Genomic DNA, 72,089 nt, shown 5'->3' with positions numbered 1-72,089 from the left:
AATCCCTTTGTTTATGAACCCTAGTCATACCTCCCTGCATGTGACTTGCACAGCCTTCCATAAACACTTCCTGTAAAGAGAGCCCTATTTAGACTTTCTTTATTGCAAGTTCTGTTTAATTACGATTTTCTTATCCCCTGCTATGTTATTAGCTTGCTAGACCCTGCAAGAGCCTCCTGTTTGTGATTAAAGTTCAATTTAGAGATTGAGATACAATTATTTAAGGTAAATTACATCTGTTTGAAAGTGAAACCAGTTTTTTTTTTCATGCAGGCTCTATCAACCATAGCCAGGGGAGGTGTGGCTAGGGCTGCATAAACAGAAACAAAGTGATTTAACTCCTAAATTACAGTGAATTGAGCAGTGAAATTGCAGGGGAATGATCTATACACTAAAACTGCTTTATTTAGCTAAAGTAATTTAGGTTACTATAGTGTTCCTTTAAAAAGTCTCACATGTTTAATTAACACCTATTGTTTTCACAAGAAGAATTACACATCTTATCTTGTGGTGATCTTTTACTGTAGAAACACCAGAAGAGCAAATGATATGACAGCCCTTGTCTATGTTTTAGTTCTAATAAAATAGGTTATGTGTCACCATTGTCTTTCCTCCACAAGGCCATCATAAAATTTCAATCCAAAAAAACCTAATTTGCTCAATTGTTTAAATTAAAAAGTCACACGTGGCCTTTTTCCTCCATTGTGATGTGGAATGAGAGATTATTAACCGGGCAAAAAAGTCTTAATTCTTAGGGTGCTACATAAAAGGTAATTAATTGCTAACAAGCCATCATGTAGTGCATATTTTTAATCATACGTGCTGCTAGAATTGCAGAGTGAGACGGTCAGACCCTAGAGCTTAGCAAAACAGTAAAGAAAACAAGGAGTGAAAAGCTGTAGTGTACATTGAAAACAAAAAAAAGAATTCATTCTAGAGAAGAGACAACATACAGTATTTGTTTGGTAGATTGTGTCAACGAGGCAAAGGCGCTCTGCGGTCTGCACATTTAGTCAACTTTGCCTTCCATGATCGAACATGGGCATCAATTTAATAAGCTTTTTGAATAATTCAGTACTGTTGTAAGCATTTTGAAATTATTTATCTACAGAAATAAATAGACTTTAATAGTGACATCTGTAGATAATTCACTTTTCTAACATTGTTGAATCAAGGTCAAAATCTACATCTAACTTTCACACTAATGGCATGAATCCTGGTTCAAATAAATATTGTATATATTGTTATGGCAAGGACACATCCTATACATGGTTTAATCCATTCATTCTCAGATAAAAAAGGTAACGATAGATTCTGGATATGGACATTTTGACTCCAAGTGAGAGACTGATTACCTAAGACAAAAGTGTCAATTAGAGGTATTTGTCGTCACTTCCTGAAGAGGACAACCCACCAGGGTTCTGTAGCTGTTTCACCAACGCATGAATACAGAAATGTGGACTCCAGTGTTCATAAAAAATGTCGCCACCACTGACTTACCTGCAGTATGTTACCCTCAGGCATGAATCTTTACAGTTACAAAAAGCTGTGCTTGCCAACAGACCCTTCCCGATATTATGTGTTTGCCTCTAATTAACCAGATCTGAGATATTGTACTAGTCTATGTGGCTAAAACTTTATATGACCTTGGGTCTTCTGCTATACAGAATTTGGTCGCTGAGTAACATTTTGATGATTTGACTCTCATTTAGAATCCCTCACACATGCACAAGCACTTGCCTTACACACTAGGACTATATGCCTGTTCCCTCATTTGTTCTGGGCCTCAACTCCCATCAATCATGCACTGAGCTGTATCTGTGACAAAACACCGTTGGCATATTGTTTGTCATAAAGTAAAACACCAATATCAGGGGTTCCCAAAGGGGTAGAGCCCCAGACAGCTTCCGTGATGCTTTGTCATTGTAAAAGGCATTCAAAGCATCAAGGGAATTGTAGTACTACAACACCTGGGGATCTAACTTTTGGGTACCTCTGATCTATACTGTTTTACAAATTCTATACAGGTTGTTTATGTTGGCCCTTAGCCAGTGGCTAACTATGACATAAAGGACATTTCTGGAGGCAGAAGGGGAATTGTTCAAGGCAATTAAGACAAAGCAGTGAAGATGTGAGATTTTATGGATTACCATAAAAAAGGTAAAGCTAGGGCAGGCAAAGTCAGTTTCTGAAGACCAGCTAGATAGTAGGTAGGACAAAAGCCTTAGGGTGTGTTTACCCAAACATAAGCTAACAGAAAAAACACAATTTAGAGAGCTTAGCCAATAAACCAATAATATATGCCACATCTCAGCCTATCCCTGCCACCGAGATTGGATGGAATTGATAATGGACAAGTCTAAATTCTGTATTAACAAGTTAGCATGTGTTGTAATAAAACACCGGTCCTGCTGTATTATTTAATATGTGGTCTCTCCCGCCCGACCCATGTGGTGCAGAAATAACCAATCTGTGAGCATATCTAAAGCAGAATTGGATAAATTCATCACATGCAATAATTTAGTCCCAGTTTTTGCCATTCAGATTTAATTTGCTTAACTTTTGTGAATGACCCTGTAAGTTTAATCAGCAGACATTTAGTTGGTTCATAGTTCTACAGCTTTTTATAAATTTGCTCACTTTCTCGCTTAGGCCGTAGCCTCAATTTTTCCTCATTTAGAAGAAAAATACAATGTACTTCATTATGCTGTCAATCATACTGAACTGATAACCAAAGCAAACTTTCAGTGAGTTTCCTCCAACTCAACTATGTAATCACAGCGTGGATAGTTTAGCTTGTATTTTTTTAATTCAATGTGTTCTAAATACACCCTAGTTTTTTGAAAGAGAATTTCAATACAAAGCCACAGAAGCCACCTTCCAACCAGGATGTACATGGAAACCAGAGTAATCAGAATGTAACTTTTCTGGTTAAATACTTTGTTATTATTATTATTGTTTGGTTGAATTTGTTCCATTTACGTGGTTGTCCATATCTATCACAATAACATGAAAGAAAGTTCATTTGATTGCAGCATGAAGACATGTAAGACATAATTAACCCTGGAGAGAAATGGATACAGATTTACATCACTCTTAGCTTGGATTAGGGTTACAGATTTCAGATTACTGCACTCAGGGTGAACCCCCCAACATATTTGTCTTATTTAAAACTGTACAAATACATTGGTGGTATGGACACTTCCTCGTTCCCACACATGTTCAATCCTTATACAGTGACGAGTTGCCACTCAAATCATGAGAGAGAAACTTGGTGGAAGTGTGGACATGCCTCCTTTGCAGTGATTTCAATATCTCCTTATGGGAACACAGTAGTGTCAGGAAAACACTATAGATGTAAAAACTTCCTTCAGGTGGTCTGGCTTTCATTGCCTCCAGTGGAAAGGTAGTTTACTGACCTTTTCCCCAAGCCGAGCCAATAAGAAATTTACATTACTGCACCATGCATCAAGCACCCAGAGACAACTTTTGTGAGTTCATGATGGCCTTGACGGCCCACTGCGTGGCTTTGTTTCAAGATTTAACTTTAATTTGGTCTGACATAGTATCTAGGCCTTGTAGGCGCGTGTTGCCGCAAGGGGAGTTAAGCATAGTAGGCGCAAACTAAATGTTTCGATAGGTAAATTTGTGCGGCGCCTTGGGGGCTTTGTGGTCCGGCACACGGAATTAGAGGGGGACAATTCTAACCTCATGTGCAAGGATGGGGTCCATCTCTCGCTGATAGGGTTGGATATCTCTAATGCTGTTCAACAGGCTGGTATCGAGTATGCGCTGTCAGCAGGGGGGGGGGGGGCAACCAGTTAGGTCATCACCGCGGTGGCGGTAGTCCTGGCCAAAATGGAAGAAGGTGCCCAAGTGGTTTGGGGAGTCGCAGCCTGCTGAGAGCTGATGGCGGGGGCAGGCTGCTCCAAACTCTTGGTTCATATTGGATAGAGCTGTCTGTTGGTGAAACACCCCAACAGCTGACAGAGTTAGTATGCTGGCAATAAGTTATCAATAAAACTGTGGCCGTTGCCCTTACCCATATTAAGTGTTCTTGTGTATTTATTGGGCAACGGGTGGGTTTTCAGGTCAGCAGTCATGTAGCTGTTCTGGTGAGTATAGTCAGTCCCTGCAGCCTTTTTGCTGTAAACACTTCCTTTTCAGAGAAAAGATTGCCTTTACATTGATGCCTAGGGACATCTACGGTAGCCACTACTCTGATGGCCACTGGAGGTGCTTCCTGGGGCAGTGCTGCAGGTTCAGTGTCTCCACACTCTGCATGGAGACACTGAACTTTCACCTTAGATATTCATTGATTCAATGCATCTTTATGAGAAGATGTTGATTGGCCAGCGGGACGTTTGGCCCCAACCCCACCGTTGGCAGCCTGAGCTAACCCAATGCTTTCCTATGGGAAAGCATTGTGATTGGCTGAGATCATTAATTCTGATTATGTCAGCCGAGAAGGCGGATTGTGGTAAGAGCCAAATGCCAGTGATGAAAATAAGGTAAGTTTTCACCCTATTTACAGGGGTGGGACAGGGCAGCTAAATAATGGTTTTAACACTTTAGGGTCAGGGATCACAGGCGGATCCGGGGGGGGGGGGAGGGGGGCAATGGGGCAATTCCCCCCCCCCCTCAGAGGCTCTCCCCTGTCGACTAATGCAGGGCTGGCACTGTCCAAGCGCCAGCCCTGCAATGTGCCTTCACGGACCGGAGGGGAGATCAGAGATCTCCTTCCCCGGTCCACAGGCACCGTGCTGGCAGCCGGCAGGGGAGGGCTGGCAGCTGGCAGGGGAGGGAGTGAGAGAGGACCCAGGAGCTTAGCCTGCAGCTCCTCCAGGTCCTTCTCTTGCGAGCCCGGAGTGCTGCCGCGGTTACTGCGGCAACGCTCCAGATCTTGCAAGAGTGAACTCTAGCCCTGGAGCTACGGGCTAGAGTTCACTCTCACCACTGCGACCACCAGGGATTCCCCATGGACCACCAGGGATCGAGAAAAGTCCCCCCCTCCTCCCTCAGTAAAGGTAAGAAGGGAGGGGATACATAATGTATATTTATTTTTATTAAAAAAAAAAAAATTTATAAAAAAAAAAGCCTCCCTACCCTCCTCACCACACATTTAAACACTACCCCCCCACATACACATACACACAAACAAACACACATTGCCCCCCACACACACCCACACACTGCCCCATACACAAATTGCCCCCATACACACACCATACACATTCACACACTGCCCCCACACACACATTGCCCCCAAACACACATACACTGCCTCCCATACACACAATACACATTCACACACTGCCCCCATATACACATTGCTCCACACACACACAAACTGTATGTATGTGTCTGTATGACGGTATGTCAATGTATGCGTGTATGTCTTTGTATGCCTGTATGTCTCTGTATGTATTTAAGTCTTTATATGCCTGCATGTCTCTGCATTGTCCAGAGACATTGTACAGGCATGTATGTCTCTGCCTGTATGTGTGTCTGTATGTTTCTGTATGATTATTTCTTTTTTTTTTAAGGAGGTTGGGGGGCCCCAAAATGCATCTTCGCCTGTGTATCTAAAAAATCCCAACACCGGTCCTTACCCAGATCCGGGCTATCAGGCGATGTAACTTTTGTGGGGGTTTTGTGTGTTTAAATAATTGGATTAGATTAGTACAGTTCCTGATTCAATTATCTCCCAGGCACAGAGGAGGGATTACCTAATTTGTGTATGGGAGTGTCCTGGACCTGACAGCCAATGTCATTGTGTGGTTGTTTTTACTGTAGTCTACTCTCAGGTCCAGGGTGGAGTGCCCCTTGCATGGGGACTTGCACAAAAGGCAAGCTGTGGCTACCAATAAATGAGTTTCTGCCTACCCTCAACATAGAGTCTCATGTGTGGGGGGGACAGCTGTATCTGCTATGGGGATTGCTATATCACAATACTCTCCTGGGTTATAATCACTTTCTCTTGTAAGAGCAGCCTACTACACTCTCTCCCCATTACGTTCCCCGCGGCACATAAAGGGTTAACTGCACTAGGCTGCGCTCCGCCTTCTCTATCATCCGTTGGGGATGACCTAGAGTGTGCGTGCGAAAAGCACATACCTCAATGCTTTCCTATAGGGTTTTCTCTGATGCTGGACATCCTCATTCAGAGCTTGAAGACTTGCAGTGCCGTTTCATGGAGTCAAACCCCATGAAACTTCAGAAAGCTCTTCGAGAGGCTTTCTGGTAGACAGCCACTAGAGGCAGTACTGCAATCAAGCAAATGTTCTGGCAAGTATTCCATTTTGCCTTAGAACAGGGTAGGCAATGTTTGGTACTACAGATGTGGACATCATCTTCCATAATGCTCTTACAACTATAACCCCATCAAAGCTTTAGGGGAGATGTAATCAACGACATTTGTAGTGCTGAATGTTGTTTTCCTCTGCGAATATGATTTTGTCCGAATTTGCAGTCTGTTTCGTATTAATTTACTATAACATAAACTAAAGTCCTACATACAAATTATATATGAACCGAAAGGGCAAATGCCGAATGCATTAACTTTTCGTTTCAGCAGGAGACTTAACCAGTGCGTGTAAGAGTCTTGTGGCGGAACTTACCACCTATTCGTTTGTTTTCCCCTTTATTTTGTATGTTTTATCCTTTTTCCTTGCGGGAGTACTTCATACGAACAGAATGCTTTAGTCTCCTGAACAAGGACCATGCCTGTACCCCATTAGAACGTTAACACCAGCAACTTAAGTGTGAAACCGCAAGGGAAGTAATTAATGAATGCTTCCCCTGGGTGGCCGCTGTTTGGTATAACCGAACACGTGTCAGACAAAAGAATGGCCATCTTGTCTCCCGACCGTGGGCAGCAGTACTTGGTTGTCGAGTGCCTGGACTGTTTTCGGCAAGGTCCTCGCATGAACGCCGGTAAAACTTAGACCGCTGCCCGTTCTATTTCCCGACCACCTATACGAATGACGTTCAGGAGATATTAACTACCGAACAGGGGGAGCATTCATATCCCCCCCCCCCCCCCCCCCAATTCGGTAGTTCATATCTCCTTACATGCTGTTCACACAGGCAACTCACAGAGGCTGACCATTGCCCCTATTTTCCTGGAACTGTGGGGGGGCATTATGTCCCCCCCATTTTAGTTATTTGGGTTCCCCATCGGGGGGGAAAGGGAGGACCCACTTATTGCACTAGCGACTGGGCAGCAGTAGTTTTAAATGACGAGCAGCCAGTGGCTGCTTGCTGTTTAGGCGGCATCCCGTGAGTAGGGGCATGCAGGAGGATTTAACCTACCTTTCATTAATGGGGTTCATAGTGACCCCCATAGGCGGGTAGGAATTGTTAATATATTTATTACAAGGAAGGAGCTGGTAGCGCTACCGGCTCCCTCCTTGCTTTTTTTTTTACTGAATTTCTTCCGAAAAACTAATGTTTTACGGATGAAATTTGGAATTAACTAATTAAATTTTTATTTAGTACGAAATAATTAACCAGATACTAATTAGCTATGCCATGTGGAGATTTCGGCCTACTAAATTTTGACCATGCTGGATTCCCATCACACTATAAGGTATGGCTTTGTGCTTTTTTTTTTTTTTTACTTCCTTGATGGGTCATGTCATTTTTTTCTACAAGCTCATGTACATTATCTTCTTGAAAGATCGATCTTCAAAGGAAGAAGAGTCAGCTACTAAAATTCAGAAATATCATCCGAGTGAGTATCCTCTAACCTCTTTCCAGAATAGTTATGAGCGTTAATTATAGATAATAGTTATGATAGATACATCGATAGTTACAATGGCAGCGATACTTTAAAACCTACCACTCTAGTCTAGACAATAGGTTTAGACAACAAAATAGACAAAGAATAAACGTTTTAAGTTATGCCCAAATATGCTTGCTGCTGGTCTTTCTTGTAAAATGGTTAGCTTTCTGGGATTTATGTCTCTTAGGGATGGACAGGATATTAAAATTTTGGGACCAAACAAATCATGCACGCACCGTAGTAGTCTGCATTTGTGGTGTGGCTCAGTGCAGTCCATGCATGCTTTTCCTCTTTAGTTCCCAGAATTCATAATAGCATGGTGAAATACTACACCTGGAGACCAGGAAGGCCATTGTACAGCAAATGCCAGCAGAGGTGCTGGGTACTGAACAAAAATAACATATACTTGCCTGCCCTGCTCAAAGGACAGACCAATACTGGGTTCTTGAAGGGTTTGCAAGGTTCATACAGTACAGGAAGGAGAAGTAAGGGGGGGGACCTACTAATGATGAGTCCTTAAAGATTAGGTGCTGCTGATTAACAGATGCAAAACCTTACTAGTCATACTGCTGATATATGTATAGAAAATATATTTTTCTTCTTCTCATTAATATACATTTTATATACTCATATACAATGGGTATCAAAAGAAAGTCCTTAAAAACCCCAATACGTAATGTGTAGCCACACTAAAAGAGAAATACAATTATACACATCAACAAATAGTCAGAACTGTTCTATTGTATGTTAACTCAGCATTAGTCTTTAAGGGGTTAAGAGCACACATCTGTAAGGACCTGTATTCACTTCCTGTTTTTACCATGTGATAAGCATATATATCCATCAGCTCAACACTAACAAAAGGAGGATAATCCATAACAGGAAAACAGCCCTAAAGGTCCCTGACCTTTCTAAAAGAATCCACATTCAAGATAACAGTGCACTTTTATTTGTGTGCATGAATATATAAATGAGAATGTTACTTCTTTTGGCCCAGAGCTAAGTTTGCAATGGCAGTCGGTAGTTGGTATAAAGACAAGCTAGCTGTTCTGTCATCTCCTATATTAAATTGGAATAAACCTACTACCTTTAAACTAAAGGACACACAATTGAATGCTACACTACATTTGGCACAAAGCATAGGTTGTAAACAGACGTACCAGATGAGGTATGAATAGAAACCACACACAAACTGTATGGAACTATTTGAAACTGGATCTTCAGTTCAGAAACAAGTCTTGTTTAAAGTCCTCTATAATGCATCATGTAACAAAATGTGATCCATATGCAATTATGGGATATAATGTGCAATAGAATTTTAACCCCTTAAGGACCGGCCTGTTTTGGCCATGTTGTACATTAAGGACCAGAGCGGTTTTAACACTTGTGGTGTTTGTGTTTAGCTGTAATTTTCTGCTCTCTCATTTACGTTTCCCATAAAAATTATATATTGTTTTCTTTCAGGACAAGAAGGGCTTTCTTTACATACGATTATTTTTATCATGTCATATATTTACTTTAAAAAAAAATAATTGGAAAAAAAAAATACATATTTTTGGACTTTTACTTGAAAAATCTTTTCCTTATCTACAAAAGCCAATGAAAAAAAAAAAACTGCTAAAGAGATTCAAAATGTTGTCCTAAGTTTAAAAATACCCAGTGTTTACATGCTTTTTTTTGCAAGTTATAGGGCTATAAGTACAAGTAGGAAATTGCGGTTTCAAAAAAAAAAATAAAAAAATATATATATTTTTAAATTTATCAATAGTGACATTGTAACACTTATCTGTCATAAATCCTCAAATCACACCTCACATGTACATATTTTTTTTTTTAAACTAGACAACCCAGTGTATTCAATATGGGATATGTCCAGTCTTTTTAGTAGCCACTTAGTCACAAACACTAGCCAAAGTTAGAGTTTTTGCATTTTTAACACACAAACAAATATATATGCTAACTTTGGCCAGTGTTTGTGACCAAGTGGCTACTAAAAAAGGCTGAACATACCCCATTTGCAATACCTTAGGTTATCTTATTTTGCAAATGGAAACCACCATGGGGGTAATTCTCATTCCTGGGCTACCATACGCTCTCAAAGGCAACATAACCAATCTGACAAATTTCAAGGAAAAAAAAAAAGTAACATCAAGCCTTATATTTGACCCTGTAACTTCCAAAAACACTATAAAACCTCTACATGTTGGGTACTGTTATACTCGGGAGAACTCGCTGAACACAAATATTAGTGTTTCAGAACAGTAAAACGTATCACAGCAATAATATCAGTGAAAGTGCCGTTTGTGTGTGAAAAATGCAAAAACTTCACTTTCTCTGACAATATCATCGCTGTGATATGTTTTACTGTTTTGAAAGACTAATATTTGTGTTCAGCGAAGTCTCCCGAGTAAAACAGTACCCCCCATGTATAAGTTTTAGGGTGTCATAGAAAGTTACAGGGTTAAACACAGTGCTAGCAAATTAAATTCTCTGGACTTTCAGCCTGGGTTGTCAGGCATGTCCCTCAAATTGCAATCAATAAAATTACTTAATTATGTAAAAATATTACATAAATGCGCACGTAGAAATTAAATATATATAAATATTTATATATTTGAGGTCTACGTGTATATTTATGTAATTATGTATATGACATAAGTATATTTCGTATTATTTTATTTATACATATATATCATTTCATTCTAAGTGTATTATGATAAACATATATAATATCAAAATACGGTTAGAATAAAATTACATATACATATATTTTTTTAAATTATTAAAAATTATTTACATTTTTTAATTTATTTGTATTTACATATATATATATAAATAATAGATGAAAAAGGATGAGTGCCACTATATATATATATATATATATATACACATACACACACACACGTGTAATTTAATTATAAGTGTATTTTTATATAAATATAAAAATACAGTTAGTATGACACTTTTTTTTTTAACTTTATTTTGGATTTTACACTTGCAGGGAGACTGTCAGCACAGACAGTCCACCTGCAGGCGGATACACAGGCACCTATTGTGGCCATGTGATCCAGCAATCACGTGGCCCCAGGGTCCTAATATGCCGCGGGGAGACTGCCTGGGCAGTCTCCCGGCAGTCCCCCTTGACCAGAAGAAACGCTGATTGCCGCCGGGGAATGACGGCGATCAGGTAAGTACCCCCAATACCGTTATGACGGTTCAGGACCGTCATCGGTCCTCAAGGGGATGTTTCCGATGACTGTCCTGAACCGTCATCGGTAGACTCCCATTAGCAGCAGCTAGCTCAAGGAAGTCACCTCCCTGCAACCAAAATGGTATGGAGGCAGGAGAGCTATTAACAATAAGTAAATTGCAATATGTGTGTGCCAGTGTATCAGTATGTTTGTGTAGGTATGTGTATCTTTGTGTCAGAGAATATCTGTGAGTGTTGGTGTATGTGTTCGTGTTTATGTGTGTGTATACATGCCTGTGTAAGTAGGTTTGTATTAGCGTGTGCCAGTGTATGTCTGTGAAGGTATACGTTTATATCTGTGTGTATGTCTATGTAGTTGTGTCTGTATAGGAATATGTTTGGATCTGTGTGTCAGTGTATCTGTGTGTGGCCAGATATGTATATATGTGCATACATTCCAGCATTCAAACATCAAACCTACATACAAACAGTATACACTACACACAAACAGATCCCTTAATTTCACATACACATACTCCATAAATAAACATGCTTACATCGCTGTAGAATATGTTGGCGTTGGGTGGGGCCCAAATTAATGTCTTGCACTGGGACCCTATAAGCATTAGTTGCGCGCACGTATAATAATAAATATATTATATATATATATATATATATATATATATATATATATACACACACACACACACACACACACAAATGTATTGGGACACCTGCCCATTACACCAACGGGTACTTTTATGACATTGCATATAGTTGGTCTGTAAGTTGCTGTAACTTACGTGGCTTTCCGCTTCATGGCAGAGTTGCTGCTGTTCCTAAACGCATCTACTTTCCAATACCACTTACAGTTGACAGTGAAATATCTAGCAGGGATGAAATTTCACAAACGTATTGAAACTGTGGCATCCTCAGTACCATGCTTGAATTCACCGCGCTCTTCAGAACAACCCATTTTTGTCACAAATGATTGTAAACACAGACTGCATGCCAAGGTGCTTGGATTTTATAAGCTTATGGAAATGGGTCTGATTGAAACACTCAAATTCAATAATGAGGTATCCCTATACCGGGGGGAGAAAGTGTGCGAGTGTGTTTTTATTCTCTCAAGTTAACAAAGTACCCAATCTTTGAAGTGAGCTTCCAATTTTAACATGTTACACAATCACCATGATCTCACTAAAGGCTGTGTTGGTTATGGTTCAATTAAGTGGTTAATTGTTTGTTCGTTCTTTTATTTTAGTAAAACCCAACCAAATACAGCCTACCCTGTAATATCAGGTTGTTTGCTAAAAGAACATACAAATTGGATTGCTGAATAATGTTATGAAAAAAGAAAGCAGGTTGGTGGAGTTTACAAAAAGTCTGCAAATAAAAGAAGAAAAATGGCAATGGCAATACAGATTATCTAGCGGATGAATCCAGTTCAACCACCTGAACTTGACTTTTGATTACTTACTACAAAAATTAAATTTAGAAGCCTTATTCTATAACTCCATATAAATGAAATAACACCTCCATAAACAAACCTGATTGTTGTTGGCATTGTTAAAGTACTTAAAAAAATATGCTTAGATTGATTTCCAATCAAAAGTCAGTTGCAAGTGTCATTAAAATTTCTTGTATGTGTCCTTTTTGACACTTTATACATAACTCCAGAAAAGAGAGAGAAAGAATGAAGAACAAATAACTTTTCCTAAACACTTCCATTTTAAATGCTAAATATATCTAGGTAATGCCATTTGTACTGTCTCAAAAAGCTCTCACTTCTGGCAAAAAAAAAGCCCTTATGATGTTGCACTGACTTATGGCAGTTAATTTTGATTGTTTTTTGACTTTGTTACCATTTATGCCAGTTGAAGCAGCAAACTCTGAAACAGCAATGCATTAATAAGACGGCAGAGAAAAAAAAAAATGCAGGTACCTTTCATTTCAATGACAATTTATTACATTCCAGCTCTTTTTTTTTTCTTTCATTTTTTATATTTTTTTGGCTGTTGGCTTAAATAAGACTTAAAAAAGAAATTACAAATAAAAAAAACAAAAAAAAAAAACTGTTAAAGCTGTGATGGAGGAGCAAAGTGGAGGGAGAAGATCCAGTTCCTTCTGTAGTGTGTAAGGGTCTGTTATATGCTATTTACAGATCAGGGAGGAGAAGGGGTGGAGGTAGGAATGTAACAGACAGGAGGACCCCATTAAACTTTCATCGTTTCCCCTTTTATATCTGTGCAATAAAAAGCAAATCTGGCTCAGACCTGGAGGGCACTTTGATTTAGGAGGAGGTAGAACTGTAACGATTGAAGGAAAAAGATCCTCTGCAAACATTTCTTGCACAGGTGTTCTGTGCTAGCATGCCAGAAGAGACTCACCGTCTCTATTTTCATACCTACCATGCAAAGGAGGGTTTAAGATTGGGGCCCCATCATTCTCCCCAGAATGAAGAAAGGAATAGACAGACTCTGGGATTGGCCATTACTCACGCACAAAGACAGAATTAGAGCAAGATAAACCATGTTCTAAATCAATCTTTGTGCAAACGCACACCTCGAGAATGTGGTGCACCGAACAGACACTGCCCAGTTACCACCCAGATAAAGAATGCTCATTGGGATAGCACCCATTAAGACTTTCATATGCTGCATGCCCATCCAGAAAATATACAGCAGCAATACCCTGTGCCCTACAGAGGTCCAGGATCAAGGGGCGGCTGTCAACAATAAACTTATAACTCCCCCTATCAAAACCCCTCCATCCAGCAAAACATGTATAAGAATAAAAAAAGCAGCAATATGGGTTTAAAAAGAAAACAAATGTACACTTTCAAAAGGCAATAAAAACAGCATTGTTTAACACTGCTATTAACCCTTCCACTGACAGAGGCCATCAGGCACAACACCCCATTAGTGGCTGGGTTAAGGAAGGAGGGCATATCAGGAGTGTAAACTCCATTCACAGCCAAACACATGATAAGATTTTGCGCCAGGCAGGAAAGGAGCCACAGTAAACTAAACAAACCTTGTGATACATATATATAGATATATATCTATATACATATATCACAGAGGACATTGGGAAATGTGCAGAAGGAGATTCCAGGGGGATAAGGCTGCTTTCGGTACAGACGCAGTGTAGGGAGTATCAGGTGCAGAACATAAGTGGGGCTGGCAAGTTAGGCACAAGAGAACAGGGTCTGGTTATTAACTAGAAGGGTAATAGGTCAAACATGGTTCATGTTATCCCATACAGAACAGTGTCTACTCCACCCAACCCCCTCCAATTGACAGGCCAAGACCACATTAAGCCAGCCTGAGGTTACAGCCAAAATGTCAGTATTTCCCAAATCAGCAAAGGAAGCAGACAAATCCATTGCTCACAATGTAAACTAGAGGTCTTTAAATAAGATAATACTGTTAATTTTAAAGATTGTGAACAAATCAGTGATTGTGTCTTGTATGGGATAACATGTCAAGTGTCTCTGGGCCAGAAGGAGTCAATATATTGCAACACCCATACTGCACCTGGGGTTACCGTATATGTCTGTGACTAGTCAGGACTTCGCCTGCAATGAGGGCGCACACCAATATTAGATACTAACCCGTCTGGTGGTTTTTGAGGAACCTGGAAATATCACTTTCAGGTTGTACTAGAGACAGTCTCTAATTCTTATGTGCACCATAAAATGAGTAGGAAACTTTTGCAGTAATACATAGAAGGATATTACATACACATGCAGTGTACAGGAGAAATACAGGTAAGGTATTTGTGTCACCCCAGCATGTAAAATCTCTTACTCCATGGTCATGCGTCTGCATTTCTATAAAGATGAGGAGGTCAAAACAGATATCCACCCCTAAATACTGAACATCCTCCTTAACAGGGAACCAGCTTCTAGACTCCAATTTACATGGGACAATCTATGCACTTAATGCATAACAGCGCAACTTAACAGAAGATGGGGGTATATAGGTAGGTACTCAGGTAGCCATAGTGAAATTATAATAAATAAAATAAAAAAATGCAACTGCAGGTTAGATGCAAAATGAACATGCAAAATAGTCTTTAATCTGCTTCTGCAATAAGGGAAATAGTGGTAATGGCACTAAAGAAAACATGGGTTATGCCCATTATAGCCAAAATTAAATAAATGCAAGAGTACCCTCTCTAATATTCACTTTAAATAGGTTAAATATTAGGCACATGTCCCTTGTAACATGGAGGAAGTAGGTTCCTTGCTCCTATCATACCCCCCTCCCAAATTCATAGTTCGATGGCGCAGTCTTATACACAACAGGGAGTCTGAGTTAACCAATTCCCATTCTACAACCAACCCCTAACACCCCACCCTCTCCCCAACACCAGCAATAATGGCCCTTCAATATTTACACGTGCTGTACCCCAACAGACGTCCCCCTCCCTCCCACCCTAAACCCCGTCTTCTACTCCACCAAGAGCTTGATTTCACTGGCAAGAAGCTGGTTCATGTTAAAGATGGATGCCTTAGTGAGGAGCTCCCTCTCCGTGGCAGTGTCAGGGTCACTGTCCACAGAGCTGGAGCTTGCACTCATGCTGTCACCAGCATCGTGGTTATGGTGGTGATGGAGAAGTGAGCCCTGACCGTCAATACCAGTGCCGGAAGGTACACCAGGGAGCTCAGGTTCACTGGTCTCGCTTGCACTGGAGACAACAGACAGGAGGGACATTCGCCTCGTCAGACGGCTTGGAAGGAGCGACAGAGCATAGTCCGCAATCAGGGAAGCCACATCTAGATTACAGGCTTTGTCAAAAGCAATGAAGCCCACATTTGCATTGGCCTCACAAACACAGAAAGAGCCATCTTCCTTGGTAAGCAGGTCAATACCACACACGTCCATTCCCAGGATATTTGAGACCTGTATAGCCAGCTGCTTTCCCTGCTCACTGAGGGTGCACATCATGCCAACGCCTCCTGTTAAAAAAAAAAAAAAAAAAAAAAACCTGGTTGAAAACAGGAACAGAAATCCAAACACACTTGAACAAAATAATAAGAGGGGACAATCTTTAAGGATACCCTTTTTAATGTATGGAGTCCACGATTAATTTCATAAAACAATACATTTGCAAGTATGCAGATTCTGCTAGGGTGAACACGTGGCTGAGATTATTCATTGAATAATATTTTTAGAAGTAGTTTCTAGAAAACATACAACTAGCTGTTCATAGGCATATTATCGTAGTAATTTCTAAAAAAAAGTCATAACCAAAATATGCGAGGAAAAGGAGTCATCTTTGACCCTGTAACATGGTTAGGGCTTACTATGCAATCATACAAAAGGAGGGCTTTAACGCCATTAAGGCAGGATAACACACCCTAACAATCGGGCTCTACCAGGAGCACCGATACTTCCCTTTCTCGACAGATCCGTTCAGGAGGACCAGAGACAATCGAGACAGTCCCCCTGCAGCAAATTATGCCCAACTGCATCATGTAATTGCCATGACATGGCGATCACATGACTTTCATCATTGCCTGCCGGGAATGGCCTGGGATTTCAGGCAGATCCATAAACAAATAAAAAAAGAAACCCATAGCACACCATACATGTGATGACAAATGGATTTTATTTATACATCCTCTAGCTCAAGAATAGTACACAAAGTACATATACAAGTATAAATATATCTCCATATCTTGAGCTAAATGTAATTTTTATTACATATACGGTGTGTTAGGAGTTTCTTTTTTTCTTGTTTATGGTTTATGCTTCATTGGTAGTAGGATTTTTCCATTTGGCATCGTTTTTAGATTACCCGCACAGTTGAGATGTATTTGTTTACTACTGTCAGGCAGATCTCCCAACTTATAATTAGTAAAACAGATATGCAAAACAGAAAGAGTCCAATGATGGAGTATATTTAACTGCCTGGACTGGCAAAGATGTGGAGGGAAACGTACATTATTTAGAGCTACTTTGGAACTTTATTAAATGTAAGTTCCTCTCCAGATCTATTCCAGTCCAGGCAGTTGCATATACTCCACCATCAGACTCTCTTCTGTTTTTCATATCCGCACAACGACCATCCCACTGCAATCCAATATCACTACTCCAGCTAGGCTTTCTGTTGCTAATAGGATCGCTTCAGCGCTTATGTTTCTTTTGTGCCATCTATAAAAAACAAAATGTAATTCTATGTGGATATTTATGTAATATTCTTACATAATTGTGTGATTTTTATTATATATTGAGAGACCTGACTAACAACCCAGACAGCAAGTCCAGAGAATTTAATTTGCAATCCCTATATTTAACCATGTAAATTTACAAAACACCATAAAACCCTGATACAGGGGGGGGTACTGTTGTACTCCTGAGACTTTACTTAACACAGATGTGTGTTTTATTGCAGTAAAAGCCAACATTATTATGACATTCACAGTAAATACTGTTGGTGCTATATAAATAATAATAATAAGGGTGCATGCACTTAATATGAAAGAGGTAAATTGTGGTTGAACAGACATTTAGCTCAAATTCAAACTTTTGTCTTGGTCAGTATTTGTGCAATTGCTTCCATCTTTAAGTGGTTAACATATGCAAGAAACATGTCAGTATGCTACTCGGGACACATTGAACAAATAATAAAAGTGAGCTAAGAACAACAGTAAAAAAGGGTGTGTGTACGCTTGTTCTACTGGAAATCAGGAAGACTCTAAATATTCCCAATAAAAGTATCTGAGTATATAAATATTTACCTAGTGAGCAGTTACTTTGCATCCTTCCATCAGTTGAGCAGCGCAGCATTGTGCCAATAACACGTCCACCAATAACGATGACCCTCACATCCCGACCGTGAGACTCTTGCACGTACTTCTGAAACAAGTAGGGAGCCTCGTGACGAATCAGGTGACTCAGGTCTGCCAGATGATGTTTATCCCGAGCCAGAAACACTGCCTTGCCTGTAAGACATAGTAAGATGTTAATAGTTCAAATAAGAGTACGAAGTGAAAGACTAAACTTGGAAAACAACACGCATTTTGCCCAAAATATGCTGAAATCTACTGAGAAAATTACTTTATTTCACCATTTAACGCACAATCAAAATAGATTTTATTGGCTTACTCCACATTAGATACCACCAGAACTTCACCCAGCTATTCTATTTTATAGGATTACTGCAGTTAATCTACCCACCTCTTTTCCTTACTAGATATTATTAAATTCCACCCAATCTTCTATGCCAAAACCTTGTATTCCAAGGGAACACTGCTATATTCAGAATTGCACTCTTTCCCCGTTTCTTAAAGGGGCAATATAGTCACCTGAACACCTTTAGCTTAATGAAGCAGTTTTGGTGTATAGAACATGCCCCTGCAGCCTCACTGCTCAATCCTCTGCCATTTAGGCAGTTAAATCCCTTTGTTTATGAACCCTAGTCACACCTCCCTGCATGTGACTTGCACAGCCTTCCATAAACACTTCCTGTAAAGAGAGCCCTATTTAGGCTTTCTTTATTGCAAGTTCTGTTTAATTAAGTTTTTTTTATCCCCTGCTATAATAGCTTGCTAGACCCTGCAAGAGCCTCCTGTATGTGATTAAAGTTCAATTTAGAGATTGAGATACAATTATTTAAGGTAAATTACATCTGTTTGAAACCAGTTTTTTTTCATTCAGGCTCTGTCACTCATAGCCAGGGGAGGTGTGGCTAGGGCTGCATAAACAGAAACAAAGTGATTTAACTCCTAAATGACAGTGAATTGAGCAGTGAAATTGCAGGGGAATGATCTATACACAAAAACGGCTTTATTTAGCTAAAGTAATTTAGGTGACTATAGTGTTCCTTTAATCTAATTTATTGCTGACATGTTGTACACACCTCTGTGACCTCTGGTATTCTTCACCACCATAGGAAACTCAAGGACTTCTGCCTCATCGATCATTTTTCCAAAGTTTTCATGGCCACCTAGGAGAGTAAAATATATATTCTCATTAAAGTGTTTGTGTTTTAAGTGAAATATGATGCATAAGCACTTCAGTTGTGATATTTCAAGCCTCATCATCTTAAACAAGCAAATGATTAGCTTAGTGTTGTATCAGATGAAGTTCATCTCCACCACTTCCTCTCCTACGATCTACAAACATACTGGTGTAAAAAAAAAAAAAAAAAAAAAAACACCCCCCCAAAAAAACAAAAAAAACACACAGATCCTTACCATAAGAGAAGGTGTCTGGGAGAGGTACTCCATGACCAGCTAACTCCTGGAATGTCCAAAATTTATTAACGCAGTTTAGGATAGCTTGTGGCCTATTCATTAGACGACATCCCATCTTCTCAAGGTGTCTCAGGACTGTGATGTCACTGTCACTCTGTACCCATGGCGTAGGCACACGAACGACCACCACCTGAGGATATGCAGAGATGAACTCACCATTTATGCGCAGCCCTGGATGGGAGACAAAATGAGAACGTTATAATGTGCCCAGCTTTGGCCATATAAGAATCTCTGGAAAGCAAAAAAAACAACTTATTTTAGTTAAATAAAACCAAGCATGTGTCATGTTTATATGAATAAGTCACAAACTGCAAATGCAAAAGTTTAAGGAATTTGCAGAACATAATCTAACATACAATGATAGATGTTGATTTGTAAAATACACGTAGCTCAATCTGACATACGTTAGCTCATCTATACGATATAAATGTTTGGACAACAAAAGAACAGGAAAGATCTCCACAAAAACTGATCACCCCAGCTAATAAACTTCTGTGTATATCCAGGGAGCTTTAAAAAGAAAACAAGAGCTTTATTTCTGCTTCCACCAGGACTGGACCTATTGTGTGTTGCTCAGTGACCCTGGACCTTTAGTAATTAGGTTTAGGGTAATAAAACGCACACAAAGCCCCCTTATTGCCTTAGTATGTTCTGGGCCATGAAGAGTAGAATGACTTAATATGTTAGTTTTGTATGAAGTCATAACAAGCATACATTGTGTAGAACCCACCACTAAGAGGATTAAATGGTAAAAGTACTAAGGTATACATTTTATTTTCTAGTGCTGTGTGTGCACATTTGTTTTCCCTACATCAGGTTACGAGTATTTTATTTTTTTCATTTGAATACACAAGTGGTATTCAAACACTAGTCCTGACAAATATTCCAGTTTCTGAAGGATGTAAATTTATGCAACGTTGTCACAGACATTCAGATTCCATTACTGTTCATTTTTGAGATTACAGTATTGTATTTAGCAACAATGCTGGAAAGTATCCACCTCTTACCCTCTGTGAGTTTTACATTTGATCCTCTGTCAATGCAATTTTTCATTTTATGGCACAATTTTTATAATTGTTTTTAAAGACTTTGTAGAAATGAGTGGATTGTTGGGCCATTTTGATAAACTACCAATCAACAGTGTGAGTCACCTGTGCAACTGCACTTGCAATTTGATTTGACTTATTTTTCATGTATCCCCCATTTTGTCCAATCTTTGTGTAAAATATTGGAACCTATAGAAGGTGAATGAAGAGAGATTGAAAGAAAACGTGGCACTGGAATGTGACTGGTAGAAGAGAAAGTGTGGCCGGTAGAACTATGTAGTGCTAGGAAGATGATTAGGGAAAGGATGGAAGAGACATCTGTGAAAGAGTCCTAACGAGACTGCTTCACCCGCTCCTCCCCATGCTTTTCATTTATAATTTTACAGCTGCCGCATTGCAGCAGCTGGACAGCTGAGGGAAGCAGAGAGCGCCTGTCTCTACAGAGACAAGGAGGAGTCTGTGCTGAGAATACCGATTGGAAATTGGAAGCACAGAACAGACAAAAACTAGGCACACAGTAATGCAGGAGCACGACAACCCAGACACAGGGCACCCATGTTCCTACACAATACTTTCTCCTGGCACTGACGGCAGTATTAAGCATTTTTCATCTGTGCAGTTTCAGTTCACGCCCCAGTTCTACTCAATCTGTAAACACTCCATGCTCAATTCACACAAGGTGAGAGAAAAGTGCTATTTTAGCAACCTGATGTTAACAAAATACATTATATGGCTCACAAACATGGGTTTTACATTGAAAAAATAAAAACATAAAATAAACCACAGAATGTTGGCAAAAGGTTATCTAGCTCACATATGGAATACTTGAAATTACATTCAACAAAAAGTGCAGTGCTCGTGTGTTACACACACAAAATTGAAAATGGTATTTACCCCTCCAATTAGAACCACTTGGTAGATAAAAAGGAATCCTCTAAAAACCTCAATATAAAGTCATACAGCAAAATATCTACAAGGGATAATACAAAGGGACAATGATGGTGTAAATACTGTATACACATAAGAGAATACTAATGATTCAAGGTTGAACTCACAAGTGTAGTTGGTATATAAAGCTCATCAAAATGTAGGTGGTAGAGACCTTTCAAGATAATCCTCCAGATATTCAGAGATGCATGTAAAGATAAAAAAATGGGAGCCATGGTGCAGCACTTTAAATATAAAATGCACTGCTTTATTGCATACACTTACAAGATATGTGTAGAAAAAAAAGCCCATCAATGACATCTGGGGGCTGGATACAATCGGCCTTTAATCTTTCACCAAAGAGATGGAGATGGAAGGATACAAAATTAAAATAAATAAGAATGTAAATTTGTATTACCCCTTGTAGATATTTTGCTGTATGAACACATACATAATTATTCTGATTTTTACCATGAAAGTATTCTGGGAGCATAGCTTAAAAGTGTTCACACTATTTTTCTCACTAACTACCCTGGCTAGTTGTGAGAAATGTTTTGCAATACAAATTGAAAGGGGAAATACATTCACATTAGCCCCTTAGGGTTAGGGTTCAAACTTAATTCACCACTAGCCTTTGGCAAGTGAAAATACATCTCTGGTAAAACAGCCATGGAAACATGCTTTCAGTGGAGTGTACATTAAAGACATAGTTAGTCGTGTCAGGCTCGAGCAGAGGTATCCAGTAAATCAGCACACAGACTTAGATTAATCTGTCTGTTAAGAGGAATGATAGAGACAGATTATATATATTACACACACACACACACACACACACACACACACACCTACCTATCACACGGATAAACACAGTCTTTAAAACATTGTTTTACATAAACTCTACTGCAAAATATTCAAAGAGAAAAGTTAATATTGCTTCCATGAAAACAAGCCCTGTTAAGTCTAAACATTTCCTCCTGCCCACACAAAGCCCAAATCTGTTGGTTTTACTGGAGGCTGCAGCTCAAGGAATCCATTGCATTTTTCCTGTGACAGGTCAGCTGGCAGGAAGTTTACACAGAGGGGAGCTAGGCACACCAAGCTTGTGATTCTCTCCCCCCCTCACACTTTTTCCACTCAGACATTCTACTGGCTCGAATTCAGAATGCAATGTGTACACACACACACTGACGGGACAACAAGGAAACAGGAAAAACTCAGCAACACCCACATGGTTAGAATGCACTTACCAAAATATTATGTGAGCCAGTGTCTGGAGGAGCTATTATCTTACTTTTGCTTCAACTTGCAGCCTGCACAAAACTAATTAACCTCGACAGCCTGGCAAGTATTTGCCCCCAATTTTTTTTATTCCCTAATATTTAATAGAAAATAGTATTCTAGAACAGAGATAAAAATGTTACTGCATGTGGAACATTTAATATGAACCTAAACTCCCGGTCAACGGTCTCATTCTTCAAAATCTTTAAAATGGACCCCAAGTTGCCATATTGAATTAACAAAAAGATTGCAGTGTTTGAGTCTTTTTTACGTAGATATACAAACCATTGTCTTCAATGTCATTAAAAACTAAAGTTACTAAACTAAAACAGTGTCCATGTAACGTTCAACTGTATTTCCAAGCTCAGGTATATATTTTTTAAATAAAAATGATCGATAGATACTTGTCAGGGCGATCAGAGGACTGTCACTCAAATGCTGCAGAATGGGGGAGACCAAGAAGCAATGTAATTTTAGGTAACTTGTATTTTAATATTGCAATTTTAAATGTGCTTCATTGTGAATGTGTTTTTTTTTGAATTACCGATACAAGCTCCTGAGAAATAGCCTGAGCATAAGAGTATGCTATATGCCTTGGACAGCTTTCCAGTAACTGATCAGTTAATATTAAAGGGGCACTTTAAGCAACAAAACACTATAGCTCAGAGCAGCTTCATACTGCCAATCTCTACTACTGCCATCCACTTTATTTGTGAAAGTTTGGAATTGCACTGAAACCAGGTTACTGTCTAGTACTCTGAGAAGGCACCATTCATCAGATGTCTTGGTAAAGCTGAATTTACACTTTTTCCATATCTATATGGATTATGTTTAACCTGAAAAGCAACAGACATATTGCCTGGCTAACATGGTCTCATACTCTCAGTCAATCACTAGGAATTGTTGGCATTCTGGGAATAGCTCCAGTTTAAAAGTACGGTACTTCCAAATTTAAAGGGGCAGGATGGATGGTACTAACAGACTTCGCATAACAGTTGCACTAAGCTGAAGTGGTTATTTCTCTTTGAAAATAAATTTTTTTTTTTTTTTTTTTTTTACATTAAATATCACGGTAAAATAATTTAAAGCAGAATATTACTTATGTAACATAAAATGGAGAAATAAAGTAAACAGAGTGCAGGTCAGGAGTCCGGATACAAGTCAAGGGCTCATGAGCTGTACCACTGTAACCACCTAATAGGGAGCTCCAATGAGGGGGTAACCCTCCAAAATATGTAGGTAATAGGAGTAGGTCACTATGTAACATGTAAAATGATATGTACATTTAAAGGTCACGTTTAAATCACATTCCTTACAAAGTACCATTGCACTTTAAATGTGTAATGTTTCATAATTTCTATTTTACCAATTGTCATTTTATGAAAGGCTAGAAGTCAACAATCTCTTTTGAGGGTCACTATTTTGGACTAAAATGTGCAATTCCCTGGCGAATACTAAAAAGGAATACACCGGGCACCATAACAACTTAATTGAAATGAAGTTGTGATGGTGCCAGAAGGTCCCTGGCACCCTCTTATCTGAAGAGGATAAACATAAATGATTTTACTCCAAAGACTTCTGTCCAATGCTTTTCAGAGCTGCCCGTCCATATCTGATTGAGTTCGAGGCTTGAAACCGGAAGCTACGAACTGGAAGCTGCTGCCAGGCCAAATGTCAGCTGACACTATGAGCCTACCAGCAGCGCCCAGTTTATGGCATCATGTTTCAAGACCCGAACTCAATCTGATGTGTAGGGGCACATCTAAACTACGTTGGGAAGCAGACTTTGGAGTTAAATCATTAATGTTTAACCTCTGGAGATAAGCTAGTGCCAGGGACCTTCTCGCACCATTATTATTTTATTATTTATATAGCGCCATCAGATTCCATAGTGCTGTACAATGGGATCACCCATCATTCCAATTAAGTTGTTATGGTGACTGGTGTGTTCCTTTGACTATTCACCAGGGAACTGCAAATTTAAGTCCAAAATGGTGACTCTAGAAACATTGGTTATTGATGACTTTAATAATCTTTCATAAGAAAATGACAATTGGTATATTAAAAATGATGAAACATTACTTCAATCTGATGTATTTGTTGAATTGCCCGGATTACTGTCTCAATCTCTCCACCGGCCCCCAGAAATTTTTCATTATATGAACTGAAAGAAAATACATATCTTGTTTTCTAAATAATTAATAAAATGAATAAAAATGACAGTCAACGGTTTAAACTCCAAAGTCTTATGTCCAACACCATGTAGATCTACCTCATCCACATCCATTTAAGTGCAAGGCTTGAAACAGGAAGCCATGGACTGGGCACCGCTGATAAGCTCATAGTGTCAGCTGACACTCAACCTACCAGCAATACTCAGTTCGTAGCTTCCCATTTCAAGCCTCAAACTCAAGAAGAAGTGGAGGTGATAGATCTATATGGAATTGTACAGAAGACTTTGGGGTTAACAGTTGACTGTTTAACTTCTGAAGATAAGCCAGAACCAGTGACCTCCTTGCACCATCTCAACTTCATTTTGATTTTACTGTTAAGGTGCCCAATGTGTTCCTTTAATTTACACTTTAGTAAATAACCATCTAGTGTATCAATTAACTAAACAGAGAAATATAGTGCACTGAAAGCAGAAAATCAAAAATATCTAATTTACAAAATACGATTTATTTATTTTTAAAACAGCTTGGCTGTTTTGGTCTAGATTCTTTCAATTCACCAAGTAATACATTCTTGGGGAAGAGGGGATGGTATGAGAGACTATGAGAACGCAAAAGGAGAGAAGAAATAATCTAAGCAAAAATCATTGTCTACTGCAAAAGTTCTTCATACAACGTAAATGAATGAAAAAACAAAGAATCTTTAGAATGATAATGGTGACGTGAAAAACATGCATTGTCAAATACAGTGGTGTGTAGCCAAACACCAGCCGGTAAGGTAAGTGACATCATGCCATGTTATCAAATTGGATGGAATTTAAAAGGATAATCTCGGCAACATCACAACTACAGCATGCCATGATGTTAAGAGTTTCCCGTCACTGTCCCATGGTAAGAAGTCAAATAGTTCTCAAGACAGTTTGACACTTACCTGGGATCAGTGTGCCAACAGTACGTCCCTCCTTTAATATCGCTAAAGCAGATGTTTCTCTTCTGCATTAGATACAACAATTCCATCCATATTTGGATGTAATTAAATGGATGTCACCAATGCAAAAGAGACTTGCCCTTTAGTTGTATCTGAATAGTGGGCTTGATTGCAGGCACCCAGGTAAGTGTAACTGTTCAAAAATAGTTTGACTTCTTCCATGGCTGGCATCTGGGGACTCCTGGCACCATTACGACTATAGTGAACTGTAGTAATGATGGAGCTTGGATAGCCCCTTAATCTGAAATGAATATTTAGACCAAAAATGTAATTAAGAAAACCATTATTCCTGGACAACAACATGCAAGTGCCTTATCGGAACAGGACAAAACGAGATACCAGGAAACTGTTCTTGGATACTTTAAATCCACTGCATTTATTTAATTTCTAGCAAATGTCTCTGGTAGGCTGACTTTATGCCCCTGGCACTGATTCTATCTGGTGAAGCACTGTTTACCCATCCACAAGTCCAAGTAACTGTACAGAGCAGGCATATACTGCCTTCTCACAACATTTCAAGTAGCATCTTGGTGGTGTGAGTACGAATGCATGCAATACTCCAAACCCAGACAGCTTTGCTACAAGCCATCCAACAAAGTGCTGTGTGTGCACATGGACTGGCAGAGAATGCTTGAACTGTACATGTACTATGGAAGTTTAATAGGGAGGTTGTGTCAATACAAATGTCATCACTGGAATGTAGTTTGGAATAGTCTAGGTGCCAGGCATTTAAGCTTAAAGAAACACTCCTAACCATAAAAGAAATAGCTCACTATAGTAGTTCTGGTGCCAAGAATGTCCTGGCATCCTCCTAGCGTAAGTAGTCAAACTGTTTAAGAACTTTGAAAACTTAACTAAAGGCCATCAGGTGCTGGTTGTCTCCTATGAATCACAAAGCTTCCGCAAGAAACTTCCATTGGTACCACTGAGCTAAGCCCAATTGTACAGAGTCAGTTCATTGACAGAGCCTCAGCTGAGTTTTCTCCGTCAATGAAAGTCCCCTGCACTGGAAAGCTTAGCTCATGCAGAAAGCTGCAAGGCTGTTACGAAGGTGTCAATTGGTGTACCACAGGTAAGTTGGTTTTACTAACACTTGGAGGGATACAGGGCACTCCTGGCACTATGAACATTACAGTGCACTGTAGTGCTTGGAGCATTCCTTTAAGGACAAAATGTAGGGATTTTTAAATTTGTCCTTGGTTAACTGCCCTGAAACATCACAGAAACCAAATTAAAGGGTTTCACCATGTATATTTTCAGGTGAACTTCTGCTGTGCAATATTCATATAAGCACAGGTGGGTTAGAATCAAAATGGATTAGTCTACTGCAGAGGTGCACAAATTGTAGGGGTTTTAAAACTACAGCTTCCATGATGCTTTGTCATTCTAAAGGCATGCAAAGCATCACGCGAGTTTTAGTTCTGGGGATCTACCTTTTGGGTACCCCTGGTCTAGTGTCTGGGTGTGATTTAGAAAATGTTGACATCATTCTCCATTCAACAAATTTAACTGTGCAACAAGCATACATTAGATAACACCTAGCCCTAAAAAAAGCTCTGAAACATTGTTTCTACGACACATCCACAATGCGGTACAAGATATGCAATTGAGTACAAACAGCTGCCAATTTGCATATTTTGCATGGCATTTTGGAAATGTAGTGGAATTAAATTCTTACCTGATAGCTCATTTTCTTGTAAATCCTCTGCCAGCATGCAACAATAGGGCTTGATTCTTACAATTAGGAAGAGACCAACATTCTTTGTAATGGGACTTTCCCTTCCAATAAACAAGCAGGGTCATTATGAAAAAAAAAAGCCTCAGACACATAAATGACACAAAACAGATATCAAAGTTTATTACGAGAGGAATGTCTAATGAGCGGTCATGGAAAATAAAATTCTTGGGTAAGAATTAAAGCTTTCCAAGAAGTATAAACTACTAAACTGCAACAATTTACACACAAAATATGCCAAATATGGATAAATGCTGTATGTTTACAGAATCTTGTGTAGACTGGTCCAAAAAGTTATTCCACATATCTGGTCAGGTGTAGTATTTGTCCATTCCATCGAAGAAGCAACCCAGCTTGAGAGTAGGCACGATTAATGGTGGTTCTTGATCTATCTGGATATAGCTCTTTTAGAGGAGACCTTTTGTTTATTGTCCACAGCAAAGTAAGTAAATATTTTAGGATAAACACGAGTCTTGCTTGTGTAAATTGTTACACATCACCTGAAATCCAAATAGTGAAGCCTCTTCGTACACCTTCATTTTGCAGGAAAAAAATGCAAAAACATGATGAACTTTAGGCCCAAATTCTGGTGCAAAGGCTGAATACAACCTCACCACTTAAGGATATTTTTAAAATGCCTAGACATGTCTGGATTTTACATACTTTCCTGATATAAATTGTACCGCAATATTACGTGTAAATTAGGTTGATCAGGTAACAGAGGCTGTAACGGTTCAGTCAGGAGCTTTGTGTTGTAGGAAGACTTAAATCCCATAGAGACTTTTGGGATAGATCTAGGCCAAACTCAGGTATTGGCCTTAGCATATCGTGGGTTGTTCTGCCAATGACATTCTTCAGGGCATAAAAATGTGAAATCTGTACCATGTTGCATGTTTTAGCCCACTTAGAGAAATTCAAAAGAGGACTGTGGATGATCTTGTTATTAACATCATTTGGAGATTCTCTTCCATATGATTTATCTGAAGGACAAACACAAAAGTTTCAGACTTTACTTCAATATACAGACTACCAAGTGGTGGAGAATAGCATTCTACATTTCCGCAGGCCACATAATCCATGCCATTCATTGAGATGTATACTTCAGCCCCCAATATTTTCTCTAGTACTTTGGAAACCAAAGCATTTGAGAAAATACATTAATCAGTATAAATTGACAATCTGTGCCAGAATGTCTATTAGACTTTTAGTCTGTTACAATGTTGAAGACCCTTTGTTCCATGATAAACAAATACCTGGTCATTTAAAGACCATTTCATTGGTTGTCTCAAAAGCAAACCTTAAATCAAGATCCTATTTAAAGTATTGTTGACATTTAAGTGTTGGCTTCTATTCTACATTCCGTGATAGGCCCATGCTTTCAGATGACTTCTTCATATGCCTTCGTGTCTTCATAAGTTACTTCCGCATTCTTTATTCTTAAGAGATTTTCTCCAGAAAAGCACTACCTATTACTTAAAAGCATGTCAGATCAATAAGTTTGGTGCTTTGAGTGAAAGAGTGGTTGTGTGTATCCAAACCACACTAACTGGCCCCCATTTTAATGGTTGACCAGTCAATTCTTCCAAGAGAACTCCAAACTGCTTTTGTTTCTCCACTATCGTAATGGGTTGAGAGTAATTCTAGGCAGTCTGATGCCCTGCTTCATATTAACATACTTGCTTGAAGTGGTCTTAATTGAACAACGGACACCAATACATTAAAGAAGATGACAGACAGCCCAACAGTGACTAGCTGCTTATGGCTTTTTTTCTTCTACATAGTTGATGGACTAAGAGTACCTTCACATGCTGGTTAAAGATGATGTACCTCTATATACGTTACAAGTACTTTCAGGATTCTTTCCATGTTTGCTTTAACAATTATTCTGAATCCAATTTGTCTGCTCAACATTCTTTAAACCGTGTTTCTGTCAGACAAGCTTTGTGTCACTCTAAAGAAATATTTCAGTGGAGTGGACTGGAACTTGGAAACTTAAACATCTTGTGTCTATTTCGTCCTTAAGTCATTCCACGGAGCTTTGACCTGAACTCTTAGGTGACAGGCTGGCTACGTCTTCCTCTAATTCTCTTGTAATTTCATATCACAAGCCACTCATTTTGGTCTTTTAGACTTGCGAGGGTATCTCATTGGAGTTTCCTCCTTTCTGGTACAGCCTGTCGATTTATCTGTCATAGCCATCCTGAAAAAGTACCAGGGGAGGAGGGGGTTAATATATTTAACAAATAAAATATATATTTATTCAGTCAAATCAAAGCACACACTTACATGGGCAATGTGGGCTGTTTGCACCTGACCAGGACCTGGAAAATAAAAAAAAATCAGTAGCAGTTGAGTGGCACATGTGTGTGCGCCATCTCACTCCTTATTGGCTTTAGATTAGTAATGATATAAGAGTGTTCCGCTTTTTGCCAACCAAAGACATGCCAAATGCAAAGTGACCATTGAAGGCTTGCTACACCTCATTGGGTTTGGACTTAAGCATATCACTTGTTTAGGACAACCCACAGACAGATATATGCTTCATGCAAGAGATGCAAGATTCTTTTAACACATACCCTCCCTACACCTTCACACCCCCTAGAATAACGCCGATAAGTCCTTGCATGGTAGAAAAACTCTTTAAAATAGAGTTAACCTACAACCGTTCTAGCCGAGTGCCCCAACAAGGGGTATAATGCCTTTTGTGGGTTCACTCCTTACAAATGCTTCTTGGAGCAAAACAAACCAGTAAATATACATATCAAATGCAAATGTAAAGAAGAGGTCAGCAACCAAAAGGTTATAGTTTAAAGCTGCATCTTCTAAAAACAGCCATCTAAACTGATGTAGGGCAGGATTCTATGATTCCTTCATAGAAATATAGCCTGTACTATCCATAAAACGGATGTGTATGCTTCCAGAGTACTAAGGAAATAATATTTTAGAGCTGCTGGGGTAATCAATAATATTTGAAAAATTGGGGAATTTATTAAATCATTAAAAACCATAAACGCATTATGGCAATATGTACCTCTGAAATCTCATTGTTCTCTGATTCACTTGAGCCAAACTTGGTCTTCTCACCATTTACAATATGGTCACAGTAGATCTTCCCGACATCCTCTGCATTGCTGGGGATTGAGATTTTTAGTCACCTGCCAGCTTCCTATTGAAAGCTGTGCAGTTCGTTGCGGTGTACACATTGTGGAACACATGATGGAAAAAAAAACAACAAGGGTTCATTCACGTTGATCTCATTTGTAATGCTCCATAAGGTTTTGAGGACGTCTACTCATGCCTTGTTGTATATATGTGCATGTATGCACAGCACTGGAGAAAATAATTAAAATCACAGTGCAAGAGCCCAGTCACATTGTCTAGAAACTTTGCAAAAACGAAACCAGAACAACATGACCAGGCAGAGGAGGTAGGCTTGACCTACAAGATGGTTGAGAGAGAAGTAATTCTGTGGGGAAAATAAAACTATCACCGGAAAGAGAGCAGAAAAGAGGAGGGGAAAAATGTATGTTTTTAATCTTTATTTTGGTACTGCCAAATTCAGAACCATAGAAGAGAAGAGCTGAGCTGATGAGTCACAAAAGAGTAAAAACCATTCGTACTCGTCTAGGCAGTGGTCCATTTAGTACCAACGTGCACAGCACAAAAAAATAAAGTCGCGGCATATTCCCAAGTATTCATATTATCTTACCAAGACAGATACGTTTAGGTTACTACAATCACATCCTAAAGTATAGATGTGCCTATTCAACTTCGATGGCACTTATTTAATTAACCCGAGGGTTGAAATTACGACTTGCTTCTACCAAAGTATGGTTTCAACACGTACTAGAGTAATAGCAGTAGCCAACCGAGGCATCTGTTAACCATTCACCTTCACACACAGAAAAGAAGTGTGTAGGGATAATTATGCATTGCTTCACACCACCCCGAGGTGTATTCTTTGACGTAGACTTCTGAAAATATTTATTATGCTCTGAACATCTGCAATTTAACGGACTCTAGATTTTTTCCAAGTGGGTGCTTTGCGTGGTGATTGGCCGTACCATCTCCTGTTGAGACAGCCAGTAATGTTCTCATTTGTCGGAGGGGGAGTACAACAGTCTGTGCAGAGCTGAGTCAAAGCTAACAGATTTCATGGCACGAAACACTAGGCCAAACACTAGGTGACCTCATAGAAACGTACTTGGTGATTTACAACAAAACAACCACAAAGAAATAAATAAAAAATTAAACCAATGACCCAGACCAGCAGAAGAGACACGGGAATACTCATGCTAAAGATCAAATTCAGAAAAAAGTTCCAAAATCCAAACAGAGATACGCATGGGGAGTAATTTATTTTTAAATAGAAACCAATATTATGATATACAGTAACAAGCAGAATCATTCTGGTATCAACGTTTCCATCTTAATTACTGCAAAAATGTAGACAACCAAAAGCAGTTAGAGAGACACAAAGCAATGTAAACACGAAAGCTCTGTGTAGTGGTAATGTTACATAGAGTCTCTTGGTGCCAACAAAACATTTAGATGCAGTTTGAAAAACCTTGGTGCTCTCCCTTCTTCACCCTACAGATAATGCAAGACACTTCTGCATTTTCAATTTCAATTTTGTCCAACATGGACAGTGGAAATCGGTCGATAGAGCTGGGGTATGTTAGCCCAACACTGAGCATACCATTGTAATCTAAGTTTTATTCCATATGATCAATGCAGCTGAAAAGAGGATGATGTTTTGGTGCTGGATGTCTTCTATGAAATGGCTTCTTTGAAATGATTTGACAAAAAAAGGAATGGCATAAAGACTATAGGCAACATAACCACTGCAATTACCTATAGTGGCTATGTTACTCAGAATGCCCGTTCAATACCTAAGGAGAATCAGTACTTTACCAGGAAAGTTGTGGAGACACTCTAGATACCACATCCACTACTTCATGCTGTAGTGGTTGTGCTGCAGGCAGTCCTCTGGCACCATCAGCAAGTAATCTTTGAAACTGCTTAAGAACTTGCCTTGTTGTGCCAGTTGTCCACAGTCCTTCTGGCCTGAGTTGATGTGATACAGCGAAAGTCATTATGTCAACACCATCATACCTGCTCATGCCAGGTTAAACAGTGTTCGTTGGCTGAGTGCATCGGTTGACAGATCTCAGCCAATAAATACAGTCTAAACATGGCATGAGTTAGTATAATAATGCAGATGTATAAGCATTTGTGTTGTCAGGCCAACTCCGATCAGAAAGACGAGGGCACTTGACAGAGCAAAGTACCAAACCGTAACAAGAGAACAGTGCCCAGGAACTCCTGATACCATAACCACGTTTTTTCTTCATTTTCTGGTGTCTAGAGTATTTCTTTAAAATACATTCAAAGCAATAAACCGATTACATTTTAGAAGCCAGATTGTCTCAATTAAGAGTACTAAATTAGCCTCAGCTGACATTAAATAGTTTAACTGTTTTAGCCATTAACCCTATGAATCTCCTTAAACACTTACCCAAACTGCCTTGTTCTACTGTCAGCACCACCTCATCCATGAGCAAGGCCCGGAACTCCAGATCGTCATCACAGCACTTTGCTTTAAGAGCCCGCAGGATCTCCTGCTGAGGATAATCATCCTTTATTCTTCGGTCTGTCAGGAACCACACACGGCCGCTGGAGCTGCACATCTTCAAGGGTATTGAGAACTAGTCACTAAACGCCCTTTCTAATAGGATGTCTGCAAAAGACATTTAGATTTTCAAAAACGTCTACACAGAATAAAAGACATTATATAGAGCAAACTTTCTAAATAAACAGCGTGACCTGTTTAGGAATTAGAATTAAAAAACATATATAAAAAAACACTACAGCTTTGTTAATGCAAAATAATGGGTAACAGAAGTACTCCAGTTTGTGTTTAATAAAGGAGGGGGAGGTAGCTGGCCACAGGATCCACGGGTCTCCATATATGGACTTTGCGTCAAACGTGTCTGGTTACTATTGCATGTTTGTTAGTCCACCCATTGTAAAGCGCTACGGAATTTGTTTGCGCTATATAAATATAATATTATTGAGACATCAAAGGACTACCGCACAGGTAAAGTACCATGGAGTTGTGTCAAGTATAGATTTATTGTCTATATAGATTAAGTACTCTTTATAAAAAGTATATTTTATATTTTTTGTTAATAAGTGTACCTCTAGTAACAAGAAATTGATTTTTTTTTTTTTTTTTCCCTTTCATATGCCAGCCCTGAGGAGACGTGATATTTCTGGCCTCAGTGGATATCCTAGATTAAGTCTGCTTGCCTACTTTTATATAGAGCAAGCGTTCCATAAGTTCTTGTGGGCTATATTTTAACCATGTGAGCCGCAATCCTGGAAACCACATACAGCACACAAGCATGCATCTAGCTAAACAGCCAATTAGGGGGAATATTATCCAATTTTTGTGTCACATATTTCTGTATCTGCAGACGACAACACACACTCCTCAATGCAGGGTGGCAATGCTGACATACTGCATTACTTCTTCCACAACATTGCTGACACTGCCCTGCTCTAGCAAGCCCCCGACTGCAGGAAGAGGCTGCCAGCAGACAATAGATTCAGTGTAATGTTACAAGGCAGCCACAGGCAGCCCTCCCCCATCTGCTTTGCAGCCTGGATAGCTGCACAAAAGGAGCTGTAGGTACATACTCCTCCCCTCACTCAAAAGTTCACTCCCCCATGATGAAACCAAAAGTCCACCCCCCACTCTCGCAATCACAAGCACAAATGCATTAAGCCAGGAGATGGATTTCTGTAAAACTGGCCACCCTCTGCTCAATAAACATAAAGGATATTACAAACAAAGTATAAAAAGGCAGCAGATTCATTCCACAAGCCTAAACCTCACACAAGGCTACCTAGTACAAAGCCTAGAAATCCAGAGACAAAGCACAACCTCAAACAAAGACATGATAAATACATCATGGCGAATCGCAAAGAACACAGATTTCTAGCAGCACATAGATGCATACTCTGACACAGAGGAGCCAGCAGGGATGGGTAAAGGAAATCTCCAGTAGGCGATTCCATGAACGAGTTACAAAATGATCAGCAACACTGCATCGACCTCTTACTGTATGTGCAGCTTGCAACCTCCTCTTCCTCTCAAATGTAAAATACAGCACATCATTTCCTTAACCCTTCCTCACAGCAGACGAAGCCTCACATTAGATGCCGCGTGTTCTGTGCTTTTATGCCTCATCTGTGCCCAATAACCACGTCCCCATAAAAAAAAAAAAAAAGCATCCTGATCCGTCACGGATTTTATTTCTCCATTTCATCTTACCCAAGGTATACGGACTACTTTTAAACTCACAAGTTTACAGGTCAGGGTCTGCAATAAGAAGGAACCTTTTGAGAACGGAAAAATAAATTCAGTGTTGCAGAAAACAAGGGTGATTTATAAATAAACTTCACTACACAGCTATCAAGCAGATAGCTCATGCTCAAAACCAACAGCTGTTTAAAATACAGAAGTATGCACTTTTTATATCTGAATACCTCACAAGGAAAGGAATTTTAGTTAAGCAAACTTTGTCCTACATTTTTCTTATAAATTAGATATCTTCTCTTTGTTTTATCACATAAGGTATTTTGCCATCTAGGAAATCTCCCCCCTCCCCCCGCAAAAAAAATAATAATAGTAGTCAAGTCCCTGTATGATCTTATTTAAAGCCCTACTTCTTCTGTGCTTACTTGATATTAAATTTTAAATTCTTAGACATTCATGTATCATGTACAGATTAGATCAGATCAAGAACCATGTAGGTCTGCATGCCACCTTAGAGGTGCCTGCAATGCCACTTAGCTTGTTTGTAATGTATATGCAGACTGTTCAGAGGCATGCAGTCTGTGTCTACGATCAGAAAGTCTTAATGCTAACTAAATGGAGCTCAAAATGGAAAGGCCATCAGGTAGTTCAGAACACATTAAAAGTAATTCCAGAACAAAAAGTACTAAATGAAGAGTGGCTGCCATAGAAATCAATTAAAGGTTTCTGTACATCTTTCCACATTAAGCAGTTTATGCTAGAACTGCACTTTACATATATGGCTCATGTGACAAAATTATGCCAAGAATGTTTCAGAAGGAATAAGCATTTGATGCTATGGTAGGAGCTCCATGCCACAGAGGGTTAAATCCATTTTTCCACAAATCTAAATGGTGAAGGGGGTGGTCCAGGCTGGACAAAGAAAACACTTGTTTACAGATTTCAATGTAAGCTCTGCAGAATCAGTGTTCACTTTCCAGTGGCACAACAGTCATGCTTTAAAGGGACAACCTGGGCACCATACCTTCTATATATGCTATTGTGCCTGGAGTGCCCTAGTACCACCCTCACCGTTCAGTGTTAAATCACTTAAATCATTTAACACTGAATGAGGATCCCCAGCCACCCCTAGCCCAGCTTCTGCATTACCCTGAGCAGCAATGGTTACAGGGATAGGCAGAGAACAGAGATATTATGGTCGCTCACTGCTGATAAGACCTGGTACGACTAAAGTGGAGTGTAACTGCTTTGACTATGCCTCCAGTTGAGTGTAGGGGACTTTTATTTAGCGTTAAACCGTGTAAAAAGAATTAACAGTTGAATGATGCAGGGGGACTGCTGCACCATAACTACTTTAATGAGAAGAATTGGTTGGAGTGCTCCATTAAGAGAATGGATGTGTTGCACTGCTGCTTTAGGCAAGTGACCTAGATTGTTCCTACCATAACTACAGCAAACCTATTAAACAAAAATGCTATATTTAGCAAGTACAGGCAGGCAGCATACCGTGCATAAACAAATCCCACATTGTGTGACACGCTTTCATCAGACCAGCAAAAACAAAAATACATCAACAAACCACTAATTTTGTTCACAAAACACTAAAGATGCAACATGCACATTGAACTAAATATAGAGACATACACATCCCTCCAGAATACACCTAATCCAGATTATAAAGAAAAGTGCATGTGCAGCCTACACTAGGAGATATAGTTGGAGTGCCCTGCCACCTCTCATGATGTGCTAATGTCATAGTTGCTAAATTGTACCCATTAGCCTAAATGGACATGCTATTTCAAGAAAAATAAAATATCACTGTGGTGTTAGCAAGGAAATATGGTTGCAAAAAGTGCACACATTCACTGTGACATCCATCTCAGTGATTTGACTAAATACAAGCAGGTAGAATTTATAATAGCTTTATTTTTCTGCTTTCAGTTTTGCTAGGTTAATTTATAAATAAAGCTTACCTTATCTACCTAAACCTTTTTAAGAATGGCATTCACTGAAATCATTTCCTGGTTTTGACTAGCAAAGCTTCTGAAGTTAAATCCTTGGGTGCTTTTATTGATGCATTTCTTTATCCGAGGACTCCATTTTACATCAGTGCATAAAACGATTGTTGGATTTTAAATCAATACTATTTGGGATAAATATAGACAACACATGATAGACGAGTCCATTCTCAAAAACACTGTACTATGTACTACAATCACACAAGGCAGGTTTTTTGTTTTTTTTTAAATGAAAAAAAAATAAATAAAAAAAATGTCTACAGCACTCCAATTGCGCTGTGCAAGACACGCAAACAAAAACCACGGTACCTTTTTTTTTTTTTTTAAATCTGTGAATGTCACACCGGTATGTTTGTATATATTTCTCAAGGCAACTTTCAGGGTTCTTAACAGCACAAAATATATAATTGTTTTAAAGAATTCCGATATGAACTTTGCAGTCTGAGAACAGTAGAAAGAGGATCACACTAATTTCACAAAGTCCTCTATCATGCCAGTTCATATGAAAAGACATTTGGAAGAAATCTGTTGAGGTAATTGAAACTGAGAAATCTACAAGAGCCATAAGGAAATCAAGAGAAAAGTCGTGGGGGGGGCGGAGAAATTACAGCTTACTTATTTGTAAATTAGCTGATTAAATGTATTAATGCCAAGCTAGACTTCTCTTTCAAGATTAACATTTGACAATAAAAGATAATGGGAACTTCACTTGAGACATATAAATGAACCTTGTAAAGGAAAACCACAGCACTCACTGATGTGTCACTGTTGTACGCGTCAGAACACGCCTCCAGGTTGGGCCAAATAAATTCATCTCTTTTTTATGCTTTAAAGCAGTGTGCATACAGCGTCACACACATGACAATGTTAATTACAGGACGCAAATCACCACCCAGCTTTCACTGAACAATGAAACATTACAACATCATGAATGCATTCTTCCACCACCTGACTTTCTTCCACAAATATACATGCTCTTCTTGTCTAGGATTAGAGCCCTAAAACAATGGGATGTCCAAACTGCAAAAGTCATAACAAAACCTACACATCGAGTATAGTATCAGGAAGCAGATGGCATCTTGCTGCCCAGTCTGGAACTGAAATTGTGAAATCATAATAGAGCCAACAGGATGGCATATAAAACATGTTCCTAAGGACTCCTCAGATGCATATAAAAAAATATATATATGGTGAAATGCCCTGACATGGCAACGGGGACAGGTCCTACGCAGAGTTTGTTCCTTCATGTTTGAAATGGAATGCCTTTTTTGGCTTTGAGGAAAAAGATCCTGTTAATTTGCTTATTGTATAAGTGGCCTAAGCAGGTGCTCAATGGGATAAATATTTACGCAGTATCAGTGTGAGCAGGCTTCAGGCTAGAAGCACAGTAGGTCATTACTGGTAAGATTTATCAAAGTGTTGTAAAAGTGGTGTAATCACCAAAGGAATGTGTCAGCTGCTTCCAGTGGTTCCCACTGTCCATTTTTCACAAATCGTTCCTCATGTTCAAACTCTCCAATGGTTTTTAAATTAAAGTAGCCAACTCAATAACTGCACTCATATTGTACACTGCCTGGCAAAGCAAATCTAAGCCAACTTGGAGCATTCCAAACAGCATCATAGGAAAAAATTAAGCTAGTTATATACACCACTCAGTAATAAATATCCCATCTCATAGCTAAAGCAGACTCCAGACCAGATATAAATCTAAATCGAGGACCTAAGCAGAAGATAAGGGAGCATATACCCTTTAAGAGAAGAAAAAAGTCAAAGCATCACACAAAGCACATTATTCCAGTAAAGCCCGAGAATTATGAACAACAAATACAAATCTGTTTTTTTTCTACCCCAGGAGAGGTTCATTTAAAAACAGACATTACTGGTTTGAAACAGAGCAAACAAGAAGCAGAAACCACAAGCTTGCTACCAAGTGTCACATATGAAGTCCAAGTCAGGTTATATTATTATTTTATTATTTATATAGCATCATCAGATTCCGCAGCGCTGTACAATATTCTGATTGGAATGGACAAGCCCTGGTACTAGCTGGATACATACATTTTGTACTAGCTGGATATACATTTTGCCCCAAATTACTCAAAGCAATACGGTAGAAGACTCAAATCAGTTCATAACAGCTTGCACTGCTACATTGCCTTTACTGTAACACTTACCTGGAGCACCAGGTACCTCCTATGGCACGTATACCAAATGTGTAAAGTGGACAGGTCACTAGCGGCACTGGTGTTCCAACACTAAGCAAAATCTGGTCAAAAGGAAAGAGAGAATGTTAAAGTACAGCACCAATTTATAAAAAAACAACTTGTGTACCTATTTCACAAACAATAGAAGTTAAAAATGTAACAGATCCACTTCATTACTTGGCAGCCAATAATTTTTTTTTTTTTTTTTTTTAGGGACAGAAATCACATTCATGATAAAACCTTTCACAATTAAAACAGCTAAGACACCTCTGATTTCACCACAAATACAGATTCAAAAGTCAGGAATCCAAGCTGAGCATCTACTGGGTGATGTGATGAATTCATGCAAGCACAGCAATTTGGTTATCTGTCTATGATAGGGGTTGTTGAACGGAAGCAAGCCTCACCCCTGCTGTTTTAAAACTACACCTCCCATGATGCTTTGCCAGCCTTCATGCTGCCAAAGCATCATAGTTTTAGTTTAACAGCTGGGGATGCTTGTCTACAAGCGGCCTTTTTTTATTTCCTTACCACTACCCAACTATGCCAATTTAATGACACCCTGATTAAACCCAGTCAAGATTTTGTTACGGTTGTATTGTAGGAATACGGTTTATGCAGTACACCAGGACCACTAGCAGAAAACTATGCCTCTAAATAAAGAGATCCAACATGCAGATCACATCATCTGAGACCCTTAGCCTTATTTTAATAACTTTCAACATACCAGTATGTTTATATGAAAAAGGAAACGAAAAAAAAACACTTCACCCATTTTGAAAATATTGTGCATTGACAAAAATTGTTCAGAGCAAAAGGTACACAAATTTACATATTCATCAAATATGTTTTAGATCGCTAAGAATAAGCAATCAGTGCTCACAAGATCTGACACAGTCCATTAAGTAGAGAGATTGGGAGACATGCACTGTGGCAAGATAATTGCCAGATCATTATAACAGATAGTAACAATGTCATCCAGAAATACGCAGATGTGCATATTATATTTAACAAACTAAAAAAAAAATGATTTAGAGGTTTCTACCAAGACAAGCACCTCTCTAAAATCATAAAAACTATATAGCAAACCCAAAATGCTGGCATAGGTACAGCGCAGTTACCAGGAACAGGATATCGATTCATAATTTTTTTTTTTGTTTTTTCTTTTTTCCAGTTAAATCTTCAAGAAGCAAGTTTAAGAAAAATTGCAGGTCCTGATACAATGACCAAAGAGACTTTCCATCATTCCCAAAAGCGCCAGGGAAGTCCACATATGCCATTTATTCTGTTGTCCATATATTGACAAATTATGCAGATGGCATTTCATTCTCCAACTGTAAAAGTAGATAAGTCAAGCTTTTCCCCAACCAATGGGTCCACAGACACACACCTCTTGGGAATGCTACAGCAGCCGCCATTGTGGATGTTGACTAAACTGCAAATTAAGCAGTATAATTAATAAGTCACCTGCAAATCTGGTGTAACTATTTTAAAAGGAGACAAGCAGAGATCTCATTGTTCAGCTGGAGCACACACACAAGAGGATGATTGAAGACTGCTTGCAGGCTAAGCACATAGAATGGATTTCAATAAGCCTACGCTTTTTCCTCTTCCAAAGTTTCTAGAATGAGTCAGTGGATGAATTCATGCCAAGGCACCCAAACATATATTGCATATATGAAACACTGACCACAATTGATAAATTTTCAGGCATCGTTAAAGCCCGGCACTGTACTTATCAAGACACTTTGCATCTGAAATGTGTAAAGCACCAGTTCTGACCTTTTCGACTGGATCAAATTAAAGTTTTCGATTATCTGCAGAAAATTATCTAGAAACAGCACATGATGTTTTACAAAAAACACAGAGCAATAGCCAACTTTGCTCAGATCTCACCACTTCAAGCAAAGCATCTGGCTTTAATCCATAAATGGCAAAGTTACACAAAAATAATTTTATTTTTGTATTTTAATATGTGCCCTGTCTGCTCACATCCATATTCCCTCCCAATAAGGTTATCCAGGATGCAATGGATGTCTCTGGTATACTCTGGTATAGTGAAAAGTGGACCAAACTGGACTTTGCAGAAAACAAGTTTGTCAAAAGGCTGAGAAGAGAATCATATTAAAGGGCTGCAGTGCCTTGAGGATACAATTAGTACAAAACAGATTAATTTACTGCCCAACAGTCAGAATACTGCCAGTGGGGATTGCAAATTAAAAGGCATCTAAAATCCTAACACAGGACAGGACTTTCCAGACAATGTTTATTTTCCCAAATTTTTGAAAGATACAATGTAGACAGGGCGTAGTGTCTGTCAAATTCGATGAACAATGAAGGAACGTAGACTATAGAAAACGCGTCACCTTATGACGATATAAGTACAGACACAAAGCATAAAAACACAAATTCCTGCGTTGACCGTTTTCTTGTAAGCAATTTCAAATTGTATGTTCCAAATTGATATATGCACTGATGCATATATTGAAACAGCTTTATTACACTACATCTTCCAAATCCCCATCAAAAACAGTATAACAATTCAACTCTAGAAGAATCCTATATACTATGTTATGAGTGAAGGGCAATTTTGAATTAAAGTCATAAAAATGTATTAATCACGGCGACTCCCCCCCGCCCCCACACCTGGCAGAAGCACCCAAGGCCCGGCGGCTTTACCTCCCCACCCACCGTTCAAAAGCATCCAAGGCCCGGTAGCTGTACACCCCCTCACCACTAGCATCCAAGGCCCGGCGGCTGTACATTCCCCCCCACACCTTCCCCCTTCCCCCCAAGAAGCATCCAAGACTCTGCGTCTGTACATCCCCCCCCAAAGCATCCAAGGTCCGGCGGCTTTACCCCCCTCTCCACCAAAAGCATCCAAGGCCCGGCAGCTGTACATTACCCCCTCCCGCCAGACGCGGCCAAGGCCCGGCGGCTGTACATTACCCCCTCCCGCCAGACGCGGCCAAGGCCCGGCGGCTGTACATTACCCCCTCCCGCCAGACGCGGCCAAGGCCCGGCGGCTGTACATTACCCCCTCCCGCCAGACGCGGCCAAGGCCCGGCGGCTGTACATTACCCCCTCCCGCCAGACGCGGCCAAGGCCCGGCGGCTGTACATTTCCCCCTCCCGCCAGAAGCGGCCAAGGCCCGGCGGCTGTACATTTCCCCCTCCCGCCAGAAGCGGCCAAGGCCCGGCGGCTGTACATTTCCCCCTCCCGCCAGAAGCGGCCAAGGCCCGGCGGCTGTACATTTCCCCCTCCCGCCAGAAGCGGCCAAGGCCCGGCGGCTGTACATTTCCCCCTCCCGCCAGAAGCGGCCAAGGCCCGGCGGCTGTACATTTCCCCCTCCCGCCAGAAGCGGCCAAGGCCCGGCGGCTGTACATTTCCCCCTCCCGCCAGAAGCGGCCAAGGCCCGGCGGCTGTACATTTCCCCCTCCCGCCATAAGCGGCCAAGGCCCGGCGGCTGTACATTTCCCCCTCCCGCCATAAGCGGCCAAGGCCCGGCGGCTGTACATTACCCCCTCCCGCCAGACGCGGCCAAGGCCCGGCGGCTGTACATTTCCCCCTCCCGCCAGAAGCGGCCAAGGCCCGGCGGCTGTACATTTCCCCCTCCCGCCAGAAGCGGCCAAGGCCCGGCGGCTGTACATTTCCCCCTCCCGCCAGAAGCGGCCAAGGCCCGGCGGCTGTACATTTCCCCCTCCCGCCAGAAGCGGCCAAGGCCCGGCGGCTGTACATTTCCCCCTCCCGCCAGAAGCGGCCAAGGCCCGGCGGCTGTACATTTCCCCCTCCCGCCAGAAGCGGCCAAGGCCCGGCGGCTGTACATTTCCCCCTCCCGCCAGAAGCGGCCAAGGCCCGGCGGCTGTACATTTCCCCCTCCCGCCAGAAGCGGCCAAGGCCCGGCGGCTGTACATTTCCCCCTCCCGCCATAAGCGGCCAAGGCCCGGCGGCTGTACATTTCCCCCTCCCGCCATAAGCAGCCAAGGCCCGGCGGCTGTACATTTCCCCCTCCCGCCAGAAGCGGCCAAGGCCCGGCGGCTGTACATTTCCCCCTCCCGCCAGAAGCGGCCAAGGCCCGGCGGCTGTACATTCCTCCCCTCCTCCCCCGAAGCGTCCAAGGCCTGGTGGCTGTACATTTCTCTCCCTGCCAGAAGCATCCAAGGCCTGGCGGCTGTAAATCTCTCCCCCTCCACGCTGCCAAAAGCATCCAAGGACCGGCGGCTGTACACCACCAGCCCCGCCAGAAGCATCCAAGGACCGGCGGCTGTACACCACCAGCCCCGCCAGAAGCATCCAAGGACCGGCGGCTGTACACCACCAGCCCCGCCAGAAGCATCCAAGGACCGGCGGCTGTACACCACCAGCCCCGCCAGAAGCATCCAAGGACCGGCGGCTGTACACCACCAGCCCCGCCAGAAGCATCCAAGGACCGGCGGCTGTACACCACCAGCCCCGCCAGAAGCATCCAAGGACCGGCGGCTGTACACCACCAGCCCCGCCAGAAGCATCCAAGGACCGGCGGCTGTACACCACCAGCCCCGCCAGAAGCATCCAAGGACCGGCGGCTGTACACCACCAGCCCCGCCAGAAGCATCCAAGGACCGGCGGCTGTACACCACCAGCCCCGCCAGAAGCATCCAAGGACCGGCGGCTGTACACCACCTCCCCCGCCAGAAGCATCCAAGGACCGGCGGCTGTACACCACCAGCCCCGCCAGAAGCATCCAAGGACCGGCGGCTGTACACCACCAGAAGCATCCAAGGACCGGCGGCTGTACACCACCAGCCCCGCCAGAAGCATCCAAGGACCGTCGGCTGTACACCACCTCCCCCGCCAGAAGCATCCAAGGACCGTCGGCTGTACACCACCTCCCCCGCCAGAAGCATCCAAGGACCGTCGGCTGTACACCACCTCCCCCGCCAGAAGCATCCAAGGACCGGCGGCTGTACACCACCACCCCCGCCAGAAGCATCCAAGGACCGGCGGCTGTACACCACCACCCCCGCCAGAAGCATCCAAGGACCGGCGGCTGTACACCACCACCCCCGCCAGAAGCATCCAAGGACCGGCGGCTGTACACCACCACCCCCGCCAGAAGCATCCAAGGACCGGCGGCTGTACACCACCACCCCCGCCAGAAGCATCCAAGGACCGGCGGCTGTACACCACCACCCCCGCCAGAAGCATCCAAGGACCGGCGGCTGTACACCACCACACCCGCCAGAAGCATCCAAGGACCGGCGGCTGTACACCACCACCCCCGCCAGAAGCATCCAAGGACCGGCGGCTGTACACCACCACCCCCGCCAGAAGCATCCAAGGACCGGCGGCTGTACACCACCACCCCCGCCAGAAGCATCCAAGGACCGGCGGCTGTACACCACCACCCCCGCCAGAAGCATCCAAGGACCGGCGGCTGTACACCACCACCCCCGCCAGAAGCATCCAAGGACCGGCGGCTGTACACCACCACCCCCGCCAGAAGCATCCAAGGACCGGCGGCTGTACACCACCACCCCCGCCAGAAGCATCCAAGGACCGGCGGCTGTACACCACCACCCCCGCCAGAAGCATCCAAGGACCGGCGGCTGTACACCACCACCCCCCACCAGGAGCATTCAAGGCCCGGCGGCTGTGCATACCAACCCCCTCCTCCCTTCAAAGCATCCAAGGCCCAGGGGTTGTACACCCTCTCCCAACCAGAAGCATCCAAGGCCCTGCGGCTGTACACACCTCCCCTTCCCTCTCGCCAGAAGCTTTCAAGACCCGGCGGCTGTACGTTCCCCCCCACCAGAACCACTCAATCCCTAGCAGCTGTACTTTTCCCCCCACCAGGAGCATGCAATGCCCAGTGGCCGTATATTTCCCTTCATCAAGAGAATGTAATTCCTGATGGCTGTACAACCCCCAGGAGCATCTAATGCCCAGCGGCTGCACATTTCCCAACATCTAACAAAAAACATCTTTCCTGGCAACTGTACATTTACACACACACACAAAATAAATAAGCTTCCAAAAAGCTTTATATTTACAACATAAGCACTGCACCCAACAACCGCATTATCTCAAAATGGAGCAAGTCAATTCAGCAGCTGCATATTTACATATAAATGAGAGAGGCAGGAACACGCACTCACTTCCATGCACTTATTGTGCATGGATGAACAGGTCCACACACCATATGGTCTGCATGAGTTTTCCAAAGTGCAATGCTGTTAGTCTCCCTCCTACTTCTATTCATTAATCAACCATATTAAGACTTTTATACTCTTAAAACCCCTTAACCATATCTCACGTGCCCACTCACTCGAGAAAATAATGCACATCCCTTGATAAAATCCCAAACATCTGGACAGCACCCACATCCAAAAGCACAGCAAAACCAGCTCTGTATCAGTCTCTCCAAATATCCCATTGTTAAAAAAGAAATCATACTGATATCCTATCAATATACTCCCTCTAAAAGATCTATATCTACATATTACGAATAGGAATCGACTCTACAAATCCTTGCAACCTTCCTCTATATAGCCTACTAAATACATTACCAAGCCCTCAATCTAACAGCTCAACCATCATATCATCTTGCCCTCAACTACCATCTGAATATTTTACCTCTCAATGTACCTGCACTGTGGCTTTATAGCTCTATAGTTACACACACACACACACACACACACACACACAAAGGCAAGACACCCACCCCCATCACAAATCTGCAATATCCCGCCTAATCTCACTATCCCCCCTCTGGAGACCCCACTCTCCCCCATTATAATAATGGATTCGCCCTCACAGCCCCCTCCTACATACCGTATGGTGACTGCCATAGCCCAGTGTTTGCTACCCCTCTCTATAAACATGGAATACGTAATTCACGGAAAAATACCCCCAGCACCCCCTCCCCCCTTATATCCGGCTGGTTTCCCATCATGCCAGCATACTCTGTTTCTCCCCTCATGCCAGTCCAGTATACCCAGCTGGTTTCTCCCCCCATGCCAGTATACCCAGCTGGTTTCTCCCCCCATGCCAGTATACCCAGCTGGTTTCTCCCCCCATGCCAGTATACCCAGCTGGTTTCTCCCCCATGCCAATATACCCAGCTGGTTTCTCCCCTCATGCCTACATACTCTTTCACCGATCTTGCCAGTATACCCGGCTGGTTTACCCCCCCCATGCCAGTATACTCTGTTTCTTCCCTCATGCCAGTCCAGTAGACCCGGCTAGTTTCTCCCCTCATGCCAGTATACCCAGCTGGTTTACTCCCATGCCAGTATACTCTGTTTCTTCCCTCTTGCCAGTATACCCATCTGGCTGACCCTCTGCCAGTATGCCCGGCTGGTTTACCCCCCATGCCAGTATGCCCGGCTGGTTTCTCCCCTGCCAGTATACCCGGCTGGCTGACCCTCTGCCATGATTACTTCGCATGGTGCTGATGCCTAACTCACCCTTCGCTCCTGCCTCGCCTCACTCTCCGGTCCCGGGGGGTCTATTAGGAGCGGAGAAGATGACCCCACGGGGGGGGGGGGGGGAGCGAGCTCCGGGCGCCCCGCTGCTGCTCACGCGCGCAACACAGAGACTTGCTGCGACACGTCCGCACCGAGCAATTCTCCTCACCGACTGAGCCAGCCACCAGCACGCGCTGCCACCCCGCCCCTGATGGCAGTCCGCTGGCTGTGCCGCCTCTGATTGGTCAGGACTCCTGGCGGGAAAGGAGGCGCTTGAGGAGGGCTGGCCTGGGCGCTGAGGAGTGACAGAAGGTGCGTCAGAAAGCCCGACGCTCATTGGTCCGGGCTTGTTTCAGTAGGCGGGGCGAAATGCTGAGGAACTGTTAGAAAAACCGAACTCGAGGGGTTTCCAGTGACGTCAGCAGGGGCCCTCCCTGTTTTGTCTGAGGGGTGTAACTAGATGGGGACTCTGAGGTGAATGAGTTCATGGAATGAATGCCATATAGATAGACAGAGCAACTCATAGACCTGCTGACATTCTCTTATTTATTGTAAAACTATCCCTTCTCAGAAATGTAAAACCTATCCCCTCTCAGAAATGTAAACCAATCACCTGTCATAAATTCAGGCTGCATTATCAATGGTCACTAACACCTGTAAATCAAGATAACTGTCAAAATTAACGCATTATTGTCAGTTTCTGTCTCCGGCAGAAGGAAAGCATTCCTGCTGCAGATATCGCAACTCTCCTGCATGGCCCAGGAGTCCTCCAATGCGGCTCCCTGACACCCGCAAGTCAAATACCATATCCCGCAAATCATATACCATATCCCTCAAATCAAATACCATATCTCGCAAATCATATACCATATCCCTCAAATCAAACACCATAACCCGCAAATCATAACATATCCCTCAAATCAAATATCATATCTCGCAAATCATATAACATATCCCTCAAATCATATAACATATCCCGCAAATCATATACCATATCCCTCAAATCAAACACCATATCCCTCAAATCAAACACCATATCCCTCAAATCAAACACCATATCCCGCAAATCATATAACATATCCCTCAAATCAAACACCATATCCCGCAAATCATATAACATATCCCTCAAATCAAATACCATATCTCGCAAATCATATAACATATCCCTCAAATTAAATACCATATCTCGCAAATCATATAACATATCCCTCAAGTCAAATACCATATCCCGCAAATCATATACCATATCCCTCAAATCAAATACCATATCTTGCAAATCATATAACATATCCCTCAAATTAAACACCATATCCCGCAAATCATAAACGATATCCCGCAAATCATATACCATATGCCGCAAATTATATACGATATCACAGAAATCATATACGATATCCTGCAAATCATATACAATATCACGAAAATCATATACGATATCCCGTAAATTATATACCATATTATCCCTCAAATCAAACACCATATCCCTCAAATTATATACGATATCCTGCAAATCATAAACCATATCCCGCAAATCATACACCATATCCCTCAAATTATATATCATATCCTGCAAATCATATACCATATCGCGCAAATCATATACCATATCCCTCAAATTATATACCATATCCTGCAAATCATTTACAATATCCCGCAAATCATATACCATATCCCGCAACTCATATACCATATCGCGCAAATCATATACCATATCCCTCAAATTATATACCATATCCTGCAAATCATTTACAATATCCCGCAAATCATATACCATATCCCGCAACTCATATACCATATCCCGCAAATCATATACCATATCCCGCAAATCATATACCATATCCCGCAAATCATTTACCATATCCCGCAAATCATATACCATATCCCGCAACTCATATACGATATCCCGCAAATCATATACCATATCCCGCAAATCATATACCATATCCCGCAAATCATATACCATATCCCGCAAAAATCATATACCATATCCCGCAGATCAAACACCATATCCCGCAAATCATATACCATATCCCGCAATTTATATAGGATATCTCGCAAATTATATACCATATCCCGTAAATCATATACCATATCCCGCAGATCAAACACCATATCCCGCAAATCATATACGATATCCCGCAAATCATATACCATATCCCGCAAACTATATAGGATATCCCGCAAATTATATACCATATCCCGCAAATCATATACGATATCCCGCAAATCATATACCATATCTCGCAAATCATATACCATATCCCGCAAATCATATACCATATCCCGCAAATTATATACCACAACCCGCAAATCATATACAATATCCCGCAAATCATATACCATATCCCACAAATCGTATACGATATCACAGAAATCATATACGATATCCCTCAAATCATATACAATATCACGGAAATCATATACGATATCCTGCAAATCAAATACGATATCCTGCAAATCATATACAATGTCACAGAAATCATATACGATATCCTGCAAATTATATGCCATATCCCGCAAATTATATACCATATCCCGCAAATCATATACCATATCCCACATATCAAACACCATATCCTACAAATCATATACGATATCCCGCAAATCATATACCATATCTCGCAAATCATATACCATATCCCGCAAATTATATACCATAACCCGCAAATCATATACAATATCCCGCAAATCATATACCATATCCCACAAATCATATACCATATCCCACAAATCATATACCATATCACAGAAATCATATACGATATCCTGCAAATCATATACAATATCCCGCAAATCATATACAATATCCCGCAAATCATATACCATATCCCGCAAATCATATACCATATCACAGAAATCATATACAATATCCTGCAAATCATATACAATATCACAGAAATCATATACGATATCCTGCAAATCATATATAATATCACGAAAATCACACACACTCAACCTGACATACAATAAACAGTGGAGGAACTACCACGGTCGCATGGGTCACAACTGTTCTCTCAACCCCTGCGACCGTTGGCCACCCGCATCACTTCAGGGCCAGTGCACAGCCGCAATGGCCCGGAGACGGGCGCAGGGTAGCACACAGCACAGCGCTCCCCTCCTGCCGGTCACTGTGTGTAGCGTGGCCGAGCAGGAGCGCAGTCTGACAAGTGCTCACCGAGACAGTGCTCCCAGGCAGAACGGGTACCATGTGCAACAGCAGGTAAGGAGGGGTAGAGAATCATGCAGGGGCTGGTGAGGGGGAAGAGCATCATGAATGGGCTGGGAAGGGGGGAGAGCAACATGGAGGGGGAAGAGAATCATGGAGGGACTGTGGAGGGGGGAGAGAATCATAGAGGGGGATGGGGGAGAGCATCATGGAGGGGAGGGGGAGAAAATCATGGAGGGGCTGGTGAGGGGGAAGATAATCATGGAAGGGGAGGGGGTGGGCATCATGGAGGGGCTGGGGAGGGAGGAGAGCATCAAGGAAGGGGAAGAGAATCATGTAGGGGCTGAGGAGGAGAGGGGGGAAGAGAAGGGGGTGAGACACGTGGAGGGTCTGGTGTGGCATGAGACACGTAGAGGGACTGGGGGGGTTGAGACATGTGGAGGGACTGGGTGGGAGAATGAGACACGTTGGGGGAGAATGAGACACATGGAGGGGCTAGGGGGAGGAGCTGGGGAGGAATGAGACATGTGGAGAGGCTAAGCGGGGGTGAAACACATGGAGAGACTAAGGTGGAAGAATGAGACACGTGGAGACCTGGGGCGGGGATGAGACACATGTGGGGCCCCAGGGCACTTTTTGCATCAGGGCCCGGTGGTTTCTAGTTACGCCTCTGACAATGAATATTGTATAATTTTACGTACTCTCTAAACAGGGGCCCGGTCGGGTGCTGCGGCCCTTTAACAGAGCGACCGAGCCCCTGTGATATTGCAGGCTGAGAAAGAGTGAGACTTACTCCCAGCTTAACATAGGAGGGAAGAGGAAGAGGAGGCCGTGGCACCACAGGCAGCATGGCGGAAAACGAGAGGATGGCGTGAGCTGCTGCATGCTCACTCCCATCATCCTCAGCCACCATCACCAGGACCCCAAGCAAGCCACCCTCCTGGAAACAAAAGGTAAGCTAACAGGAAGGCGGTTGCATATATATAAAGTATGACATGTATGTGTCTGTGTCAGATTGTGTGTGTATCTGTGTGTGTGTCTGAGTATATATGCCAGTGTGTTTATCTGAGTTTGTGTGTGTATGTGCCAGTGTGTATATGTATGTCAGTGTATGTATCTGAGTGGGTGTGTAAGTGTGTATCTGAGTGTATCTGTGTGTATGCGTACGTGTGTGTATCTGTATGTATGTGCCTTTGTGTGTGTGTCAGCATGTGTATCTGTGTCAGTGTGTAGCTTTCTGTGTGTGTATCTGTGTGTCAAGGTGTTCATACATGTCTGGTGGCTGTGTGTGTAGAGGTGGGGGAGGGGGGCACGGTAGCTGGTAAAGACACCTCCCTGAAATGCGATTTTTGCTGCTGTATGCTAGTACAATAATAATAAAAGTCTGCATGTTCAACTAAAGTTTGCCAATATCCGGAGCATCTTTATACGCCTCATAAAGTAGCGTAATTATTGCACGATGTCAGAGTAAGAGGATAACCTGATCTAAGATGGATGCAGCAGGGGCTCCAAAACCCACAATTAACTAGGAAACAATAAAATGAACCCCTGAAATTAAAGAGCGCGGACTAATACTTTTGTTATCTTGCTCTGTGGGTGGGCCAAGATATTTTCAATATATGTTCATTGTGTACAGATGAAGCAAAGATTTTAAAGTCATATTCACAGCATATGTTGAGCCTGAAGCGATTGTGATATTTGTACTTTATAAATTCCATGTGAAAGTGCCTTTTGAGCAGTTTGTGACAAACCTGCGTCTCCTTATTAAAGAAGATAATTAGTGACGAAATGATCCGCAAACATATTGTGTTTAGGATATATTCACTGAGAATAAGGGAGAAATTTAAGAATGTGAGCAATAGATTAACACTAGAAAAAGCAATAGATGTTGCTAGATCTCACAAATTGGCTCAGACACAGTTAAGGAATATTTCAAACAGCACAAGCACTCCATGTGAGAATGCTGTGCACACAGTCTCCTGCCATGCATTAACGAGCACAGTATTGAGGCAAAAAAATACCAAATGCAAATAGAACTACAGTCCAAGTTCACAAACTTGTAATGTTGCTTCAGGGCATTTCATAGAATGTGGCTTTTGTGGAAAGAAGTCTCATACCGATTGATCTCTCTGTCCTGGAAAAGGCAAGGTGTGCAAGATATGTGGGAAGTTAAACCACTTTTGCAAAAGTTTCAGCTGCGAGAAAAGTGTCATGCAATTAGCAAGGAAATCACTAATCAGGAAGAGTGCAATGAGCTCTTTATCGACTCAGTGACAATAGGCAGGCAGAGCTCAGATATAGAGCAGGCTTTTACCAATATTTAAGTAGGCCCAAAACAAATTGTAATAAAACAAACCATCACAATATGTGCCGCTACCCCAGTTAAGGTAAAAGAAACCAATTACAGAAATTAAAGGGACACTGTAGGCACCCAGACCGCTTCAGCTCATTGAAGTGGTCGGGGTGCTGTGACCCTTTTGCACTTAGTGCTGCAATGTAAAACATTGCAGTTCCAGAGAACTACCAGACAGTCACTAGAGGGTTTGAGATATCCAAACTGACTTTTGGTCCGTTATCTGATGCTGGACCTCCAGCGTCAAATTTTTCACATAGGAAAGCATTGAATAATGCTTTCCTATGGGGAGGTCTAATGTGTGCACGCAGCCATTGCCAGACATGCACATTAGATCTCCCCCACCAGCTGACGTGGACAGGGGAGGAGCGTGGGCGGAGCCTGACCCAGTGCCGAGGGGCATCGGCACTGGATTCAGGTAAGTGGCTGAAGGGGTTTAAAAATAAATTAATTCATTTTAAAAAATTGTTGTAAACCTGTCAGAAATGCAGGCTTCATTTTAATTGATCACTAACACCTGTCAATCTAAATAATTGTCAAATTCAATCATTATTGCCAGTTACTGTCTGCTGCTGAATGTTTGCAAAAGCTTAATAATAGTTTGCACGTTCAAATAAAGTTTATAGATATCCTGAACATCTTTATACGCCTCATATAAGAGCACAAATATTGCAGTGACAACAATGTACACCAGCATATCCAACACATACCTCACAATATTTCAAATGGACAAAGAGGGACTCTCCACTGCCCAAATACAAAATAAATGCAAATCACAGTTTAGGTGATATACAGTGAGGGAAAAAAGTATTTGATCCCCTGCTGATTTTGAACTTTGCCCACTGACAAAGAAATGATCAGTCTATAATTTTAATGGTAGGTGTATTTTAATAGTGAGAGACAGAATAAAAAAAAAATTCCAGAAAAACGCATGTCAAAAAAGTTATAAATTAAGCTCAGCCTGCAGCTCCTCCGGGTCCTTATCTCACGAGCACGGAGCGTTGCAGTGGTAACCGTGGTTACCATGGCAATGCTCCAGATCTCGCGAGAGTGAACTCTAGCCCTGGAGCTGCTGGCTAGAGTTCACTCTCACCACTGGGACCACCAGGGATTCCCCACGGACCACCATGGCTTTGAGAAATGTCCTTCCTCAGTAAAGGTAAAAGGGCAGGGACATAATTTAGATTTATTTTATTTAAAACACTTTTTTTTAGAAAAAAGCCCCCCCTACAAACACTGCCCCACACACACATACACTGCCCCCACACACACATTGCCCCCCCATACACACAGTGCCCCTCACACAGCCCCCCATACACACACTGCCCCCACACACATACACTGACCCCCACACACACATACACTGCCCCACACACACATGCACAGCCCCCCATACACACATTGCCCCACATACACAGCCCCCACACACACATACACTGCCCCCCATACACACATTGCCCCCTCACACACATACACCGCACCCCACACACATACACTGCCCCCCTACACATATACACTGCACCCCATACACACATACACTGCACCCCATAAACACATTACCCCCCACACACATACACAGCCCCCCATTCACACACTGCCCCCATACACACATTGCCCCCCCCCACGCATACACAGCCCCCATACACACACTGCCCACACACACACACCATACACATTCACACTCATATACTCCTCCTTCATACACACATTGCCCCACACACACATACTCAGCCCCCATACACACATTGCCCCACACACCCTACACATTCACACACTACACCTCCCCACACACACTGAACCTTTTACACACACTGCACCCCTCACACATTGCACCACTCACACACACCACTGCTCATATGCCCTACTACAGCCCCATATCCCAGCAGTCCCTAGGTAAGTTGTCAAGCTGCTCTTAAACGGTTTGACTACTTATTCTGGGAGGGGGTCATGGCACTACTGGCACCATAACCACTACACAGAGCTGTAGTGGTTATTGTGCATGCATTATTTCTTTAAATAATCTGCAAGTGCCCCTCCCGAGATCAGGCTCTGGATCCACCACTGTCTGGAAACCCATTCTTAAATATAATAAAATAAATACTAAACTGATTTTTGTTTTTTAAATCACTTTTACAATACTCTTCCTATTTTTAAAAAACAGCTCTGTCACCCCCACCTGCAAAAAAATCTTTATGAAATTCTTATAAAGACAGTGAAATTTCAGTGAAATACTCTTTTCAAATTTTAGTCAAAAATAAACAAGCTAAAATTTACAGCTGACTTGAAGATTTTGTTCAACAAAACTATATTTCCGTAGAGAAAGGTACTTTGAATTTGTTTTTTGGTTTCCTAGCAAGTCAAACTTTATGGATAACCTGGGTGTGAGGAATGAAGAATGTCTCCAGCCACACAGGTTTCATATCCTAGAAATTAGCACCTCCAGGCTAAATCCTGGGACTCTTTATGCTGCTCCTTAAATGTTTGCCTACGCTCCTTAAATGCCTTTCCTATCATTGGTGAAGAGGGTGGAAACCATGAACAGAATAGTGACATCGACAACAACAATGCACAAGGTTTAGAGCTGTTGTTTTCACTAAATGCCAAAGTCATGCAGAAATCACCACATAAAGATTACTTGATTTCAGGATTGCGGGAGAAACCCTATGTCTCAGACACTCTATCGGTTTAATGTTCAATTCTGTTGAACTGTGTAGCTCTGCTTCAAATAAAACAGCTGGTTGATCTCTATCATATTTCACAACTGCATCATATTTCATATTCAACCACTTTGCTGCAATCTTGAGTTTTCCAAGTGGTCCAATAAATATTGGGTTACTTCTCATATTTTATCATTTTAATACAATTATCTATTTCCATAGTAGTTTGTCTTTAACTTTCCCATTGTGTGACAATGGGATGGTGGTGGGTTGTAAGCATTAAAATAAAGGGACATACCGGATAAAAAAAGACCTAAACTCCTGGCAACTCCCTCACATCACATGGTTATGGAGGATCAGCGTACTTAAAATGAACATACTCCCACGTCTCCTATATCTTCTACAAACCTTACCAATACGCATCCCCAAAACCTTCTTCACACAAACCAGACAGATAATGGCAGACTATGTCTGGTACCGCAAAAGAGCAAGACTGAACTTTGCCACCCTCACAAAACCCAAGCAGCACTGGGGACTGGGACTACCAGACCTGGCTAAGTATCGACGGGCCGTCCATCTCCATCTCCTGATAGAATGGACACACAACCCAAAATACAAACTCTGGATCCTGATAGAAGCAAGCTTCTCGCAAATACCCCTATCCCTCCTCCCATGGCTACCAAAAGCCATGACCGGCGAAACTATCGGTTATGAAAGCCAGCTGCGAACCGGAATGCTGGAGATGCGGGAGAGAACTGGGAACACTCTTCCATATCTGGTGGACCTGCCCACTCATCAAACCCTTCTGGGAAGAAATACACACAACCCTGGAGACACCTGAAACCTACCTCCTCCAACTGACCCCAATCCCCATGAACAAATTAAAAAAAATCAGTGATACCGCATCTACTAAACGCGGCCCGAAGCCTTATTCCGAGACACTGGAAAAGACCCATGGCCCCGACGATGAGGGAGTGGATGACCAGAGTGGAGGACATCAGACGTATTGAGGAACTCGTCCTCTCGGCGGCGGGACATATACAGAGATATCACGATACCTGGTACCACTGGCTCCGGTGGTTCGCCTCTGCCCCGACCGCCGACACCAGGCCAGGGGCGGGGAGAGCTGGAGTGGGGCCTGGACCCAGACCCCCCTAGCCCACCCCTACCCTGCCACTCCTTATCCTGCTTACCTTAAAACTATCCATCCCTCCTTACCCTTCTCCCTTCCTACTTTTCCCCCGCCCTCCTCAGGTTGGCTCTGACCACACACAGCCCGCCAGGGACGAAACAACACCGAGATAAGTAGTTGCACAAGACAACCGACACACCAAGATACACACACTTCCCCCTCCTCCCCCCTGAAATGGGAAGAACACCACACATCACAACTCCACTAACCCCTCGAGACACAACTACGCCACCCGACACACACACACGCGACAACACCCCAGAGACGATCACCCCGCTACACACTACACGCTAACTAACAGACCGCTAACCCCCACCTCCCCCCCTACGTACCGGACGCAGCAATATTTCCAACAAACGCCCCCCTGTTGCCACAGGCCCCCCTCCCCTACCCCCGAACACTAGGCCTCACCGAAACCCCAGTGAAAGGCAAACCCCACTGGACCCGAGGGCTGCGAATCACAACTTACCCCCACTGAGTAACATAACCACATAAATATCTTATCAACTGGAAAAACTTCTCTTAGCAACCGATGTTAGACGCGAAATTTACCATGTATGCACCGTACACTCACAAACTGTTATAGCATTGTATACCATGCTGAACTACGTGTCACTGTATGATCACACCCATCTGTAACTATTGCATGACCTTAATAAAAACTTTGAATGACAAAAAAAACAAAAACATTGTAGCACAAAGGTGCAAAAGGGACACTGCGCCCAGACCACTTCAATAAACTGAAGTGGTCTTGGTGCCTACAGTGTGCCTTTAATTGTTTGGTTATGGTTTTTGTGTTTGTTTATGTGTATGTGTGTGTGATTGCTAACAAACCAACCAAGCTATTAACAGTATTTTAAATGCCTCTTAAAATCTCCAAAATCAACTTGTTTCCCCTTCAACTTTCTGCCTCCATTTCCTTTGCAATCTTTGGACTGTTAGCAAACAACATATCTTGCCAAGAATGTAAAAGAAAGTGTTGTACATAGCCTGGTTCCCTTTCCCTTTTGTGCTATTTTTTATGTATATACTGTAATGCATGTAACCCCATACCTGTAGAACACTGCAGAAAATGTCTTCATTTTACATAGTATTTTATAATAGTAACACGTCAATAATTTATTGCTTCACAAATGTGTTTAGTGGTCTTGGTGCTGGTTTTATACATACAATGTCTGTTTCTATTCTCTCTATTACACAAGAAATATTACAAATGTCAAAAAAATTTAAAAAATAAAATTAAAAATAAAATAAAATAAAGGGACATTTATCAATTGTCACCCAGGAGGATGAATTCTTAATAGCTATAGTAAATGTGTTTTTATGTTCTTTTTGTCAGTTTTTTTGGCAGCAATCATTTGCATATCTCTTGCCACAGGTTACTCCTTTATATATATAGAGGGAAAATAGTTACAGGTAGTCCTCACTTTATAATTTACCTGTAAAACAACAGCTTGGACTTACGACTAGCTCTCTAGCTAGAATTTTCCCCAAACATAGATTAGAGGGATACCCTGCTCTGGTGTGCTTGTCTGTGTTCTGGAATATTTCCCCGAACATAGACCTGCTTTGCCTCTGGTGTGCATGCTCTGTAGCGCATCCTCACTTACGAACCAATTCGTTGTACAACAGAGTCATAAGAACGGAATCCGGTCGGTAAGTGAGGACTGTCTGTATTAAAAATTTCTACCTTTTCTGGTCTTCAATAAGTTACACGCCCATCTCTGTTTTCATTGTACCTACACTGTCATTTTTTGTTTATTATTTTTAGAATTTATGTAATTAAAAAAATTTGGGGGTTGGTTTTGCTCTGTTTGGCTATCGCTTTTTTCATTTTCTAGTGTCTGCAAGCATTATCTCCCCACATCATGTACCTACTGCACAGCAAGTGGCAAAGTTACCAACGGGTTCTTTGCAAAGTATGCCAAGACTACACAGGGTGGCAGAGCCATTTTAAAGGGTTCTCCAACTCAATGAGAAAAACAGTGATGCTACAATAAATATTTTATTGTGGGCACTAACCCGTGGCATAGATAAATGTCTCTTCTCCAACCAATGGACACTTAAATAGCATGGAGTCCCAATTTTCAGTTTTAACCCAGGGTTTAAAAATCTCTCCTTTAGAGCAGTGGTTCCCAATCCAGTCCTCAAGTACCCCCTACTAGGCCAGGATTTAAGGAATATCCAGTTGTGTATAAGGTATTTTTAGAATGAAAACAAAAAACAACTTTAGACACAACAGGGTAATCTCTAAATCCTGGCCAGGTAGGGGGCACTTGAGGACTGGGTTGGGAAACCCTGCTTTAGAGCATATGTCCTATTTACTGTTAATAGAAAAGTATATATTTTTATTTTCTTCACTAAATTATGGGTTGCTGCAAACTGAAACCAAATTATTAGAAGCTAAACCAAAATAGCCAAGATTAGAGCCATACATTTCAAAATCTCATCATCAGCTGTCAGCTCCAGGCCTCTGCCAGTAATAGTGTTAATTGCAACAAAAATAATCCATATAAATGATGTTATGCTTTTGTGCCATGCAAGGCTGTATCTGGTACTTTATAATATTTTATTGCCTGAGTGCTGCTGAAGCAATCCATGGGAAGCAGATTGCATGCATAGTCAAATTTCCAGACATAAAATTGGGATGGAGACAGCCCTTTTCAGATGCATCACAGTTACACAAGGCACAGGAAGGACAAGTGACACACAAAAGACACTCAGCTATAATTGGAAGAACACTGAACCATACAAATCCAGAAAAATTAGCTGACGCATAGAGATTTCACTGGGTTGTAGGAAAGGAGGTCTATCTGCTAATCGTGACAGAATGATAAGAGACTGGAAGATCTTTCTGCTGTTAACCCCTTTATACGCTGTGGTGGTTGCTGCATATTACAAGGCAATGCAATGTTAGATTGAGAGCCTTAATCATTAGTGCTTTCTGGTGATTTATTAACGTGCTATAAGACAAAATAGCCCAAGCTAGCAAAATATAGTAATGTATTGCACCACCTGCATACCTAAACTGATACAGTGGTTGAACTAGCCAGGCATGTGTTTTGCTGAATGTCATACGTTTGCTGCTAGTGAGGGTGGATGGTAGTGGGAGAATGTAAAATGACAACAAGGGCTAACTGGGTGAGGGTATAAAATAGTGGGTGACTGTGAGTGAAGATGTAGGTGACTATGAGGTTGTATGATAGCTGGTGACTGTGGCTGGGGTGTATAATAGGTGACTGTGATGTATGATAGTTGGTGACTGTGGGTGGAGGTGTATGATAGTAGGTGACTTTGAGGTTGTATGATAGTTGGTGACTGTGGGTGGAGGTGTATGATAGTTGGTGACTGTGGGTGGAGGTGTATGATAGTAGGTGACTGTGATGTTGTATGATAATTGGTGACTGTGGGTGGAGGTGTATGATAGTAGGTGACTTTGAGGTTGTATAATAGTTGGTGACTGTGGGTGGAGGTGTATGATAGTTGGTGACTGTGGGTGGAGTTGTATGATAGTTGGTGACTGTGATGTTGTATGATAGTGGGTGACTGTGGGTGGAGGTGTATGATAGTAGGTGACTTTGAGGTTGTATGATAGTTGGTGACTGTGGGTGGAGGTGTATGATAGTAGGTGACTATGAGGTTGTATGATAGTTGGTGACTGTGTGTGGGAGTGTATGATAGTAGGTGACTGTGATGTTGTATGATAGTTGGTGACTCTGGGTGGAGGTGTATGATAGTTGGTGACTGTGGGTGGGGGTGTATGATAGTAGGTGACTGTGATGTTGTATGATAGTTGGTGACTGTGGGTGGGGGTGTATGATAGTAGGTGACTGTGATGTTGTATGATAGTTGGTGACTGTGGGTGGGGGTGTATGATAGTAGGTGACTGTGATGTTGTATGATAGTTGGTGACTGTGGGTGGAGGTGAATGATAGTAGGTTACTGTGAGTTTAAATGATTGTTGGTGACTGTGGGTGGAGTTATATGATAGTAGGTGACTGTGAGGTTGTATGATAGTTGGTGACTGTGGGTGAAATGAAATGATAGTAGGTGACTGTGATGTTGTATGATAGTTGGTGACTGTGGGTGGATATGTATGATAGTCGGTGACTGTGATGGACTGTGATGTATGATAGTTGGTGACTGTCGGTGGAGGTGTATGATAGTAGGTGACTGTGAGGTTGCATGATAGTTGGTGACTGTGGGTGAAGTTATATGATAGTAGGTGACTCTGATGTTGTATGATAGTTGGTAACTGTGGGTGGAGGTGTATGATAGTAGGTGACTGTGAGTTTATATGATAGTTGGTGACTGTTGGAGGTGTATGATAGTAGGTGACTGTGAGGTTGTATGACATTTGGTGACTGTGGGTGAAGTTATATTATAGTAGGTGACTGTGAGGTTGCATGATAGTTGGTGACTGTGGGTAGAGGTGTATGATAGTAGGTGACTGTGATGTTGTATGATCAGGGCCGGACTGGGAAAAAAATTAGGCCCGGGCATTTTTTAAACAGAGCGGCCCACTAAGAAGGGGGCGGGGCCAGAGAGGGTGTGTTTTGTCATCACTAATGACAAGCACGCCCCCCTCTCAAAGTGAGCATGTTAGTTCGATGCGCAGAGCCCAGCTGAAGAGCTCTAGTCATCTTTCTCCCTGGTGGTCCAGTGGCTGATGGGCGGTCGGGGGGCGCTGGCGAGGGAGCACTTCCTCTGAGCACTCTGCTCAGCTCCCTCGCGCGCCGCAGTGAGGCTGGGAGCCGGAATATGATGTCATATTCCGGCTCCCAGCCTCACTCTGTGGCGCGCAAGGGAGCTGAGCAGACAGCTCAGAGGAAGTGCTCCCTCGCCAGCCACCCGCCAGCGCCTCCCGACCACCCAGCAGCCCGCCGGCATGTCTGTTAGCCGCAGGGCTAACAAGACATTTGCCTTGGGCATTTGGGGGCGGCTTTTTTTGCCGCCCCCTGGAAAATGCCGCCTAAGGCAAATGCCTTATTTGCCTCGCGGCTAAAACGTCAACATATAGGGTAAGGGATCTAGCGTGTGTCTGGAGCGTAATGTGTGTAGTGGTGCAGTGTGAGGGGTGCTGTAGTGTGTGTATATATATATATATATATATATATTTATTTGGATGTATAGTATGTGTGAGGGGCGCAGTGTGTGTGTATGCAGGGGCGTATTAGCCGCAAGGCAAACAAGGCATTTGCCTTGGGCGGCATTTTCCAGGGGGCGGCAAAAAACGCCGCCCCCAAATGCCTGGGGCAAATACCTTGTTAGCCTTGCGGCTAACTGGGCTGCCGGTCGGGCTGATGGGCTAGGCGGGCGGCTGGCGAGGGAGCTCTTCCTCTGAGCGCTCTGCTCAGCTCCCTCGCGCGCCGCACAGTGAGGCTGGGAGGCGGAGCCGGAATATGACGTCATATTCCAGCTCCCAGCCTCACTGTGCGGCGCGCGAGGGAGCTGAGCAGAGCGCTCAGAGGAAGAGCTCCCTCGCCAGCCGCCCGCCTAGCCCATCAGCCCGACCGGCAGCCACTGGACCACCAGGGAGAAGGAGACCTCCCCCCAGCATTCCCAAAGGTAAGGAGGCTGGGGGGTAGGTTAAACTAATTATATATTATATATATTATATATGTTATATATTATATTATATTATATTATATATATTATATATTATTATATTATATATATTATATATATTATATATATTATTATATTATATATATATTAAATATTATTATATTATATATATATTAAATATTATATATATATATTATATATTATTATATTATTATATTATATATATATTATATATTATATATTATTATATTATATTATATATATTATTTTATATTATATATTATTATATTATATATTATATTATACTATATATTATTATATTATATATAATATATTATTATATTATATTATATATTATATATTATTATATTATATATTTTATTATATATATGAGAGTGTCTGTGTCTGACAGAGAGTGTGTGTGTCTGACAGTGAGTGTGTGTGTCTGCTAGTCAGTGTGTGTGTCTGCTAGTCAGTGTGTGTGTCTGACTGTGTGTGTGTGTCTGTTAGCTAGTGTATGCGTATCTGTCAGTGAATTTGTGTGTGTATTTAGAAGGCGGGACGGGGGGGGGAAGGGTTGGGTGGGGGTGTCGCGGGGTGGGGGGGGGTGGGGGAAAGGGGCGCCTGAGTTTTGTCCTGCCTAGGGCAGCACAAAACCAGGATACACCACTGTGTGTATGTAAGAGGGGTGCTGTGTGTGAGGGTGTTTTTATCTGCCGTCACATTCTAGGTTTCTAATTTTCTTTGTCTGTTAACTCACTGAGGGTTATTTTATACATTATATATATATATATATATATATGGTCAAAGATGAAGTAGGAGCACTCAAAAGGACTTTTTTCGGTGATTTTAATGTAGTGAAAAAAAGTTTACAACAAAGTGTAACGCATCTATTCAATCGACGTTTCGACCCCTAAGGGTCTTTTTCAAGATCAAACAACTAGTGACAAAGCGGCATTTAAATATACAATACAGATGAATAACTCACCAATCGCGTGCGTGTGATTAGCCGAACCCGGAAGTGTCCCAACGCCTCACGTGGTGCTGGGCGTGCGTGGTGACGTGCATTGTGGTTGCTAAGCAGCGAAGCTATACCCGGAAGTGTCCGGTCCTCGCTCAAACTACTGGGCGTGTATAGTGACGTGCACCCCAGTTGCTAAGTGATGGAGTGTACACTCCGGAGGCTAAGATACATGTAACAAACCCTCGTGAAAGAACTGCTGTAAGCAAAATTTAAGGGATCTCAAAATTGAGATCTAGATGTGGGATATTTGGAAGTGAAGAAATATTTAATTCATGTTCTATAAAAGAACATTTTTTCTTACTATTCATAATGTAAGAATGAGACAGCCGAGGGGTCTGACCCCTCGGCTGTCTCATTCTTACATTATGAATAGTAAGAAAAAATGTTCTTTTATAGAACATGAATTAAATATTTCTTCACTTCCAAATATCCCACATCTAGATCTCAATTTTGAGATCCCTTAAATTTTGCTTACAGCAGTTCTTTCACGAGGGTTTGTTACATGTATCTTAGCCTCCGGAGTGTACACTCCATCACTTAGCAACTGGGGTGCACGTCACTATACACGCCCAGTAGTTTGAGCGAGGACCGGACACTTCCGGGTATAGCTTCGCTGCTTAGCAACCACAATGCACGTCACCACGCACGCCCAGCACCACGTGAGGCGTTGGGACACTTCCGGGTTCGGCTAATCACACGCACGCGATTGGTGAGTTATTCATCTGTATTGTATATTTAAATGCCGCTTTGTCACTAGTTGTTTGATCTTGAAAAAGACCCTTAGGGGTCGAAACGTCGATTGAATAGATGCGTTACACTTTGTTGTAAACTTTTTTTCACTACATTAAAATCACCGAAAAAAGTCCTTTTGAGTGCTCCTACTTCATCTTTGACCATATATCTCAGACGCTGGTAGCACCTAAGGCAAGATAACTACAAATCTCTTAAGGGTGAGTGCCTGAATTATCTTTATTTTTGTATATATATATATATATATATATGTGTGTGTGTGTGTGTGTGAGCGACGGTGCTGTCTGTCTGAGGGTGCTGTCTGTCTGAGGGTGCTGTGTGTGAGTGAGGATGTGCTGTGATGTGTGTTTGGGTGCTGCGATGTGTGTCTTGGGGTGCGCTGTGTGTGTTTGGGTGCGCTGTGTGTCTGGGGATGCGCTGTGTGTCTGGGGATGCGCTGTGTGTCTGGGGATGCTGTGTGTCTGGGGGTGCTGTGTGTGTGTCTGGGGGTGCTGTGTGTGTGTCTGGGGGTGCTGTGTGTGTCTGGGGGTGCTGTGTGTGTCTGGGGGTGCTGTGTGTGTCTGGGGGTGCTGTGTGTGTGTCTGGGGGTGCTGTGTGTGTGTCTGAGGGTGCTGTGTGTGTGTCTGAGGGTGCTGTGTGTGTGTCTGAGGGTGCTGTGTGTGTCTGAGGGTGCTGTGTGTGTGTCTGGGGTGCTGTGTGTGTGTCTGGGGGTGCTGTGTGTGTGTGAGTGTATTTTTTTATTTAAATTTAAAAATATTTTTTTATTAATACAATTTTAAAAAAAAGTTATATGACCCCCCCTCCCTTCTTACCTTTATCCTGCTGGGAGGGTGGGGGGGTCCGTTCTGCCATGAGGAGGGCCGTGCTGTAATGGAGGGTGCTGCCTTCCCTGGTGGTCCAGTGGTGAGAGTGAACTCTAGCCCCTGCAGGCTAGAGTTCACTCTCGCGAGATCTGAGCGTTGCCGCGGTAACCGCGGCAACGCTCAGAATCCCGCGAGAGGATCCGGCGGAGCTGCTGGCTAGAGCTCCGCCGGTCGGTCCTCTCTCCTACCTCCCTCCCTCGCACACTCCCCAGGCGGCCGCATCTCAGTGCCTTTGGGCCGGTGGGGCCCATGGAGACAAACAGCAGGGCCGGCGCTCGGGTAGCGCTGGCCCTGCAGGAGCCGGCCGGGGAGATCCTGTGATCTCCCCTGCCGGCCTCGGCCCCACGGCCATCGCGGCCCACCGGGCATTTGCCCGGTGTGCCCGATGGCCAGTCCGGGCCTGTGTATGATAGTTGGTGACTGTGGGTGGAGGTGTATGATAGTAGGTGACTGTGATGTTGTATGATAGTTGGTGACTGTGGGTGAAGTGATATGATAGTAGGTGACTGTGATGTTGTATGATAGTTGGTGACTGTGGGTGGATATGTATGATAGTCGGTGACTGTGATGGACTGTGATGTATGATAGTTGGTGACTGTCGGTGGAGGTGTATGATAGTAGGTGACTGTGAGGTTGCATGATAGTTGGTGACTGTGGGTGAAGTTATATGATAGTAGGTGACTCTGATGTTGTATGATAGTTGGTAACTGTGGGTGGAGGTGTATGATAGTAGGGGACTGTGAGTTTATATGATAGTTGGTGACTGTTGGAGGTGTATGATAGTAGGTGACTGTGAGGTTGTATGACATTTGGTGACTGTGGGTGAAGTTATATTATAGTAGGTGACTGTGAGGTTGCATGATAGTTGGTGACTGTGGGTAGAGGTGTATGATAGTAGGTGACTGTGATGTTGTATGATAGTTGGTGACTGTGGGTGGAGGTGTATGATAGTAGGTGACTGTGATGTTGTATGATAGTTGGTGACTGTGGGTGGAGGTGTATGATAGTAGGTGACTGTGATGTTGTATGATAGTTGGTGACTGTGGGTGGAGTGGAGGTGTATGATAGTAGGTGACTGTGAGTTTATATGATAGTTGGTGACTGTGGGTGAAGTGATACGATAGTAGGTGACTGTGATGTTGTATGATAGTTGGTGACTGTGGGTGGAGATGTATGATAGTAGGTGACTGTGATGTATGATAGTTGGTGACTGTCGGTGGAGATGTATGATAGTAGGTGACTGTGAGGTTGCATGATAGTTGGTGACTGTGGGTGAAGTTATATGATAGTAGGTGACTCTGATGTTGTATGATAGTTGGTAACTGTGGGTGGAGGTGTATGATAGTAGGGGACTGTGAGTTTATATGATAGTTGGTGACTGTTGGAGGTGTATGATAGTAGGTGACTGTGAGGTTGTATGACATTTGGTGACTGTGGGTGAAGTTATATTATAGTAGGTGACTGTGAGGTTGCATGATAGTTGGTGACTGTGGGTAGAGGTGTATGATAGTAGGTGACTGTGATGTTGTATGATAGTTGGTGACTGTGGGTGGAGGTGTATGATAGTAGGTGACTGTGATGTTGTATGATAGTTGGTGACTGTGGGTGGAGGTGTATGATAGTAGGTGACTGTGATGTTGTATGATAGTTGGTGACTGTGGGTGGAGTGGAGGTGTATGATAGTAGGTGACTGTGAGTTTATATGATAGTTGGTGACTGTGGGTGAAGTGATACGATAGTAGGTGACTGTGATGTTGTATGATAGTTGGTGACTGTGGGTGGAGATGTATGATAGTAGGTGACTGCGAGTTTATATGATAGTTGGTGACTGTTGTTGGAGGTGTATGATAGTAGGTGACTGTGAGGTTGTATGACATTTGGTGACTGTGGGTGAAGTTTATGATAGTTGGTGACTGTGATGTTGTATGATAGTTGGTAACTGTGGGTGGAGGTGTATGATAGTAGGTGACTTTGAGGTTGTATGATAGTTGGTGACTGTGGGTGGAGGTGTATGATAGTAGGTGACTATGAGGTTGTATGATAGTTGGTGACTGTGTGTGGGAGTGTATGATAGTAGGTGACTGTGATGTTGTATGGTAGTTGGTGACTCTGGGTGGAGGTGTATGATAGTTGGTGACTGTGATGTTGTATGATAGTTGGTGACTGTGGGTGGGGGTGTATGATAGTAGGTGACTGTGATGTTGTATGATAGTTGGTGACTGTGGGTGGGGGTGTATGATAGTAGGTGACTGTGATGTTGTATGATAGTTGGTGACTGTGGGTGGAGGTGAATGATAGTAGGTTACTGTGAGTTTAAATGATTGTTGGTGACTGTGGGTGGAGTTATATGATAGTAGGTGACTGTGAGGTTGTATGATAGTTGGTGACTGTGGGTGAAATGATATGATAGTAGGTGACTGTGATGTTGTATGATAGTTGGTGACTGTGGGTGGATATGTATGATAGTCGGTGACTGTGATGGACTGTGATGTATGATAGTTGGTGACTGTCGGTGGAGGTGTATGATAGTAGGTGACTGTGAGGTTGCATGATAGTTGGTGACTGTGGGTGAAGTTATATGATAGTAGGTGACTCTGATGTTGTATGATAGTTGGTAACTGTGGGTGGAGGTGTATGATAGTAGGTGACGTTGAGTTTATATGATAGTTGGTGACTGTTGGAGGTGTATGATAGTAGGTGACTGTGAGGTTGTATGACATTTGGTGACTGTGGGTGAAGTTATATTATAGTAGGTGACTGTGAGGTTGCATGATAGTTGGTGACTGTGGGTAGAGGTGTATGATAGTAGGTGACTGTGATGTTGTATGATGGTGACTGTGGGTGGAGGTGTATGATAGTAGGTGACTGTGATGTTGTATGATAGTTGGTGACTGTGGGTGGAGGTGTATGATAGTAGGTGACTGTGATGTTGTATGATAGTTGGTGACTGTGGGTGGAGTGGAGGTGTATGATAGTAGGTGACTGTGAGTTTATATGATAGTTGGTGACTGTGGGTGAAGTGATACGATAGTAGGTGACTGTGATGTTGTATGATAGTTGGTGACTGTGGGTGGAGATGTATGATAGTAGGTGACTGTGATGTATGATAGTTGGTGACTGTCGGTGGAGATGTATGATAGTAGGTGACTGTGAGGTTGCATGATAGTTGGTGACTGTGGGTGAAGTTATATGATAGTAGGTGACTCTGATGTTGTATGATAGTTGGTAACTGTGGGTGGAGGTGTATGATAGTAGGTGACTGCGAGTTTATATGATAGTTGGTGACTGTTGTTGGAGGTGTATGATAGTAGGTGACTGTGAGGTTGTATGACATTTGGTGACTGTGGGTGAAGTTATATGATAGTAGTTGACTGTGAGGTTGCATGATAGTTGGTGACTGTGGGTAGAGGTGTATGATAGTAGGTGACTGTGAGGTTGTATGATAGTTGGTGACTGTGGGTGGAGTGGAGGTGTATGATAGTAGGTGACTGTAAGTTTATATGATAGTTGGTGACGGTGCGTGGAGGTGTATGATAATAGGTGACTGTGAGCTTGTATTATAGTTGGTGACTGAGGGTAGTGATCTATGACAGTAGATGTGACTGTGATGTTTTATGGTAGTTGTTGGTGACTGTGGGTAGGGGTGTAAATTCCATAGTAGTTCATGCTTTTGGTACCAATGGTATATATAATGCCAATACTTTCCAGTACAAGTACATAAAGAATATCAACTGTTGGTGTTAGTAGTACACATGCATGATTGGTATAATGCGTGACTCACCTAATCCAAGAATTGACAAATGGATCTACAATAACATGTAATAAAAATACCTCTTTGTGTACATAGCGGTTCTTGTGTTATATTATCTTAATTTAATGCTAGATATGGGTTGATATTACACCCATTGTTAAATTGTCAGAGATAAAAACAATCATTTCTGCAGCAAGATAAAGTTTTCTATGTTTACCTAAAATTTTGGCAATGTCTTTCTTTTGTTTGAAGTTTTGTTGTTAAATTGCATATGATTTTATTTCCACCAGGCTCTAAGCCCTGACTCTTCAGCTGCTCTCACTAGAATACATGCGGCTGCGGAGAAGAATGTGTAAATTCTACAGCAATGGTAACAGTCTGCAGATCAAGTGCACATCGCATCAAAGTGCAAAAAAACTCCACAAGGTCCACATTAGCTCTATCTTCTACACATTGTGCAGTTCAGGTTTAGGACCATACATCCTAAATGTTCTTCTTTAGGAAGGTCAGTCCCTATTTTAGGCTCACATATCTCTGTTGCTCACTTCTATTGTAATGTGCATCTTTTCTAGAGGCTCCGAATATTTCAGTGTTTATAACTGTCAGGGTACCTGTAGTCTCTACCTCAGAGGAGGTGAGAGACTTAGACGTTTATCCTCCCAGAGGGGTTGTTTCTTCCGTTCCTCGCGGTCCTCTCGGCCATTTACAAGCCGACCGCGAGGGATCCACTTCCTTATATGACGCGACGCTCAGTAGTCGACGTCATAACGCCAACCCGGGTCGACCTGTCAGTCAAGTCCCGAGCACTAATCAGGACTCGTCGGGGGCGTGATTACCCTCTAGAATCAAGGTATAAAGTAAGGCTTTCGGCATCTGCTCATTGCCCTGTCGTGGTTCTAGCCTGTCTAGTCACTCAGTGCTCTTGTATTCTAGTTGTCTCTTTGGTTCTGACCCGGCTTGTTTGTACTACCCTGTTTACCTCTGTTACCCTTTGACTCGGCTTGTCTCTCGCTTACCTGTCCTCTCGTTCCCTCGACCTCGGCTTGTTCTTAGACCATTCTCTACTTACTCCTTACGTTAAGTCCGGCCATTCTAAGGTCCGGTATACGTACCTACCACCTGTTTGTACTCTGCGTGTTGGATCCCTGTCCCGATCCTGACATTACGACAGGGCCAATGGATCCTGCAGGTACAAACACTCAGGTTGGTCCTTCTGACTCTAGGTTCGACGCCATGGATCACAGAATGGACCAGATGGCTCTAGCACTACAGGCGTTACTATCTCGTTCTAGTAATCAACCAGAGGAGATGCGTAATACTTCTATCTCTCCTGTGAGTTCAGGTCTAGAGGTAGCCACTGTAGGTGCTTCTTCCCTTATCACTCCACCTGTACGTTATGGTGGTTCTCCAGAGAAGTGTCGTGGTTTCTTAAACCAAATAGGTATCCATTTCGAATTACAACCCCGCTCCTATCCTACAGATAGGGCGAAGGTTGGATTTATTATCACATTACTTGTTGAGAAAGCTTTGAGATGGGCCAATCCATTGTGGGAAAATGATAATCCGTTAGTATATAATTATAATGCCTTTGTAGCTGCTTTCAGAAGAACTTTTGACCCTCCAGGTAGAAAGGTCAATGCAGCTAGATTACTGTTGCGCCTTAGACAAGATAACCAAACACTTGTGGATTATGCACTAGAGTTCAGGTCTTTGGCGGCAGAGGTTGAAAGTGGAATGAACAGGCTTATATAGATGTATTTTTAAACGGGTTATCAGACATAATCCTTGACGAGGTTGCTACTAGAGAGCTTCCTGAAAATTTGGAGGATTTAATTTCTTTTATTTCTCGCATTGACGAACGTTTAAGAGAGAGGCAGAACACTCGAGAGAGAAACCCTAGACCTTCCTTTAAACTAGCTCCTTCATTTCAAAGTTCTGAATCCACAACCTCACTTTTTCCAGAACCCATGCAGATAGGCAATACTCGCCTCTCAGAAGAGGAGAGACAGTACAGGAGAAGGGAGGGGTTGTGTATGTACTGTGGAGTCAGAGGTCATTTACGCCTAAATTGTCCTAATCGCTCGGGAAACGCTCGCACCTAAGGTTCTCTAGAGGACAGGCCTTGGGTGTTTCTATTTTGTCCTCTAATCTTAATTATAAAGATCACAGGCTTCTGCTACCCGTTTCTTTAACTTGGGAGAAGGGAGTACTAGAAACTATGGCATTGATTGATTCCGGAGCTGCTGAGAGCTTTATCGACCAAGTTTTTGTTACCAAACACGCTATCCCATCCCAGTTAAGGGAGACACCCTTGGCCGTTGAGGCCATAGATGGTAGACCTTTAGTTGAGCCTGTTATTTTCCGTGAAACCATACCCGTTAAATTAACTGTTGGTATCTTACACGAGGAAGACATATCTTTATTGCTTATTTCTTCTCCTTCTGTTCCCATAGTCCTGGGGTATCCTTGGTTAAAAAAACATAACCCTATTATTGATTGGGAATTAGGGGAGATAATCTCATGGGGTCAGGGTTGTCAGGACAGGTGCTTACGGACAGTGTCACCGCTTTGCGCAGTTAACACACCGATTAATTCTACCTACTCTACAGAGGTACAAATACCGCCCCTGTACCTGGATTTAAAGGCAGTATTTGACAAAAAGAATGCTGATACTTTACCTCCACACAGGTCTTTTGATTGTAAGATTAATCTACTACCTGGTACTATGCCCCCCAGGGGTAATGTATATCCTTTGTCCACTAAAGAGAACTTAGTCTTAGAGGAGTATATTCGTGAGAACCTTGAAAAAGGATTCATTAGGAGATCCTCCTCCCCTGCCGGGGCTGGGTTTTTTTTTGTTAAAAAGAAGGATGGTACACTAAGACCTTGCATTGATTATCGAGGTTTGAACAAAATAACCATTAGAAATGCCTACCCAATTCCTTTGATTACCGAGCTCTTTGATCGTCTAAAAGGCTCCAAGATTTTCACCAAGTTAGATCTCAGAGGGGCGTATAACTTGGTGAGAATTCAGCAGGGACCCGAGTGGATGACGGCGTTCAATACCCGTTATGGGCACTATGAATACACAGTAATGCCTTTTGGTCTCTGTAATGCTCCGGCAGTATTTCAGGACCTGATCAATGAAGTTCTTAGAGAATTTCAACATGACTGCGTTATTGTATATCTGGATGATATACTTATACACTCTAGAGAGATTGAGACTCACCACAGACAATTCAGAAGGGTATTGCGCAAGCTTCTTCAACATGGCCTGTACTGCAAATTGGAGATATGCAGCTTTGACCAATCCCAGATAAACTTTCTTGGTTATGTGATTTCTGGGGAAGGGTTTAAGATGGACCCGGATAAGCTCCAGTCCATTTTGGATTGGCCTTTACCCAGGGGTCTCAAGGCCATTCAGAGGTTTATTGGATTCTCCAACTATTATAGGCGCTTCATTAAGGGTTACTCTTCAATTATAGCTCCTATTACCAATATGACCAGACAGGGGTCTGACACTAAGAACTGGTCTACTGAAGCCCTTCTTGCCTTCAAAACACTCAAGGAACTGTTTGCTTCTGCACCAATTTTAGTTCACCCTGATACGACTCTGCCTTTCCTACTCGAGGTAGACGCCTCAGAGACAGGTATAGGTGCTATCCTGTCCCAAAGGTTAGGTGTGGATAAGCCCTTACATCCATGTGGTTTTTTTTCCAAGAAACTATCAGGTCCTGAGAGCAGATATGACATTGGTGACAGGGAACTACTAGCAGTTATCATGGCTTTAAAGGAGTGGAGACATTTATTGGAGGGCACCTTACATCCTGTTACTATTTTGACAGACCACAAGAACCTGTCCTATATTGGGGAGGCCAAGCGCTTGTCCTCCAGGCAAGCTCGTTGGTCTTTATTCCTCACGCATTTCAATTACGTGCTCACTTATAGACCTGGTTCTAAGAATTCTAAAGCCGATGCTTTGTCTCGACAATATGAACCTTCTGCGATATCGGAGCCGGTTTTGTCTTCTATAGTACCCAGGTGCAATATTATCGCCAACACGAGTCTTAAGATTCACTCTCCGTTGCTTGGTCAGATCATGAAGTTGCAGCATCTGGCGCCTAGACAGACTCCTAGGGCAAGGCATTTCGTTCCTCCTGAACTCCAACTGGAACTCTTACAGTGTTTTCACAACAGTAAGGCGGCTGGGCATCCGGGTATTCGCAAGACATGTTCCTTGATCTCTAAAGATTTCTGGTGGCCTTCTTTATGGAAGGATATTAGGGATTTCATCGGAGCATGTGAGGTCTGTATGAAGACTAAGCAACCTCATAAGCTTCCATGTGGGTTGTTACATCCCTTGAACATTCCAGAGAGACCA

At 42.3% G+C, this 72,089-nt stretch overlaps 1 protein-coding gene across 2 annotated transcripts; it reads right to left on the bottom strand.

Annotated features, from left to right (window-relative positions):
* Positions 1–12,815: 12,815 nt before the first annotated feature.
* On the bottom strand, positions 12,816–46,586 carry RIMKLB (ribosomal modification protein rimK like family member B). 2 transcript variants are annotated; one of them, XM_063434594.1, is made up of 7 exons: positions 46,385–46,586; positions 38,907–38,998; positions 32,909–33,080; positions 19,186–19,416; positions 18,849–18,935; positions 17,728–17,931; positions 12,816–15,942 (listed from the first exon to the last, which is right to left on the bottom strand). In XM_063434594.1, exons 3-7 carry the CDS (start codon positions 33,078–33,080, stop codon positions 15,434–15,436), a joined length of 1,203 nt encoding a protein of 400 aa, XP_063290664.1. In that variant the 5' UTR covers positions 38,907–38,998; positions 46,385–46,586; the 3' UTR covers positions 12,816–15,433. The 2 variants fall into 2 exon arrangements, with proteins under 2 accessions (XP_063290664.1, XP_063290663.1); XM_063434593.1 differs by having other exon boundaries at positions 32,909–33,130; positions 46,385–46,585.
* Between the last annotated feature and the right edge of the window lie 25,503 nt (positions 46,587–72,089).

This window comes from Pelobates fuscus, chromosome 10, assembly GCF_036172605.1.
Source record: "Pelobates fuscus isolate aPelFus1 chromosome 10, aPelFus1.pri, whole genome shotgun sequence".
NCBI classification, from domain to species: domain Eukaryota; kingdom Metazoa; phylum Chordata; class Amphibia; order Anura; family Pelobatidae; genus Pelobates; species Pelobates fuscus.
Note: the sequence above shows the minus strand (reverse complement) of the source record. Positions and strands in the feature narration are given on the sequence as shown.

Coding starts and splice junctions, on each gene's coding strand:
- RIMKLB (XM_063434594.1), bottom strand. CDS start 33,080: ATGTGCAGCTCCAGCGGCCGTGTGTGGTTCCTGACAGACCGAAGAATA. Junction 19,417..32,908: donor AGTAGAACAAGGCAGTTTGG/GTAAGTGTTTAA, acceptor TCTCCCATCCAG/GGCTGCGCATAAATGGTGAG. Junction 18,936..19,185: donor CCCAGACACCTTCTCTTATG/GTAAGGATCTGT, acceptor TTACTCTCCTAG/GTGGCCATGAAAACTTTGGA.